Source organism: Camellia sinensis, chromosome 6, assembly GCF_055761805.1.
Source record: "Camellia sinensis isolate YWXY chromosome 6, ASM5576180v1, whole genome shotgun sequence".
Taxonomy (NCBI): Eukaryota; Viridiplantae; Streptophyta; class Magnoliopsida; order Ericales; family Theaceae; genus Camellia; species Camellia sinensis.
The window spans coordinates 115,241,491-115,313,579 of NC_138966.1; the positions used below are offsets into that span (position 1 = coordinate 115,241,491).

At 35.5% G+C, this 72,089-nt stretch overlaps 1 long non-coding RNA gene and 1 pseudogene across 2 annotated transcripts; both read left to right on the forward strand.

The window, feature by feature from the left end:
• Positions 1-25,927: 25,927 nt before the first annotated feature.
• Positions 25,928-44,162, forward strand: LOC114294194 (alcohol dehydrogenase 3-like; annotated as a pseudogene). The gene is made up of 9 exons (XR_014333986.1): positions 25,928-25,979; positions 26,143-26,279; positions 26,386-26,432; positions 41,927-42,252; positions 42,548-42,630; positions 42,744-42,819; positions 43,542-43,603; positions 43,694-43,789; positions 43,939-44,162. The product of XR_014333986.1 is annotated as an alcohol dehydrogenase 3-like (transcript).
• Positions 39,760-41,198, forward strand: LOC145794033 (uncharacterized). The gene is made up of 3 exons (XR_014333987.1): positions 39,760-39,893; positions 40,331-40,400; positions 41,076-41,198. It is a non-coding gene; the product is annotated as an uncharacterized LOC145794033 (long non-coding RNA).
• Positions 44,163-72,089: the final 27,927 nt, after the last annotated feature.

Consider the following 72,089-nt stretch of genomic DNA (forward strand, 5'->3'; position numbering starts at 1 on the left):
ATTCTCCCATTTATTTTTGTTTATTCCCCTATATTTTCGGCCATGTGTAATTTCTCTATATTTCTTTGTGTAATTTTCAAGTTCAATTCATTCAAATTTCTCTATTGTGTAATTTTCTTTGACCACATTAATTCATGTTGCTTTGTAGATTTTATCTGGCTAGTTGTGTACTTGTATGTTTAATTTTCTCAGTTATTGAAAATTTCTCTGGGAATGAAAATTTTGGTCAAAAAACACTTAGTACTCTCTTGTGTGTGTATGTGTAATTTCCTCAGGCATGCATAATTTTTTTTTGCCATGTTTGATTTATTTTGTTAAAAACCACTTAACACTCTTGTATGTGTAATTTTCTCTGGCATGTTTAATTTTGTATGCAATGTGTAATTTTCTCTACCATGCATAATTTTCTCTAGCATGTTTATTCACACAGTTATTTCTCTTTATGTGGTTACTTCAATTTTCTCTTGCTATTTTGTACTTCTATGTGTAGTTTTCTCAATTATTGAAAATTTCTTTATATTTTCTGTGGCTACATTTATTTATTTTGTTAATTTAATGTGGAATTCATTTTCTCTGGCATGTTTACTTGGTAGAATTTACAGTGGAATTGATTTTCTATTGAAAATTTCTCTGTGGCTTTTAAATTTCTCTACTCACTTACATTTTTTAATGTTCACCAACCTCTTTTTCGTTCAAATTTGATTCAAGTTCAATTCATTCAAATTTGGTTAAAAAACGCTTAGTACTCGTATGTGTGTGTAATTTTCTCTGGCATGCATAATTTTCTCTGCCACGTTTGATTTATTTTGTTGAAAACTACTTAACACTTCCATGTGTGTAATTTTCTTCGACATGTTTAATTTTGTCTGCCATGTCTAATTTTCTGTAGCATGTTTAATTTTCTTTTTCATGTGTAATTTTCTCTGTCATGTTTAATTTTATTTGACCACATTAATTTATGTTGCTTCTTTGATTTTCTCTGGCTAGTTGTGTGCTTGTAACTGTAATTTTCTCTAGAATTTAATTTTGACGTCTTTATGTTTTCATTGTCTAGAAAATGGTGAAACGCGGCAGCATTAAAACACCACAAACACCAAAAAAAAAAAAAAAAACAAGTTTCTGAGTTTGCCACTTATGATCTGAGATCAAAACGTAGCAAAAAAAAAAAAAAAAAAAAAAAAAAGTCCAAGTCCAAGGGGGAACAAGTATCAAAAAGAAGACACCAACTCCAAATGTCTCAAACTCAAAGGGAAAAAGACCTATGAAACTTCAAAGGAAGAGAGCTAATTACAACATTTAATACTGATCAAACCTCTCATCCATTGTGTCCTTTTTTCAAACACTTCAATTCAATTCAAACCAAGTTGTAAAGCTTCAAAAGACCCCATTTTTGAATTTGATCCAAGCTCTCACCATGAGAAGGATGGATCCAAGGAAATGTAGGAAGTTAGATGATGATGATGTAGTTGCAATCATCCAACGATACAATGAAAAAGCCAAAGCATTCACAATTGGTAAGAAGAATTTGACCTTTACAACCAATGACATGAACTTTATTTTTTCCTTGGAAGGTGGTAAAGGTGCCATGTTATTAAGATACTCAAAGAAACCGAACATACCATTCCTAAGGCGAAGATTCCCAAAGGAAACAAGGCTAACTGATCCTATATTGAAGAAGGTATTGATCGAAGCAATGAAAAGGAAGCAACCAAATGACTTAAAAGACGTAGCGATCATTGTTACTTTGTACTTGTGTCTCTCCTTATTTTTGTAACAAGTGAGAACTCAATAGGGTGGGTTTTTATCAAGTATATGGAACTGCTTGAAGTATGATTGGACAGAAGCAATAACATCAACATTGATCGATTCTATAAAAGCATTGCACAAAACTCCAGAGAAAGTTACGGGGTGTGTCATTGCATTGCTGATAAGTAGAATTTCCATTTACATTCACACTTACGATACTTACAAATTTGTGTATTTAGTAAAATTTTAATATTTCAATCTCCATCACAGTATTGGCTATGAGAACATGCAACTATCATCGACTGAGAAGACAGTAGCACAACCAAATTCCCAAGATGTGCCAAGTGGAACCTACAAAGATTGACCAAACAATTGTAGAAGACGCCAATCCAATCTCTTGCACCTCGACATGTTAGATTTCTATCGCCACTTAAGTCTTAGTGAAATTCCAATATTTCTCTAACCATTAGTTTGTTTCCCTCCTTGTGATGAATTTTATATGAAATCAAAATTTCTCTGACCACAATTATAATCGCATTAACTTATGTGCCCTGATTGATTGAGATGAATTTTCTTTGGGATTTCAATTTATATTACTTGTTTGATTATCACTGATTTATTTCTGTCGTTGTAATGATTTTTCTCTGGAATCCAAATTTCTCTAACCAAAATTATAGTAACATTAACTTATGTGCAGTGATTGATTTTCTCTGATCCTTGAATTTTTTCTCATTGTGTATAATTTTCCCCTTGAGATGAATTTTCTCTGGCATCGTAGTTTTCTCTAAACACGTTCGATTCGCTTTGGTTTTTGTGCTTTGCCTGATCTTGTTGAACCTAGTAGTTTGGTTGAGAAGAATTTCTTTGAAATTTATTTCCCATTAGTTTGATTGAGATGAATTTTATCTGGCATTTGGTTGATTTTGTTTGAATTTTTCTCTCAGTGAAATTTTAATGTTTTTTTAATAAAAAAAACCCCTCATATTACAAGTACATAAAGAGGAGCTAATTAAAAACCTATCAGAAGAGTTTTGTTTTGGTAAAAACAACAAGAAAGAAGCAAAAAAAAAAAAGCATTGGCTAAATTCAAGCAGACACTAGAAGATTCATTTGAAGAACATGGAGGGAATGAAGAAGGAGAAGCCAATGAAGAAGAACAAGAAGCAAGCAATGAAGAAGAAAAAGAAGAAGAAGAAGAAGAAAGTGATGCAAAAGAGGAAGCCAAAAAAGAAAATGAAGAAGTAGAAAAGAAGAAGAAGATGAAGGCATTGAATCTGAAGAAGAAGAACAGAACAATGAGGAAAGGGATGAAGAAGAAAACAATGAGCGCATGAACCAACATTGTGATAGCATTTGTGACTCGACAATGCAACAGTCTTAAGAATCTGAGCAGTCTTAGAATTAATTACTCGAAGAGAAGGACATTTCTTGACATCAAAAAATTCAAAGCTTCAAGAAAGAGAGAGCACAAACCAACTAAGTCTAAGGATGTTGGAGGTTGAAAGAGAAGATAATGAAAAAAACAATGCAACAGTTGAGGGATTCAACTTCAGAGCTTGAAACTGAAAATACTAGATTGCATGAACGAATTCAAAAACTATCTGTCCAACTAGTAACACAACCTTACCGAACACCAAAACAAGTTCACCGCCAAGGTCAGTGAAAATCTTGAGCCACAAAAAGTTATGTTATTATATCAACATAACTCAAAGAAATTTCTATTAACTAAATTTTCATTGTGAAATAGTTGGAACGGTTGGAATGGAAGTGCAAGAGGCAAACCAACAACAAGTGCAACAAGTACAAGAAGCAAACCAACAAAAAGAACCACATAAGGAAAAAGACAATGGTAAGTTTCTTTTGAAATTAAATTTCTCTGACCACATTAGTGTGTCCACTTTGATTTCTGCAGCTTGTTTGTTTTTCTCTGTCTATTTGCTTCCGTATGTGTGTAATTTTCTCTAAATTTTGTAATTTATCTGACCACGTTGATATTTGGGGCTTGTTTGACTTTCATTGTGTGCAGTTGGAATCCAAGTGCAACAACAACCAAGAGTCCAAGAAGAAAGAGTGGCAAACAAAGAACAAGCAAAACCAAAGACAAAAGTCTATGGTAATCAAAAAATATTGAATTAAATAAATTTATATATTGAAATATGATTTTGTTACTTCAGAAAAATTTATATTTTACTAAAATTTCACTGTCTTGCTATAGTGAAAAAAGATCCTACATCAATGATGAAGAATTTGAAGCAAAAGAAAGGAAAGGAAAGCAAGACCCGGACTTTGAATATCCCAGAGTTGTGAAGATCACTAGAGGTTTAAAGCAAGATGCAAAGCCAATAGAGAAAACCACCAAATATGAAGAAATTCTTGATGTAGATGACTATGTCTTGCCTTAACCGACAAACTTCAGAAAATCTTGGATTTTTCCATCAAGTCTACCGGTTGCAAAATTGGTCAAAGAACATGTCAAAGATATCTTGCAGCACATATCAAATGTGTCTAGACTAGAGTAAGTACAACACTTAAAATAGAAAATAACAAACAAAATTTACTAACTTATATTGCATTAACAATTGTTAAATCTCTTTTTTGTTATCTTGTAGGGCTTTAATTTGGACAAGTGAGTTGAATATCATTTCTTTTGAAGATATCAAAAACCTAATAAAGGAAAAAGAAATTTCCAACAATGTAAGTCTTTTGTTAAATTTCGCTGTCATGCTCCATAATCCTTTATAAAATAATATTACAATTATAAATGATATTCAGGTCATCGATGGTTATGGAGAGATACTTTTTGCTGACCAAAGGAGAAAAGGACAACAAGCAACTTCATTTTTTTCACATGCATAGGCTTGGTATGTTACTACTCTTTTATTTGATTTTCTCTGAAATTTACTACTCTTTTATTTGGTGTGTTACTACTCTTTTATTTGATTTTCTCTAAAATTTACTTACTACTTTCTCCTACTTTCTTCTTTTGAGCTATTTCTTGAAGCCAGTTGTGTCACTTGTCTAATTTTTCTAACTAGTTGTGTGCATGTCTTAAAATTTCTCTACTACTTCAAATATCTCTGTGTGTATATTTCTGAAATTTTCTGTCATTTCAAATTGCTCCGACCATTGTTTGATTTTCTTTGACCAAGAACTTCATCAAGATGATAGAAATTCATTTTTTCCGAATCTCATTGTTTGACAAGCATCTTGAACCCGCATGGAGGAACTACAGGTTCCTCAATTTCCCAATAAAAAGCAGTGGCAATGAGAAGTCAACTGATGAAATTATTAGACTTAACTCGTCTTGGACAAAAGGGACAATGTATGGAGGTTCTATAACTCTCTAAGGACAATGAGAGATGATGCACATGACAAATATCTCAAAGATGCAAAACAATTGGTAACGAAATTTCTCTGATCCATGATGTTGTTTATGTGATAATAATGTTGTTGAATTGTGAAAGTGAAGTTTATCTATTTGTGGTTGAACTAGGGTTAGAATGTGTTTGTGCTTGTGAAGTTTATCTGTTTGTCATTTACCTGTGGAAATTATTTTTGAGTTATCACTTAATATTGTCATTTGCCCTCATTAACCTCACTTTTGCTGCTGTCAAAATTTTCATTTCCAATTGGTTGGTCAATACTCTAGTTGTTGTTGAATCCAGTTTGGATTTTTCATGTTTACACTAGCATGCTACCCTCTAGTTGTTATTTAAAATTTCTGCTGGGAAAATTTTCATTCACAATTTTTGTTGCTTGTCTCAGTTGTGTCCTTGTACTTGTGTATGCAATTTTCTCTAGCATCTGAAATTCTCTATCCAAGATAGACTCCCATTAACTTGTGTCGTTGTGTGTAAATTTCTCTGTTATTTGAAAATTACCTGGCTTATTACATTCTGTTGATTGTCCCAGTTGTGCCCTTGTGCTTATGTATGTAATTTCTCTAGTATCTAAAATTTCTCTGGCCAAGATAGACTCCCATTAATTTGTGTCTTTATGTCTTTGTTATTTGAAAATTATCTGGCTAATCACATGCACACAACTCACATAATCAATATGATTTTGCAGCAAGATTACGTGGAGAAGTTTTTGAAAGCATACCATGAAAGAAAAACACAATCACAACCCTCATTCAAATTAATCGACTCATAAAGCACAAATTATGACTTTGTATATGTCGAGAATGCTCCACAACAAGCCAATGATTTGTAAGTTTCATACAGCATCTATAAATGACATAATTTAATTTTCATGTTTCTCAAAATTAACTATACCTATAGTTTGTATGCAGTGTGGATTGTGGCATCTTTGTGTGCTACATAATGAGACAATACATCAACCATGAACCTATCAGCTCAACTTTGTCAACAGAAGATGTAAGGTTAATGAGGGCAAAAATCATAGAGAGATTTGTGACTGAAGTTGGCCGGTCATGGACATAACCAATTGAAATACAATAGTGAAAAAAAACTAGTGAAAGGAAGACTAACTAGTAAATGACCAATGTTATCAGGAATAGCCCTTCAATATTTTTTTTTGTTATATTGAACGAATGATAATGGTTGATATACATGTATATATATATATATATTTAACTAATGTAAACTTCAAAATTTCATTGCGATGAATGGTTAAATATATTTTTTCATAATGCATGCAAAGTGCTGATTATCAACACAATGTACATAGAGAAAATTATATTTGTAAAGAAATTTCTCTGGTTTGAAGTCATCAGAATTTCATAGTGAAAATTCTAGTAACAAAGAAATTTATCTCGTATGATGGAAAGAGGGTGCTTATTTGATCATGTAATTTGTAATGCATTGTGTTGGTACAAAACAATGCATAGTAATTCACGCCATCCAATTCAAAAAACACAATGCATAAAGTAATTTTCTCTGCTATAGGGAAATTTCTCTACATGAATTTAATTGGTATTATAAACACACTGCCCAAAGTATGTTTTGCATTGATCTAGAAATTACAGAGAAAATTCAGAAAAAGCTCAGAGAAAATTACTAAACACAATGCACAACAGACACATTATTTCTGTAATAAGATCCATACGCATACAAATTTCTTTATGTTAACCAACATCGAAAAATGCACCATAAATTCCTCTAACATCGTCAAATGTATTATTCAATCAATAAAATATAATGTAAACAATTAAAATGGATGAATATGTTCAACGATTTAATAAAGGTTCCTCGTATGTCCTATTATTATAGAAACCCATACTCCCACATCGAATACACTTGATCACCCTTTTAAACTCTCCAGTAGAAGCAATTATATTCTTCTTCGGCCTCCCAGCTGATCTCTTACTCAATGGAAGTAAAATCATATCATGATCAATGGTATAGACAGGTTTTTCAACAATTGGAACTAGGCCAATCGAAAATGAGTATGCTTGACGATACACATTAGCATGAAAAAAATGGTTCATCGAATAAATTCAAATTCTTTTCACTCTTAAAAATCACAGCAGCAGCATGTTGACATAGATACCCATTTATTTCGTATTTCCGACACAAACAAGTTTTCAAACTAAGATCAACCATAGCAAAAGAAAGACAATGCACTTCAAACAAATTATCAGATGATAAACTCGCATTCCCCGTCCTTCCTTCCATGAAAGCCTTCTCCAACACACTTTCCATACGAGGACAAAGAACTTTATTCCATTTACTAGAAAATAGTCTCCTATCAGACCTTGAATTCATGATTTACAACCGTATCATGTCCACCAAATTTGTTATTAGCAAGTGCCAAGCTTCTTGTATCCATGAATTGAACGACTCAGCAACATTTGAATACATTTCTCCATAATGTTTCCCCTTAAACTATGCATCACTCCAATTTTCATATGATAAACTTCTCAAAAAAACATTCACAATGTCTCCTCTCTCACTTTTTAATTCATTTAACTTGAAATGAAATGACGCCTTTGTTGGAGCATATGCACATTATAAAAACTTAGACACAATAGTCTTCCTAACCAAATTTGTGTTTCCACATGATAACTTATCCCTCAAATTTCTCTTTAGATGTTCAAGACAAAATGCATGATAGTAATTAGGGAAAAACCTTGCAATTCCTTCCACAATACCACAATGTCAATATGATATGAAACTTATTACCCTCTCTGTAACGTCCCGAAAATTGGGCAGGGTATAGCTATTTATACAATAACCCACTTGATAGACAAACACATATATATAGCTAGCTATTCCATACATCCATTTCCATTTAATCCCAAATACCAAATACATGTTGTTCACATCCCAATGCCCCAATTCCAATCCCAAGCATGCATTTTACAATAAATATGAAATGAAAGCCAAACAGATAATAAGTGCCCCACAGGCTTACGAATTTATCCAAGAACATTCTTCGTTACATAAAATGGAGTTTCAACTCAACACAAAGCAGCCCTGGGCTTACATTTAATAAATAACCATAAAACAAAAGTGGAGCCTCAGCTTCGAGTCCTCCCAAGTCAGTGTCTTAGCGGAAGCATATCACCTGTACCTGAAATGGTTTCCCTTATAGGGTGAGCTACAGCCCAGTAGAGATATACTACACAACATATGGACCATGGCAAGACTAAAAGGAGTATGCCCATGCCATGCTCATGATAACACAGTTTATCTCTCTTTTTATAAAGCATGCAATGCTGAAATACAATAACAGATATAAAACCATTTCCATTTTAAACCATATCTGTTACATGAATATAGGCTCGATGAATCTCTAGGTGAGTGTTTGCAAGTAGGCCCTAATGCACTACCACTGTTATTTTTACCAGTAAACTGGAAAGCTCGACACCTAACCGCGCAGTTCTACACCCCCTATCCAGATTCACAAAGTATTCATCTTTTCGCAAACATATACATCTCCAAACATTTCTAAAAAATAGATACATTTCCAATGAAATGAATGTAATGCAATGTCTAATGCAACAAATGAGGAATGTGGTTCAATTTACCTAAGTCTCATGCATTTCTACAACAATCATGGCTATCCTCCACCGATAGCCCAAAACAGATATTTCTAAACAGATGTTTAAACAATTAAATTCCAAAAATTCTAATAAATACAATCTATTCCACATCTCATCAAATATGAACAAATACACTAGTTTTCAAATCAAAATCACGTCCGGTAACCTCTTAAGGTCCATTTCTAACCGTGTCGGTTTTATTCCAACAGATATATTAAGCAAAATAACACCGTTAATGCCCAAGAAAATATCGTTTTCTTTCCAAACTCATTCTCCCAGCATTATTCAACTATGACATCCTATTTTGATCAAAAGCGCCAAAAGTTAAACATAATTCTTTTGTTTTCTTTAGAAATGCTCTTTTGGTCGCAAACCGGTAAAAATTTCAAAACTGATAAAAATTTCAAAACCGATTGAATCGAAGTCTGTTTTTGTTCAAATTTAAAACATAGCTCTTCGTAACCTTACAAACATATTCCAAGTTTACACTTTCGTAATTTGGGCATCAACTTTTTATTTTTCTCAAAATTTCTCTTTTAAGCAAATAAATCCCAAAATTTTCAAAAATTCTAATTAAATTATATACAACTCTAAGCTCCATATAATCAAGTAAAAGTAAATAAAGAAGTGTAGGACAAATCCCCACCTCAAGCCAAGAAGCTTTCAAAATTTTTGGCAACATAAATTAAATTTGTTCGAAGCCAAACGACGCTTTTTCCGCCATCTACGTTTTAATCTAAAGCACTAGGGGTCAAAAATGACTTACACTAGATCAAACCCATGAAAAACCAACATTGGAACCCTTTTTCTCTTTTTTCCTCACGGCTAGAACTCCAAGAGTTGAACAAAATATCTATTTGGTTACTCTATATAGATATTTTCTTTTCTTTTTGTTTAACTAAACAAATATCTAACCATATATATATACACCTATATATATATATATATATCAATTAAAATACCTTTCAACATCTTTAATGACAAAAATAAATATAATATTTTCTCACCACAAAATATATTTCGTTTAATGGTACACACCATAAATATTCACAACTCTTTTATGGTAATCAAATAATAATAATAATAAAACCACAACACTATTATATGGTTACTAACGGGTCACAATTCAATCAATTGGGTCCAAAATAACTAGAGTTTAATAGTTTAAAATAAATCCCCAACTGAGATTAAAGTATAAATTCAATTTGATTCAACTCGTTAGACTCTGCGGTCCCAATAATTAATACAAATGTTCAAGGAACTAACACCAATTGTCCTTATTCTTAGCGTCAACAATGGCAAAAGCTAGAGGAAAAACCCTACAAAACAAATAGGAATAAGCATATTAGATATACATATGCAAAGAGAATTTGCACATTGAACGACCAGATAAAATTACAAATAGTGGCCAAATTCAGAGAAAATTCACACAGTAACCAAAATGAAGAGAAAATTCACACAATGGCCAAATCTAGAGAAAACTCACAGTGTCAAAGAAAATTCACAAAATTTACAAAACATGACCACAAACATAGAAAATTCGCCCAGTTCTTACATCTACAGAAAATTCATATACTTAGAGAAAATTAGATATATTTCTAATTACTTTCATTCCTATCTTTCCCTATGCATGCATGAAAAGCCACAAACACTCTTTTGAAACACATGTTATCTTCAGAATCCAACTCAAACGACTACCTGGATTGTTCTTCCATACCTCATCAAAATACCATCGTAATTGATCAAATGACAAACAAGAATCCTCATATGTACTACCTTTTGCTTTTTCAACCCTCAACCAACCATAATTATAATTGATTGAAACCCCATATTTGTCTTTAATTTCTTTGACAACATTCACTGGATGAGTTAAAGACTTCACACATACCTTTTCAAGTATTAGCCCAGAAACTAAGTTGGAAGTCATCCTACATGGTTTACTAGTACGAACCATCACACCACACGTATGGTCATTGTTCAAAGTTTTTATGTAAAAGAAGGCATTTGTTTTTTCAATTGAAGCATGTACACGCCATATACATCCCATTGATTCCTTATATGCACATTCTACCATAACCCTTAGCTTGTCATTTTTAACATACGTAGACTCAAAACCAACCTTAATAGCATATTTACACAAAACAGTACAGAACTCAACCACGCCACCCTCAAACTTTTGTCCAACACTTCTAATATTATTTTGCCAACTGTCGCGACCCAAACCCGCCCCTATGGGTTTAGCATTGTAACCAGCCAGTAATTCTTGGATTACCAAAAGCCTCTTGACAGATTAGTGAATAATTAGGGGCTGCGAAAGCAAATATACAAAAAAATACGAGGTCCAATGAGTCATGACGGCATACATGGGACAGATAATTTAAAAATTTTATAAACTTATGAGTGATGTTGAGAGATAACCATTACATATCACCCCTAGTAGCATAACGTCAGAAATCTTGTCCAAAACTTAACAAACAAACAAACTCTAATATGATTACAAAAATAGCCACAAATCTTGACTCCATTTGGAACCTCCTCGGGAGGCACAAAGGTTGGCTGACAAAAACAGAGACAAAGGCCGTCAACTCTGGGCCTGGTTACGTACCTGCTCACCTACATACATAATATGTCACGACCCCATTCCGCCCCTGGTAGAATGGTGCCGTGATGGCCAGTAATCAGAGATTACCAAAGGCCAACTTACAAAGTCACACACAATCAGAGTATACGTATGGGGCCTACATGTGCGGAGGCAATATATTTAAATCTAAGTAGTCCATAAGAGCTCTGCATAGATCAAATGAAATGACATAAATCTTAACATGGTTTTACAACTTGGATACAAATAAAATAAAGTACATATTACATCTTGATCAAAAGGCTTCTCAAGTCGACATACAAAAAACATGCAATACAAAGCCAAGAAGCATAATCTTCAAGATGCTAGCAAAAACATGAATCCAAAAACATCTTGCAAAACACATCTAGGCGTCACCGCCTTCTTGCTCGTCACCTACATATATATAAGGAGAGGGTGAGCTTGGATACTCAGTGAATGATATTAGAAATAAAGGTTTAAAATGAATGATGTTCGAGATCTTTATCAAAACAATACATATCATAGCTTGTACAAAATCAAGAGATGAACCGAGTTCATCTATCAAGTCTTTCAAATCTTCAAGGGATGCTTACTAGCATCTACATAATGCAAGGGATGGCATTCCGGACAAACCCATGCGGTAAACCGTCGGTGGCAAGACAAAGGAGATATCTCAAACAAACGTGCTAGTTGCATTATAGTCCCCTAGCACTAAGGACATTCCAAGACAAACGCGCTAGTTGCATTGTAGTCCCCTAGCACTAAGGACTTTCCAAGAATGTCATCAAAACAAGATAATACTTGATACAAAACTAGGGATAATCATTCATGCTTGATCAAATACTTTTCCAAAACGAAGCTAAGCTTTATCAAAACTTTATAACATAACTTTATTAAAATTACCACTCACATGGCTCTTCGGGTGTAACGATTAAGGCAAGAATCCAAGACCTACAAATACATGGCAAGGTCCACTGAATGCACTTCAAGAAGACGAGAAGAGATGCTCAAAGATGGGTATGAAATGCATTCTTAAAACAAGATTTTCATGAGTGTAAATGATCTCGACATTTCTTTCAAAACTAAGTCAAGACAAAGCAAAACACGTGTTGGGAGTTAAAACACTATTTCTCATCTCGAGAAAACATGCTGGGTACCAACCAGGTGTTGGCCGAGGTCCCACACCTCTTGGCCGAGATGTGGTCCCGATGACCACATTTAGGGAATTGGAGTACGGAAATTCTGGGTTTCTTTTTGAAGAACATGAACATGAAGAGCATGAATGCTAAAAACCATAACTTCTTTATTCAAAATCTGAGATTTCATGAGATGAGTTCGAAAACATGGACCTGGGTACCCAAGCTTGAAGATCTTATGAAAACAAACACAAAAAGATGGAACTTGTTAAAAACTTTCGGATCAAAACATGGTTTTATTTCAAGAACACAAGAACATCATTTTCTCTTTCTAAAACAAGCTTTAAATCAATGCATGGCTCATGAATAATTCTAGATCATGTAATGTGATTAGATGAACATGGAGAACAACAAGAGCATATCAAGATTCTAAACTCAAAACGCGGATCTAACGGCTCAAGGTGTGAAGATCAAGCTTGGAAATCTATTCTCACTCTAAGAACTCTTCTCCTCTCTTCCTAGAGCTTCTCTCTCTTCCTAGGACAAAGATATAACAAATGATATGTTTTCTCTACTGTTAGCTAACTTAACCCTCTGTTGGGACACGTGGCAACGGCTGGTTGGCTCTCTTAAAAAAGGTGACTGACTGACAAGACAAGAGCATGACAAAGTGTATACAACAAGTAAGGTGACAAGGGTACTCTAACAAGGTAAGGACCTCGGGTCAAGACATAGGCTTCGGCAAGTAAGGTCTCAATGATCTCGGCTAGGAAGGATAACACTTGGCCCAGTTGTGCCGTACGTCGGTCTAGGTCATCCCAGTCCCGATACAAGATTACTAGGTGCAAGGTTCAAGGATGTCAGATGCCTAGATGATAACATCTTGGGCTAGATGATGACATCTCGGCCAAGATGCCAAGGTGAAGATGGAGGTCAACCAAAGTGGTTCCAAGATGGTCCTAGGTGTAAGAGGCTTGAAGGTGTGACCTAGGCTTAAGATGACCTCGGTTTCACACACACCAAGCGAGAAACAAAGCATGCAAGTAACACTTAGACAAAACAAATCAAGGTCTGCAAAAATGCAAGTTTAAGCAAGACAAAGTTCATGCAAATGCACGTGAGCATGACAAAGACAAAGTGAGGGTTGTTACATCCTACCCCCCTTAAGGAAGTTTGGTCCCCAAACTTGAGTTTCCTCGTCCCACAAACAACTTTGGATGTCAGATTTTGATTTCTTCTTCCATTTCCCATGTGGCATCCTTGCCATAATGCTCTTTCCATTCAACCTTCACCATCGGTATCGACTTGTTCCTCAACTGTTTCACTTGCCTATCAAGAATCTGTATCGACTTCTCCTTATAACCCAAATCTTCATTAATCACAATCCCGAAATGATCAATCGCATGCAATGGATCCCGAATATACTTCCTCAACATCGAAATATGAAACACATTGTGGACTTGACTCAGTTTTGGTGGCAAAGCAAGTCTGTAAGCAACGGGGTTAACTTTCTCGAGAATTTCAAATGGTCCAATATAACGAGGTGCTAATTTGCCTTTCTTCCCAAATCTTGAAACTCCTTTCATCGGCGAAATCTTCAGGAATACATGATCCCCAACTTCAAATTCTAACTCTCTTCGCCTCTGGTCGGCGTAACTATTTTGTCGACTCTAAGCAATTCTGATTCTTTGCTGGATAAGTTTAATCTTCTCAGTTGTCACTTGAACCAGTTCGAGACCAATCAAAGCTTTGTCTCCCACCTCGGTCCAACATATCGGCGATCTGCACTTCTTTCCATACAAAGCTTCATACGGCGCCATGCCAATGCTAGTTTGATAACTCTTGTTGTAGGCAAATTCCACTAATGGAAAATGCATTTTCCAACTTCCCTTGAAGTCCAATACACATAGCCTAAGCATGTCTTCAAGTGTTTGAATTGTTCTCTCTGTTTGCCCATCGGTCTGGGGATGAAAAGCTGTGCTAAACCTCAACTCAGCTCCTAAAGCTCCTTGTAGACTCTGCCAAAATCTAAAAATAAACTTCGGATCTCGGTCTGACACAATGGACATCGGCACTCCATGAAGCCTAACAATCTCATTCATATACAACAAAGCAAGTCGATCGGCATTAAAGGTAGTCTTAACAGGCAAGAAGTGTGCTGACTTGGTTAATCTGTCAACTATAACCCAAATCGAATCCATACCCTTTTGTGTCCTCGGCAAACCAATCACAAAATCCATGGAGATATGTTCCCATTTTCACTCAGGAATTGGTAAAGGTTGAAGAAGTCCTGCTGGCCTTTGATGCTCCGTTTTTACTTGTTGACAATATAGACACTGGGATACGAACTCGGCTATCTCTCTTTTCATATTTGGCCATCAAAAAGTTTGCTTCACATCTTGGTATTTCCTGGATGAACGACAAATCTGGAACTATGAGATTTCTATAAAATTCTCTTTTTCAACTATGGGACGTCAGCCACGCACAATCTTCCTGCGAACTTAAGCACCTGATTCTCAATGGTGTACCCTGACCTCGGCTTGGTGACAAACTCATCAATTACCCTCTTGAAGAATTCCTCCTCCCTCTGTCTTGTCTTTACCTCCTCAATAATAGTCGGCTCCACTGAAATCGTTGCTAAACATGCCAAATTCCCAACTAACTTCCTGCTCAACGCATCGGCCACTGAGTTTGCTTTACCCGAATGGTACCGAATCTGCATATCGTAGTCTTTCAATAACTCAAGCCATCTTCTCTGCCTCATATTTAGTTCTTTCTGGGTGAACAAGTACTTTAAGCTCTTGTGATCTGTGAAAACTTGGCAAGAGGCTCCATACAAGTAATGACGCCAAATTTTCAAGGCAAATACTACGGCTTCTAGTTCTAAATCGTGAGTAGGATAATTCTTTTCATGGGGCTTTAACTGGCGAGATGCATATGCTATAACCTTACCCCCTTGCATTAATACACAACCCAAACCCTTATGTGAAGTATCACTATAAATCTGAAATTCCTCGTTGCCTGATGGTAGTACAAGAACTGGTGCTGTAACTAACCTTGTCTTGAGCTCCTGGAAGGCTGATTCTCTAACCTCAGTCCATTCATATGTCACTCCCTTCCGAGTCAACTGTGTCAATGGTACTGCAATCTTCGAGAAATCCTTCACAAACTTTTTGTAATAACCTGCCAAACCCAGAAAACTACGAACCTCGGACACATTAGTCGGTGTCGGCCAATTCACAATGGCCTCAATTTTGCTAGGATCAACCAAAATACCTTCTTCATTAATCACATGTCCCAAAAATGAGATGTTAGAAAGCCAAAACTCACACTTGCTAAGCTTGGCATACAATTTTCTATCTCTCAAAATCAGTAAGGCAAGTCTCAGATGCTTCTCATGTTCAGCTTCACTCTTAGAATAGATCAATATATCGTCAATGAAAACAACCACAAACTCATCTAGGTATGGCTTAAAGACTCTATTCATCAAATCCATGAATGCTGCAGGAGCATTAGTCACCCCAAAAGGCATTACCAAAAATTCATAGTGGCCATATCTTGTCCGAAAAGCGGTTTTCTCAAAATCCTCGGCTTTAACCTTAAGCTGATGGTAGCCCGACCTAACATCAATTTTAGAAAAGACTCGTGCTCCTCGTAGTTGATCAAGCAAATCATCGATCCTCGGCAATGGGTGCTTATTCTTAATGGTCACCTTGTTCAGTTCTCGGTAATCAATACAAAGACGAAGTGTGCCATCCTTTTTCTTCACAAATAGAACTGGTGCTCCCCAAGGTGAAGTGCTCGGCCTAATAAAGCCCTTATCTAACAACTCTCGTATTTGGAGCTTCAACTCCTTAAGCTCGGCTGGGGCCATTCTATAGGGTGTTTTGGAGATAGGCTGGGTTCCCGACATAACGTCAACAGTAAAGTCTACTTCTCTATCAACTAAGTGGCCAGGCAAATCATTTGGAAAGACGTCGGGGAATTCATTAACAATTGGGATATCGGCTGTTTCGTCGTTTCCATTCGGATTACTTAGTACACTATACAGATAACCTAGACACCCTTTTTGGATTAACTTATAAGCTTTCATGGACATAATCAAGTAAGGTGGGGATACTACTCTTTTACCCTGAAACGTAACCTCGGCTTGGTTTGAGGGTTTCAATGTGACACTTTTGGAAACACAATCAATGGATGCACAATTAATTACCAACCGATCCATTCCTAATATAGCATCAAAATGAGTCATGTTCAACGGCATCAAATCAACTAGCAATTCAACATTCTCAATTATAACTACACATGCTCTATAAATGGATGCGACAGTCATAATTCTCCCAGACGGAGCAGATACAGATAACACATAACCAAGGGGTTCTAGTTCCTTATTCAACTTCTCGGCAAACTTAGTAGATACAAATGAATGTGTAGAACCCAAATCAATCAATATATATGCATCTTGAGAGCAAATTGGAAGGGTACCTGACATTACTGTCTCGGCATTTTGGGTGTCTCCTGGCACTAGTGCAAAGACTCTGCCGTGCCTCGTCTGTGCCTTGCCGACGTTGCTTTTCTGTGCAGTACCTGAAGTACTCCCATTATTCTTACTATCATTAGACTTAGTCTTGGGATAGTTTTTAACGCGATGACCCATCTCACCACATTCAAAACAAGCTCCAGACTCCCAACAACAGACTCCAGAATGTGGTTTCTCGCAACTTGAACATGTCGGCCTAGCATCACTTCCTCGATTTGAGTTGCTTGAATTACCGACGTTTACTCTCTTCTTGGCATCAAATGATGTTCGGCGGTTTTCATAGTTCTGCCTCTTTCTTTGGCTCTCCCTTGAATTCTGGTATCTGTTTGGGTTAGCTTCTGCCAGGATGGCTTTATCTAATACTCCAGCATAAGTCGGCATGCTGAGCATATTAACCCGATCTTGTATTGGTCCACGGAGTCCACTCTCAAATTTCCTGGCTTTTCTATATCCACTATTGACCATGTGGGGTGCATACCTTGCTAACTCAGTGAAAGTATGGCCGTATTCAGCCACGGTTTTGTTGCCCTGTGTCAAGGTCTGGAATTCGGTGGTCTTACGATCTCGGACACTGAGGGGAAAGTGCTTGTCATAAAACAATTCTAAAAATCTGGCCCAAGTCAAACCCGGATTACCTTCTCGGATCATCATCCACCATCTTCGAGCGTCGTCGTCCAATGTGAATGCCGCCAATGACACCTTCTGAGCGTCGGTGCTGGAAAAAATCTCAAACAACTTCTTCATTTTCAAAACCCACGCTTTGGCTTTCATCGGCTCTATACCCCCTTAGAATCTCGGCGAGTTCATCTTCTTGAACTCTTTGATCAAAGTTATCGTGCCGTCCCCATATAAAGCTGGCTATGGAGGCACTTGCGGCACTGGAGGAGGTGGAGGTGGAACTACATTGCAGTCGTTTGTCTGCTCGGCCTGAGTAGAGGTAGTACTAGTGTCTTGTGGCCTAGGTTGTCTCAACTCACAGACCAAACCTTTGACCAACCTTTCTAATTTGTCCAATCTGTCCTCGGAATGATCTCGGCCAACTGGAGGTCTACCTTTTCTCATGATGCTAAGAGTATGTAGAATATGACTTTAAAACATAATGAACAAATAGACATGTGTGCAAGTAACAAATAATCATGCCGGGATGATGCACATCTGGTTAAGTAGCAAGCAATATGATGCAATCCTAAGATCATTCTAAGGGAGATCCTATGCTCTTTAGGACTCAAGTGTGTGTGAATAATGTACTATAAGGAACTGGTGCTCTGATACCAATCTGTCACGACCCCATTTCGCCACTAGTAGAATGGTGTCGTGATGGCCAGTAATCAGAGATTACCAAAGGCCAACTTACAAAGTCACACACAATCAGAGTATACGTATGGGGCCTACATGTGCGGAGGCAATATATTTAAATCTAAGTAGTCCATAAGAGCTCTGCATAGATCAAATGAAATGACATACATCTTAACATGGTTTTACAACTTGGATACAAATAAAATAAAGTACATATTACATCTTGATCAAAAGGCTTCTCAAGTCGACATACAAAAAACATGCAATACAAAGCCAAGAAGCATAATCTTCAAGATGCTAGCAAAAACATGAATCCAAAAACATCTTGCAAAACACATCTAGGCGTCACCGCCTTCTTGCTCGTCACCTACATATATATAAGGAGAGGGTGAGCTTGGATACTCAATGAATGACATTAGAAATAAATGTTTAAAATGAATGATGTTCGAGATCTTTATCAAAACAATACATATCATAGCTTGTACAAAATCAAGAGATGAACCGAGTTCATCTATCAAGTCTTTCAAATCTTCAAGGGATGCTTACTAGCATCTACATAATGCAAGGGATGGCATTCCGGACAAACCCACGCGGTAAACCGTCGGTGGCAAGACAAAGGAGATATCTCAAACGAACGTGCTAGTTGCATTATAGTCCCCTAGCCCTAAGGACTTTCCAAGACAAACGCGCTAGTTGCATTGTAGTCCCCTAGCACTAAGGACTTTCCAAGAATGTCATCAAAACAAGATAATACTTGATACAAAACTAGGGATAATCATTCATGCTTGATCAAATACTTTTCCAAAACGAAGCTAAGCTTTATCAAAACTTTATAACATAGCTTTATTAAAAATACCACTCACATGGCTCTTCGGGTGTAGCGATTAAGGCAAGAATCCAAGACCTACAAATACATGGCAAGGTCCACTGAATGCACTTCAAGAAGACGAGAAGAGATGCTCAAAGATGGGTATGAAATGCATTCTTAAAACAAGATTTTCATGAGTGTAAATGATCTTGACATTTCTTTCAAAACTAAGTCAAGACAAAGCAAAACACGTGTTGGGAGTTAAAACGCTATTTCTCATCTCGAGAAAACATGCTGGGTACCAACCAGGTGTTGGCCGAGGTCCCACACCTCTTGGCTGAGATGTGGTCCCGATGACCACATTTAGGGAATTGGAGTACGGAAATTCTGGGTTTCTTTTTGAAGAACATGAACATGAAGAGCATGAATGCTAAAAATCATAACTTCTTTATTCAAAATCTGAGATTTCATGAGATGAGTTCGAAAACATGGACCTGGGTACCCAAGCTTGAAGATCTTATGAAAACAAACACAAAAAGATGGAACTTGTTACAAACTTTCGGATCAAAACATGGTTTTATTTCAAGAACACAAGAACATCATTTTCTCTTTCTAAAACAAGCTTTAAATCAATGCATGGCTCATGAATAATTCTAGATCATGTAATGTGATTAGATGGACATGGAGAACAACAAGAGCATATCAAGATTCTAAACTCAAAACGCGGATCTAACGGCTCAAGGTGTGAAGATCAAGCTTGGAAATCTATTCTCACTCTATGAACTCTTCTTCATCTCTTCCTAGAGCTTCTCTCTCTTCCTAGGACAAAGATATAACAAATGATATGTTTTCTCTACTGCCGGCTGACTTAACCCTCTGCTGGGACACGTGGCAATGGCTGGTTGGCTCTCCTAAAAAAGGTGACTGACTGACAAGACAAGAACATGACAAAGTGTATACAACAAGTAAGGTGACAAGGGTACTCTAACAAGGTAAGGACCTTGGGTCAAGACATTGGCTTCGGCAAGTAAGGTCTCAATGATCTCGGCTAGGAAGGATAACACTTGGCCCAGCTATGCCACACCTCGGTCTAGGTCATCCCAGTCTCGGTACAAGATCACTAGGTGCAAGGTTCAAGGATGTCGGATGCCTAGATGATAACATCTCGGCCTAGATGATGACATCTCGGCCAAGATGCCACGGTGAAGATGGAGGTCAACCAAAGTGGTTCCAAGATGGTCCTAGGTGTAAGAGGTTAGAAGGTGTGACCTAGGCTTAAGATGACCTCAGCTTCACACACACCAAGCGAGAAACAAAGCATGCAAGTAACACTTAGAGAAAACAAATCAAGGTTCGCAAAAATGCAAGTTTAAGCAAGACAAAGTTCATGCAAATGCATGTGCGCATGACTAAGATAAAGTGAGGGTTGTTACATAATATAAATAGTGAGCTAAAGCCTAGTGAATAATAACAGAGTAAAGACTTTAATGAATGATGCTCATAACATATTTCAAATCTCATAGCAAATTAGAATCATATTCAGATGACAGAAACATAAACATAATCTTATCCATATTCAAATCATGTGTGGTATATCCATTAGCGTAATCATGTCTCTTTGGTCAAGCATATCAAGTTCCATAAAGGAACCTCCGGTACCGGGTAACATATCTCATACATCGGCCACGATATTGTTTCTCCCGGGCGAGGGCCTGGGCCACGGTATTATCCCCCGGCCTAGGGCCTCATGACCATAAGCCATAGTATTATGTCCCTTGGGCGAGGGCCTCTACTAAGGATACCACAATTATGTTTCAAAGAAAATTGGACAATCATTCATTCATAAAAAACATAGCATTTCAGAAAACTTATCATTTCATATCATCAGAAAATAATTAAAGTTAAACATAACTTTACAGAGTTATTACTCACAAATAATTGGTAGCTCCAATTAGGTGGCAAGGTGGGCAAATCACTTATCCTGAGGCGCGTGACCTACATAACATGGCAGATTCATAGATTGAAACACACGCTCGATTGTACATTACTTATTTCGTTTGTTCTTAGTATGTTTCTAGCCTTTTAACTTCATTATGGAGTCTTAACCATGGCCTAGGAATGCCTAGGATGAAATAAGGATGCAAAAATGCACTTGAAAACATTTTTCAAAACTTACTGAAAACAAGGTCCAGACTCAAGCGTGGCTTTCCTCGCTCGAGCGGACATGCAAAAAGTGAGGCTTCGCTCGAGCATGACTCCCCTTGCTTGAGCGGACTGTAAACTTTGAAAAGTGCTGGTTGCTTGCTTTTCAAGCTCGACGGACGCTCGATCCCCGCTCAAGCATGAGACTCAGACCCTCGCTCGAGTGTGGATTCCCTTGCTCGAGCGAACTGTAAAACATATGAACTTCTAGAGACATGCATTTCACACTTGAGCGGGTATCATGTCGCTCGAGCGGAAGTGCATGCATTCAGTGTGCTCGCTTGAGCGTAAACTTCTACGCTCGAGCGTGGATTCAAATTTTGGAATTTTCCAAATTTGATTCCCAAGCTTCAAATTCAAACCAAACACTTCAAAACTCAACATTTTGGGCCAAAACTTTAGGAAATTCATACAAACTCATAAAACAACATGTTTTAAGGATCATTTTAAGAAATCACGGCCTAATGACATGCCAATTGCACAAAATTTCAACTCAAGATTTATGTATGATCCATAAACAAGACATGTGTGCATTCCTTTGAACTTAAGCTCCTCAAAACATAATCAAATGCTACAAAACAACATGAAACTCAATGATTTCCCAAAATTAAGGTGAATTCAAGACATGCATGAGGGCATTCTTCGAAAACACTTTCAAACTTCATGAAATGCACATGCAAACATAAATTTATTCTCAATTCCAATCTTTAGCACAATTCTCATGACAATCCACCTATCTCACTTGATCCCATGCATTAATCAACTAAATTATAAAACTAGAGGCTAAAATTCTTACCTAAGATTCTCAGTGTTCCTTATAGTTTAGAGATATTCTTGAGCAATCCTCCAAGTTCCCTAGCAATTCTTCCAAACTTCAAGTTTGATCTCAACTCTCACTCTCTACTTCTCTCTCTCTCACGTTTTTCTCTTGGAGGCTCAAAGATGGTAAGAAAACAAAAGGCTCAAATGAGGTGTATAAGCCTTATGTAGGCTTAAGTGGAAGTATAATTAAATAAGGCCAAATAAATGGACATTAAATTAAATTAATCTAATTTAATCGTTCCGAATCAAATTTCAATTAAACCTACCATAAAATTCCAAAAATTCCACTTAACACATAAATCAAGCCACTTTCTGAATCAGATGCCGATAAAGCCTTCAATTCGCAAACCGAAACTAAAACATGGACGGATCTTTCTATGCTAAACATATATAAACACAGATAATGCAACACATACATGCAAATTAATTCAGAATTCCTCCTTATTTACTGTTAGGCAGAATTAATCATGGATTAATGTTAATCATGGGTCGGGGTTGTTACACCAACCAACTGACAATAACACCTTTTCTTGGTGAGAACAAAACTTAAAGAGTGAATTCCTTTCAATATCGACAAACCAATCGCATTCACCATGCGAAACATCTACCCAATTAGACCACACTCCATCCTCTTGATCAGAAGTACTATACCTAAGAACTGAAACTGAAACTATATCAACACCACGTGTACAAACAACCCTCAACATATTCAGATAATCAATATTATTTTGAACCATACAATTCGGATGCCAATCAATTTCTTCCATGTTTTACACAAAATGAAATAGAGATCATCTCAGGTTTCAAATTCTTCCATGTTTTACACAAAATGCCAATCAATTTCTCAAAATTCAATTCGCATGAAACATTAATGACGATAGTATCATTTCCATATTTGCACAACAACACTATATTATCCATCTAAACTGGGGGAAAAAAATGAAAAATAACTTGTTCCATACAAAAACACATAAAAAACATAACATAAAAAATAAAAACTTACACAAAAACAAAAATATATTTACATCAAAACACAAAATGCTAACTATTCAACAAAAACACAGTAAAAATCACAGAGAAAATCAGATTTAATCATAAAACATTCAATTAATTCCCCAATCCATATATCTAATCTAGAGGACATTAAAAATAAAAAATAACAAACTTATAATAATATGTCCAAATAAAATTATGATTTTCTCTGGATTATAGTAACAAACTTATAATTTTCTCTGGAATACAGATAAAGGTCTAGAGAAATTTACGAACTTATATTCACTTTTAAGATCACAAAAACAAAAACACATTAATATCAAAAGACAAAAATGCTAACTATTTCACACAAATACATAGAAAATCATAGAGAAAATCTACTATGTTCACAAAACATTCAATTGAGAAAATTAAATATAAAAAATAACAAACTTATAATAACATGTCTATAAGAAATTATAATTTTCTCTGTGATTTTCAATGGACTACAAAATAACAATTTTCTCTGTGATTTTATCTGTATTAGAAACTTATAATAACATGTCCATATTAAATTAAAATTTTCTTTGTGATTTCTGTTGGATTATTAAAACAAACTTACAATTTTCTCTGGATTACAAAAATTTAAAAAAAATAAAATAAAATACGAATACAGAAAAAACAAAGAATAAAACTTAGAGAACAAAAAATGATAAGTATGTTGATGAAAAAACAGATAAAAAAACTTATCATTAATAAGTATGTTGATGAAAAATAGAGAATGAAAAATGAACTCCAAAAATCAAAATCACCTCCACTGAGCTGGATTCTCTTTGAAATTGATTGAAAAACAGAGAATGAAAAATGAACTCCAAAAATCAAAACTAACTCCATCGAGCTGCCCTCTCTCTAAAATTGGTCAATAACAGAGAATGAAAAATAAAAAACAAATTCACTAAGCTAACCTCTTTCTCAAATTCATCAAAACCGAAAACAAAAACAAATTCACTAAGCTAACCTCTTTCTCAAATTCATCAAAACCGAAAACAAAAACCTAATTCAAAATACACTTGAAAAACTGATATGAAATCGGAATCCTAACATACAAATCAAACAAAAATCAAAATTCATATGGAATCTCCATTGAAACATACCTAATTCAACTCCACTGGAAATCAAAACAAATACAATGAACACCGCTGCAACACCTACACGATCACAGCAATCTTCTACAAAATCTCCATTGTCAAATCTACTACAACACCTACAAAATCTCTGTGAAATCTTCTACAAATTCTCCATAATCAAGTCTGTCCCCATGAAATCTCTTGCAAAATAGCAATAAAATCTTTAGTTTGCTAAAATCTAAAACAACATATGTTATAAAGAATGGAAAATTAGGTATTTTACAACCTAAAATAAGATTGAAGGACCTTAGGTATCAAAAAGTATTATTGTGGACCTCTCATCCTACTAAAAGTTGGACAAGGATCTCAGACAAATTTTTTCAAAAAATAATAATAAAAATAGCTAACTCATATTTAACTCACTTTTTTTTTTTCCACATAAATCTAAATTTTATAATTAAGGGAAGGCATTGTATGACAAGTTTGTATCTCTATATTTTAATGTATATTTCTCTCATTTTAATGTCATTGCGTCTCAACAACAGGACTTCGTTTTCATAGAAATCAAGTGTTGATTATCATAATGAAACAAAAATACAAAAATAGGATTGCAACAAGAAAACCATTATAAAATATGGTGACCAGTTTTGTACTAATGAAACCACCTAACATTACCGGGATACTACAATACTGGTTTTGTGAATATGTGGGGCCCAGTTGAATTAGGCTTTCCATTACAAGCCAATCAAAGGTTACCATTATTTACAAGATATGGCTTACTGGTATTCATTGACCTTGAAAAAATCATTTAGTGATATTGGGACAAATTGATGCGGTGTCTATTTATTAATTAAAATAATAAAATTTAATAGTTTTTGTTGAATTTTTTTCAGTCAACAAGATACCACTTATCTTGAATACTTGAATCTATTTCAAATATCTTTCGATTAGAAGGCATAGTTTCGAAACTAACAATATTAGCTATTCAAAAAAATGTCAAATAAAAAAAATCCGTTTAAAACATTATATGATCAAACATTTATTATTATTTTATAATTTTTTATTTTTCAATTTCTTTCTTTACCATTAGTGTTTCTGAAACAAAGATGTTAATTTGGTAGCACCAAAGCTCGTAGTCTCTTCATTGAGATTTTTTCTAGTCTATTGTTGGATAGGGGGTATTGTTGGAAATCGTAAGACTTATTATGGATTCTATTTTAACAATTTAAAATACCAACTATCAAAATTCAGGAATGATTTTGTATAATATTGAAAAGTAAAAGTCCAATCCCAAAATACCAACTACCAAAATTCGGAAATGGTATAAAAAAATATTATAATATAAAAGCTCAATCCCAAAATACCAGCTACCAAAAATCCAGAAATGATTTTGGCACGGCCTATTGTATCCACCTTACCAATTGATGATTGATTAATATTTTGATAAAGTCCACGAGAATAAGCCCAAAGACAACTATTTAATCACACGTGATTACCAAGTGCAACTATTATTGATTTATATTATGTGGTACAGAGCTCTTGTTCATTTTCTATGTTCCACTTATAGTATAAATAACCAATTTAGAGTATAGCCTTTCCGTCATCTCACACAAACAACTGCATAGAGGAGAGTTCTAAACATAACAAAAGCTTTAAAGTCTCAGTTTATTTTCAGTGAAGAAGGAAAGATGTCAAACACAGCTGGTCAAGTCATTCGCTGCAAAGGTTTGTATAATATCATTATCACTGATTTTGGAATCAAATTTTTTTTTTTTTCAGAAACAGTTCAACAAGTTCTTCAAAAAATCCAACTGTTTCTACTTCCGAAAATGATTGGTTAACAAAGTCTTTCTTCAAAATTTATTTATTTATTTATTTTTGGTGGCAGCTGCTGTGGCATGGGAAGCAGGGAAGCCACTGGTGATAGAAGAAGTGGAGGTGGCGCCACCGCAGAAGATGGAGGTTCGTGTGTAGATCCTCTATACCTCTCTCTGCCACACTGATGTTTACTTCTGGGAAGCCAAGGTAACTCATTTTTCATATTATATACTATTCCTAAAAATTCCACATTAATTTCAATAAATTAAAGCCACCATGGTGACACCCAAATTGGTTCTTTTCAATCTTGTAGGGCCAAAACCCCATCTTTCCTCGAATCCTCGGCCACGAGGCAGGAGGGTAAGCTGATTTTGTAAAACCCAAGTTTTAAATATTATTATTTTATTGGATAGATTAGTAATTAAATTAACTTATATGAGTCATTTGTTAATATCAAAGAATTAGTTATGAGATGGCATTATATTTCCTATTACTTAGATGGGTAATTTTGTAACTTTGAGAAATTAGGTTAATAAGCCCACCTATTGTGGCTTTAAATCTTGGAAAACAAACAAAACAGAGGCTATGAATTGTGCCATAGGCGGCTAGGGTTTGAGAAGGTAAAAGATAAAAGAAAAGAAAAAGAGAAGAGAGGCTTGTGCTGCAGAAAGGGTTTGGAAGAGTTGAAGGTGAAGGTAGCAAGCAAGGGTTTGGAAAAGTTTAAAATTAAAGAAAAGAAACCCAAACCAAGGAAGAGGGAGGATTCATAAGAGTGGTGGTTTTGCTTTATTCATCACTTACGTAAGATTTATTTTATTGTATTCCTATCTATGATTTTAGTGTTAATATATCAATAGATGATTTTATGGGCATATATGATTAAATAGATATATTGATGTAGTCTATGTTGGGGGTCTCAATTTTGCTCAATTTTAGAGTGTATTTTGCATCCCATTTGGGTGGTTCATATTTTGAGATTGATATGTAATGGGTTAAGTTTAATGGTGGTATATTTGTGGGATACACGATTGACTACAAGCAATTACAAATTGTTACGTGTATATAAACAACAATAGAATAATATGGGTTGAGAATTTCTGAAACCGTGATGGCTTTGTTTTGATACTAAATTGGGGGAGTTCTCAATAGGCAATTGGGTTAATTTATTTTATTATTGTTACAAGATGAGATGAATGGATGCACATAATAATTGTTTATGCGGTGTAATATTTTATTAGGTTTGTGAGATTGAGGTGGATCTTGGTAAATTGAGATTAGCTTGGAAAATATTATTTTAGCTGTTTGAAGGTAAGTAACCCTCTATCACTGTTGGTTCATTTTCATTCGTATCAAATCGTTTAAAATCATAAATATTTATTTATAACCTTTATGTTCTCTTAAAATAAAATATGGGTCAAGTATAAAATAACATCGAATATTATTACGAAAATTATTCGAATATTTGGTGAAACTATTCTGAAAATTGTACCAAATGTTTATTCTGAAAATATCGAATATTTTTATTTAAAAGTTGTGTATTGTTTGAATTCTGAGCATCACTCTAGTCTGACTATGATTTGGACCCTAGCCAATGGGGGTTATTTATTGGCACAGAAACTAGTTTCTTTTGGGGCTTTACCACCGGCCTACGTGTGGTTCTGGGCCTTGTCACGGGCTAAGTGACCGTAGTCACCAAGACTTGGGTTTTGTGAATTGCATCATTGAACCATTTGAATATCGAACCATCAATTTTGAACAACGAAATTTCATTGAATTACCTCATTGTCTTTTCAATTAAAATGTATTGCTACACTGTTTATTTTCAGCTACGAAACATCTTACAAAATAATTGTTCATTTATTGAATGGTAGCAAAAAATATATTTATTGGTTATCTACTATTTTTTTTGTATACTTGATCCAGCTAACAGTGATGGTTGGTTATTTACTGGGCTGTCTAGCTTACCCTTATTTTATTTTTCAGATTCTGAGGAGTAGAGCTGCGCGGGGTTTTTACTTGTGGGAGTGCCGAGAATAGGACTATGATTTAAGTACTTGGATTATTATTATTATTTCTTTTATTAGTGGACTTGGTGGACAATTTCATATGATAAGAATTATCTATTTGTATGGTTTTTAGCATTATGATATTTAAGGATTTAATTTGAGTATTTTACAATGTTGGTTATGTGTTGGACTCTTAGCCTTGCATGCTCACTTAAATGAGTGTGCGGCGTTGTCACGGAGCTTGGGGCGTGACAATTTTATGGTATCAGAGCCAGGTTATAATTTTAAAGGCTGGTATAAAATAGTGGTGAGATTGGGTAGATGTAGTATTGGGAACGCTTATAATTTGATATAATGTTAATTTTATTTACATGTTATAGGGACTTGAGAATAGAATAAGATGAGGTTTTATTATTGATGCATATAGGTTGCAATGGAACATGAGGAGACATTGGGAAATCTCGTGTGGTTAGTACAGATAGCAGGAGATTGCTTGTAGACTTGACTGTTTTAGATATGCGGGACTTTGACATAATTCTTGGAATGGATTGGTTGGAAACCAATTATGCTTCTGTTGATTGTCGAGGCAAAAGGGTAGTATTTCAGTTTCCTGATCAACTAGGATTTTGTTTTCTGGGTAGTGGACTTAACACTCCTCCTTTGGTAGTCTCAGCTTTGCAAGCTAGACGATTGTTGAGGAATGGTTGCGAGGGTTATTTTGCATCTGTGAGAGATATTCATGAGACTGGATTGAAGTTAGAGGATATTCTAGTTGTAAAGGGATTTCCCGATGTTTTTCCTGACAACTTACCGGGGTTGCCACCAGATAGAGAGATTGAGTTTGTCATCAAATTGATACCCGGCACGGGTCCTATCTCTAGGGCTCCGTATCGAATGGCCCAGCAGAGTTGAAAGAGTTGAAGGAACAATTACAAGAGTTACTAGATAAGGACTTTATTAGGCCTAGTGTTTTTCCTTGGGGTGCGCCCGTTTTATTTGTGAAAAAGAATAATGGTAGTTTTCGCCTTTGCTTTGATTATTGAGAGTTAAACAAGGTGATAATTCGAAATAAACATCCTTTGCCTAGGATAAATGACCTATTTGATCAGTTGCAAGGAGCACAAGTCTTTTCTAAGATTGACCTTCGTTTTGGCTATCACCAGTTGAAGGTTAAGGCGGAAGATATACCTAAGACAGCCTTCTGAACTAGATATGGGCATTATGAATTTTTAGTGATGTCATTTGGGTTGACCAATGCGCCTGTAGCTTTTATGGATTTAATGAACAGAATATTTCAACCCTTCTTAGATTAGTTTATGGTAATTTTTATTTATGACATTCTTGTGTACTCGAAGAGTAAAGAGTAGCACAAAGAACATCTAAGAATAGTGTTGCAGATATTAAGGGAGAAGAAATTATTTGCTAAATTAAATAAGTGTGAATTTTGGCTGGAGAGTGTATCATTTTTGGGTCATGTGATATCTAGAGATGGGGTGTCTGTTGACCCTAAGAAAGTGGAGGCGGTGGTAGAGTGGAATAGGCCTACTAGTGTCACTGAAATTTGTAGCTTCTTGAGTTTAGCAGGTTATTATAGAAGGTTTGTTGAGAGATTTTCCCAAATTTCTATGCCTTTGACTCGTTTAACACAAAAAAGGGTTAAATTTGAATGGTCTAATGATTGTGAGAAGAGTTTCCAGGATCTAAGGAGTCGATTGGTGTCTACTCTAGTACTTCTAGTTTCGTCCGGAGATGAAGGTTTTACCATCTATAGTAATGCATCGAAGATGGGTTTGGGTTGTGTCCTGATGCAGAATGATAAGGTAGTGGTATATGCGTCTAGGCAATTGAAGCCATATGAGCAGAATTATCCTACGCATGCTTTGGAGTTGGCTGCAGTGGTGTTTGCATTAAAAATCTAGAGGCACTACCTGTATGGGGTGAAATGTGAGATATTCACTGATCATAAAAGTCTGAAGTATATTTTCACTCAAAAAGAATTGAATATAAGGCAAAGGAGATGGTTGGAGCTATTAAAGGATTATGATTTGACTATCAATTATCATCCAGGAAAAACCAATGCAGTGGCTGATGCCATGAGTAAAAAGACCCCAAGTAATTTGGCTACCTTGATCACTGACCAAAAGAATATCTTAGAGGACTTGCGAAAGTTGAATATTGAGATTAGATGGCACAACCATGGAGCGCAGTTGGCAAACCTTAGGGTTCAACCCACATTGATTAATAGAATTAAAGACGCTCAAGGAAGAGATCCTCAGTTGCAAAAACTTAAGGCTGAAATGGAAATAGGGCTACAGATGGAATTTTGTATGCACAAAAATGGAACCTTGAGATTTGGAAGGAGGTTATGTGTGCCTAATGATTTAGAGCTCAAGAGAGAAATCCTTAGAGAAGCTCACAGTTCAGGGAAATTGCTCAGTATGTTGCTCAATGTTTGGTATGTCAACAAGTGAAAGTTGAACATCAGAGACCTGCAGGTAAGTTACAACCTTTTCTTATTCCCGAGTGGAAGTGGGAATATATTACTATGGATTTTGTGACAAGGTTGCCTAGGACCCAAGGTGGTAACAATGCTATTTGGGTTATTATTGATCGATTGACCAAATTCGCTCACTTTCAAGCTTTTAAGGTAGGGTTCTCCTTAGAGAGGTTTGCAAAATTGTATATCAAAGAGATTGTGAGGTTGCATGGTATTCCGATGACCATAGTGTCGGACAGAGATAGCAGATTTGTATCTATGTTTTGGAGGAGTTTGCACGCAGCTTTGGGTACTCGTTTGAATTTTAGCACGACCATTCATCCTCAAAGTGATGGACAGTCTAAGAGAACTATTTGTTGGACAATCTTCACCGTATTTAAAAGGATTTAATTCTGTTGTGTACAAAACAACAACCAGAATAAAAGAAATAGAGAAAAAGGAGAGAATATGTTTGATTACAAAAATCAAACTCGAAATAAAAATAAATAAATAAAAAACAAACAGATTTTATTTTGTTACAAAAACAAAATTAAAATCTGAATAAATGAACAAATAAAAAAACAACACTGAAAGTAATTAAATAACTTACTTGATTTAATTTCTTCGAATTATTTTTCTGATCAAGTCCAGTGTTTAACACTGTCTCCTTAAGACAGATTCGTCCTCTCCACGGTGCTTTCAGAATTCGGACGTCTATCTCCCAGGATGAAATGATCTTCCACAAACAATAGTAGCACTACTAATTGTTTGCCTTACGAACACACTAAGTGTTTACACTCTTTCTTTTGAAAATAAAATGCAGCAAGATGAAGAATAGAAAACAGAAGTGAAATACGAAATTTCTGAATGCAAACATCAAATGAGGGTGGTCCTATTTATAGATGTGAAGGTGGCTCTTCATTTTGAATTAAACAGGTATGTATCTCTTGGTTTTGAATTGAACAGGTATCATACCTGTTGGGTTTTGAATTCAAACAGATTTGAATTAATTCAAACAGATAGTAAAACGGGAAGGGCCCTGTTTGGGTGTGCATTAATTCCAAAACAGTTTATTTCTGTTTGAAACCGGGAAGGGCCCTGTTTGGGTGTGCACTAATTCCAAAACATTTTATTTCTGTTTTGAAACCGGGAAGGGCCCTGTTTGGATGAACAAATAATCCAAACCAATTTAATTTGAATTATGGATTTTATTTTAATAAAAAATAAAATTAAATTCAAATGTTTTTGGCCCAAAAAGATTAGAAGCCCAACCCAACCACACACCACGCACCCGCGCCCAAGCCCAGGCCCAGCCCAGCCCGCCCGACCGGACGGACGGCGGCGGCGGCGCGCGCGCGCGTGTGTGGTGATTTTTGGGTCCAATGGGTCTAGCCCATTTTGCCCATAACCTCTCCCTCTAAAACACTTGGGTACCCCTTGGGGCACACCCCAAGTATCTCACCCTAAGCCTTATAAACCCTTTCAAAACCTCCCACCAAATCAATGTGGGACAAGCCAATTTACAACCTTAAGGAATTTCCACCAAAACTCCATTTTCATGGAGCACACTTTGGCTTCAATTTCCCATTCACTCGATAATGGTTTTGAGCAACCAAATATACCACGTGAATCACAACGCGGCATAGAACGCGTTACCACTTTGACCCGAGTAAATCGATACTCGGGGCCCACCTAAAAAATAGACCGAACTTAGGAAAAAATTCTGGTTTTATCCAGAATTTTATAACCATTTCCAACAATCCCCCACATGAATGGAATTTGATGACAACGGAAATGCAACAATATGCAGACTTTAACGAAAGAGTATAAGTCGAAAATATCTTGCATCAGGATAGGTAGTTTTCGGCTTTGAACCTTCCCTAGTGATAACCTATCGGACTTACTGGCTAACTAATGGACGCGATGCCTTGAATTGTTCAGCCGTTTGTGTAAGCCAAGACAATAGATTTCACACAAAATATCCTCTAACACATCGTGGTTCTCACTGTTGTGTTCATTTTGGCCTTGAACGCACCTGGTTTTCATAAGTGTTTCTAGAGAATTTAGCCTCTTCATTCTCATAGAACCGGCCCCAGTTCAACACTCATATAGGTGATTCTTATTGTGAGTATCTTCTTATACTCATCTTGATTTTATGCCTTAATCAAGATATAAGTAATCATTAAAAGCAAAGCTTATCCTTATACCTCTGCATACAACATATGTTGCAGATATCACTCTCACCATAGGAATGGGTAGGAATTTTAATCCCTTGGTGATTTCTGGCGAGCCATACATAACTTAGTTGTCCCTTTGAACTTAGTTCTTGGGATCTCCAGTCATATAAGTAGGGTTACCATTATGACGACTCTTATGTAATAGGCTTTAATCCCATCCCCTTCGATGAACTATACACTAGCTCTTTTGTCAAACCTTTTGTTAACGGATCCGCAATATTCTCTTTAGATTTTATATAATCTATTGAGATTATTCCGTTTGACAACAATTGCCTTACGGTATTATGTCGACGACGAATATGTCGTGACTTACCATTATACATATGATTCTGTGCCCTGCCTATTGCAGATTGACTATCACAATGAATGCAAATAGCTGGCACAGGTTTTGGCCACATTGGAATGTCTTCTAAGAAGTGACGAAGCCATTCTGCTTCTTCACCTGCTTTGTCTAAAGCAATGAACTCGGATTCCATTGTGGATCGTGCGATGCACGTTTGTTTCGTGGACTTCCAAGAAACAGCAGCGCCTCCTAGAGTAAAGACATATCCACTAGTGGATTTTGAATCTTTAGTATCCGATATCCAATTGGCATCACAATAACCTTCGAGTACTGCTGGATATCGAGTAAAGTTCAAACCATGATCACGGGTAAATCTTAGATATCTAAGAACTCGAATGATCGCTTTCCAATGGTCTTCTCCAGGGTTACTAGTGTACCTACTCAATTTACTTATAGCATAAGCTATATCAGGACGAGTACAATTCATTAGGTACATTAGGCTTCCAATGATTTGGGAGTATTTTAACTGAGACACTGCATCACCTTTATTTTTCGATAAATAAAGACTGATGTCTACAGGTGTTCTAGCTAAATTCAAATCATTCTTGATAAATTTATCAAGAATTTTCTCAATATAATGAGATTGAGATAATGCATATCCGTCAGATGTTTTAGTAATTTTCATTCCTAATATAACATCTGCGACCCCCATATCTTTCATATCAAATCTTTTGTTAAGCATCTGCTTAGTTGATTTGATCATGTTTTGACTGCTTCCAATGATAAGCATGTCATCCACATAAAGACAAACTATGACATATCCTTGGTCAGTGTTTTTAACATAGACGCATTTGTCACATTCGTTTATCTTAAACCCATTAGTAAGCATTGCATGATCAAATTTTTCATGCCATTGCTTAGGTGCTTGTTTTAATCCATAAAGGGATTTTACAAGTCGACAAACTTTCTTTTCTTGCCCTGATACTACAAACCCTTCGGGTTGTTCCATATAGATCTCTTCATTTAGATCACCGTTTAAGAAAGCTGTTTTAACATCCATTTGATGTATTTCTAAATTAAACAACGCTGCTATAGCAATAAGCATGCGAATGGATGTTATTCTTGTCACAGGGGAATATGTGTCAAAATAGTCGAGACCTTCCTTTTGTCTGTAACCTTTAACAACAAGTCTTGCTTTATACTTGTCAATTGAACCATCTGCTTTCATTTTTCTCTTGAATATCCATTTATATCCAAGAGGTTTAGAACCTGGTGGAAGATCCACCAATTCCCAAGTATGATTTTGCATAATGGATTCAATTTCATTATTAACAGCCTCTTTCCACAAAGGTGCTTCAGGACCTGTCATTGCTGCCTTAAAGCTTTGAGGTTCATTTTCTAACAAGTATGTCAGAAAATCTGGACCAAAGGATTTTGATGTTCTCGCTCTTTTACTTCGTCTTGGTTCATCATTAGTTAAATCCTGTTGGTCGAGACTATTACTAGTCTCTTGTGTTTGATTGTCATTAGTCTCTTGACTTTGTGTACAATCATAAGTTCTTTTCTGTGAACTTAATTCCTGTCCTTTCTTGTAAGGAAAGACATGTTCAAAAAACACAGCATTCCTTGACTCTATAATAGTGTTCACATTTATATCAGGTATATCAGATTTATAAGTCAGAAACCGATATGCACTACTATTCTGAGCATAACCAATAAACACACAATCTACTGTTTTTGGTCCAATTTTAGTCTTTTTAGGAACAGGTACTTCAACTTTTGCCAAACACCCCCACACTTTTAAGTATTTGTAGGAAGGTGGTCGACCTTTCCACAATTCATAAGGAATGCTTTTGGTTTTCTTGTGGGGTATTCTATTAAGAACATAATTAGCAGACAATATTGCTTCCCCCCACAAGTTCTGTGGTAAGCCTGAACTTAGTAACATGGCATTCATCATTTCTTTTAGAGTTCTATTCTTCCTTTCAGCAATTCCATTTTGCTGTGGAGAATAAGGGGCTGTAGTTTGATGAATAATGCCATGTTGTGCACAAAATTCATTTAATGGTGCATCATATTCACCACCCCTATCACTTCTAACCATTTTAATGGTTTTACCAAGTTGATTTTCAACTTCTGTTTTGTAGAGTTTAAACATTTCTAAGGCTTCATCTTTACTTCTAAGTAAATAAACATAACAATATCTTGTGCAATCATCGATAAATGTTATGAAATACTTTTTGCCACCTCTAGTTTGAATAAACTTTAAATCACATACATCAGTGTGAATTAATTCTAGAGGTTCGGTTTTTCTTTCAACCGATTTAAATGGAGCCTTAGTTAGTTTCGCTTCTACACAAATTTCACATTTATGATTAGGATTAATTTCAAACTTTGGTATATAATCTAAACCAATTAATCTACGCAAAGCATCAAAATTCACATGTCCTAATCTACCATGCCATAAATTTGACTCAAGAATATAAACAAAAGATGTGTTATTCTTATTCATAGCAACTTTCGGTACAACTGTCATTACATTTAACTTAAAGAGACCATCACTCATGTATCCCTTACCAACATACATACCACTCTTTGTTAATACAAACTTATCAGACTCAAATACAAGCCTAAAACCATTTTTACTTAACAAAGACCCAGAAACTAAATTCTTCCGGATGTCAGGTACATGTAGTACGTTGTTGAGGGTCAGTTCTTTCCCTGATGTCATCTTCAAGATTACTTTCCCTTGTCCATCCACAGTAGAAGTAGAAGAATTTCCCATGAAAAGTTGTTCACCATTTGCAGCCTCATTGTAGGTAGTGAACATCTTCTTGTCCGCACATATGTGACGAGTTGCTCCAGTGTCAACCCACCACTCTTTGGGATTTCCAACCAAGTTAGCCTCAGACACCACAGCAGAGAGGTTGATGTCATTCACTCCGTCAGAGATGTAATCCAATTCTGTTACATTGGCCTGATTGGTGGTCTTCTTACTTGTACTTCCATGATTCTTTTTAGGGCGGCGGCAGTCAGAAGCTCGATGTCCAGTTTTGCCACAGTTATAGCATTTTCCTTTGAACTTCTTGCTACTTTCGCCTTGTTTAGGACCATCTCCAGTAAACTTTCTCTTTTTGTTATGTGGTTTATGAACTTGTTCAACCACATTTGCCTTGGACTCAATGGAATTTTTCCCATTCCTCTTTTCAGCCTTTCGGTTATCTTCTTCAATTCTTAACCTTACAATCAATTCATCCATAGTCATCTCTTTGCGTTTATGTTTTAAATAATTTTTGAAATCTTTCCAAGCCGGTGGTAACTTTTCCACTAAAGCTGCGACTTGGAGTGACTCGCTAAGAGACATACCTTCTGAATGAATATCATGCAAAATTATTTGAAAACTTTGAACTTGAGATATTACCGTTTGGGAGTCTACCATAACAAAGTCCAGAAATTTACCGACGATAAATTTCTTCGTGCCGGCATCTTCTGTCTTGTATTTCTTCTCCAAAGAATCCCACAATTCTTTTGCTGTTTTCAGAGGACTGTATACATTATACAGCATATTGTCAAGGCCATTTAGGATGTAGTTTCTGCACAGGAAATCTGAATGTTTCCAAGCATCTACAGCGGCAACAACTTGCCGATCACTTTCACCCTCTTTAAGTGCTGGAGCCTCTTCATGGAGAAACCGGGCCAAATTAAGAGTTGTAAGATAGAACAGCATCTTCTGCTGCCATCTCTTAAACTCGGTACCATTAAATTTTTCCGGTTTTTCTCCATGATTGATTGGTACATGAACATGGTTCTGGATAGGGACCGATGTAGGTGTAACAATAGGAGTACCACTGCCAGATGCAGTTTCAGTTGTAGTAGCCATAATCTCTGATTACAAAAATCAGAAAATATTAAAACACAAATTAATTTTCTAGTTACTAAAACCAGAAAATAATTATAACAACAAAATAATTTTATTTTCCTTGTTACTAAAACTTGAAAAATAAAATATCACAAGAATTTTCTGTAATACCAAATAATATTCTGAATTGTTAATGACACCAGTATCGTACTACTAGTAGTTGTCAAAGAAAAGAGACAGTATATTACTACTATCTGTCAAATAGCATAAATCACTATTTGTTTTTCCAACCAGAATATTAATTTGAAAACACAGAAAATTAAATACAATGAAGATACCCAAAAACGAATCTGTCTTAAGATTGTTGGACAATCTTCACCGTATTTAAAAGGATTTAATTCTGTTGTGTACAAAACAACAACCAGAATAAAAGAAATAGAGAAAAAGGAGAGAATATGTTTGATTACAAAAATCAAACTCGAAATAAAAATAAATAAATAAAAAACAAACAGATTTTATTTTGTTACAAAAACAAAATTAAAATCTGAATAAATGAACAAATAAAAAAACAACACTGAAAGTAATTAAATAACTTACTTGATTTAATTTCTTCGAATTATTTTTCTGATCAAGTCCAGTGTTTAACACTGTCTCCTTAAGACAGATTCGTCCTCTCCACGGTGCTTTCAGAATTCGGACGTCTATCTCCCAGGATGAAATGATCTTCCACAAACAATAGTAGCACTACTAATTGTTTGCCTTACGAACACACTAAGTGTTTACACTCTTTCTTTTGAAAATAAAATGCAGCAAGATGAAGAATAGAAAACAGAAGTGAAATACGAAATTTCTGAATGCAAACATCAAATGAGGGTGGTCCTATTTATAGATGTGAAGGTGGCTCTTCATTTTGAATTAAACAGGTATGTATCTCTTGGTTTTGAATTGAACAGGTATCATACCTGTTGGGTTTTGAATTCAAACAGATTTGAATTAATTCAAACAGATAGTAAAACGGGAAGGGCCCTGTTTGGGTGTGCATTAATTCCAAAACAGTTTATTTCTGTTTGAAACCGGGAAGGGCCCTGTTTGGGTGTGCACTAATTCCAAAACATTTTATTTCTGTTTTGAAACCGGGAAGGGCCCTGTTTGGATGAACAAATAATCCAAACCAATTTAATTTGAATTATGGATTTTATTTTAATAAAAAATAAAATTAAATTCAAATGTTTTTGGCCCAAAAAGATTAGAAGCCCAACCCAACCACACACCACGCACCCGCGCCCAAGCCCAGGCCCAGCCCAGCCCGCCCGACCGGACGGCGGCGGCGGCGCGCGCGCGCGTGTGTGGTGATTTTTGGGTCCAATGGGTCTAGCCCATTTTGCCCATAACCTCTCCCTCTAAAACACTTGGGTACCCCTTGGGGCACACCCCAAGTATCTCACCCTAAGCCTTATAAACCCTTTCAAAACCTCCCACCAAATCAATGTGGGACAAGCCAATTTACAACCTTAAGGAATTTCCACCAAAACTCCATTTTCATGGAGCACACTTTGGCTTCAATTTCCCATTCACTCGATAATGGTTTTGAGCAACCAAATATACCACGTGAATCACAACGCGGCATAGAACGCGTTACCACTTTGACCCGAGTAAATCGATACTCGGGGCCCACCTAAAAAATAGACCGAACTTAGGAAAAAATTCTGGTTTTATCCAGAATTTTATAACCATTTCCAACACTATTCAGACTCTTGAGGACATGTTGAGGGCCTGTATTAATGATCTTGGAGGTTCTTGGGATGAATATTTGGCCTTAGTGGAATTCTCTTATAATAATAGTTATCATGCGAGCATTCAGATGGCACCATATGAGGCTTTATATGGACGAAAGTGTAGATCACCTATTTATTGGGATGATGTGGGCAAAAGGAAGTTGTTAGGGCCTGAGATTGTGCAACAAACAGTGGACAAGATCAATCTTATTAGAGAGCGACTTCGCACTGCACAGAGTAGACAGAAAAGTTATGCAGATAATAGGAGACGCGATTTGGTGTTTGGGGTTGGAGTCCATGTGTTCCTTAAGGTGTCACCTATGAAAGGAGTAATGAGATTTGGTGTTCGTGGTAAACTGAGTCCTAGATTTGTTGGACCATATGAGGTTTTAGATCGAATTGGTGAGGTAGCTTACAGACTTGCCCTACCACCTTCACTAGCTGGAGTTCATAATGTTTTTCATGTCTCAATGTTAAGGAAGCATATATCGGATCCTAGTCATGTGATTGATCATGCACCGTTGCAGTTTAAGGAGGATTTGACATATGAGGAACACCCTATACGAATTGTTGATAGGAAGGAACAGGTTTTGAGGCGTCGAGTCATCCATTATGTTAAGGCTCAATGGAGTAATCACTCAGAAAGAGAAGCAACTTGGGAACTCGAGGATGAAATGAAACGAAAGTATCCACAACTTTTTGAGACATCAGGTATGTCAAATTTCGAGGACGAAATTTCTTTTAAGGAGGGAAGGATGTAAAACCCAAGTTTTAAATATTATTATTTTATTGGATAAATTAGTAATTAAATTAACTTATATGAGTCATTTGTTAATATCAAAGAATTAGTTATGAGATGGCATTATATTTCCTATTACTTAGATGGGTAATTTTGTAACTTTGAGAAATTAGGTTAATAAGCCCACCTATTGTGGCTTTAAATCTTGGAAAACAAACAAAACAGAGGCTATGAATTGTGCCATAGGCGGCTAGGGTTTGAGAAGGTAAAAGATAAAAGAAAAGAAAAAGAGAAGAGAGGCTTGTGCTGCAGAAAGGGTTTGGAAGAGTTGAAGGTGAAGGCAGCAAGCAAGGGTTTGGAAAAGTTTAAAATTAAAGAAAAGAAACCCAAACCAAGGAAGAGGGAGGATTCATAAGAGTGGTGGTTTTGCTTTATTCATCACTTAGGTAAGATTTATTTTATTGTATTCCTATCTATGATTTTAGTGTTAATATATCAATAGATGATTTTATGGGCATATATGATTAAATAGATATATTGATGTAGTCTATGTTGGGGGTCTCAATTTTGCTCAATTTTAGAGTGTATTTTGCATCCCATTTGGGTGGTTCATATTTTGAGATTGATATGTAATGGGTTAAGTTTAATGGTGGTGTATTTGTGGGATACACGATTGACTACAAGCAATTACAAATTGTTACGTGTATATAAACAACAATAGAATAATATGGGTTGAGAATTTCCGAAACCGTGATGGCTTTGTTTTGATGCTAAATTGGGGGAGTTCTCAATAGGCAATTGGGTTAATTTATTTTATTATTGTTACAAGATGAGATGAATGGATGCACATAATAATTGTTTATGCGGTGTAATATTTTATTAGGTTTGTGAGATTGAGGTGGATCTTGGTAAATTGAGATTAGCTTGGAAAATATTATTTTAGCTGTTTGAAGGTAAGTAACCCTCTATCACTGTTGGTTCATTTTCATTCGTATCAAATCGTTTAAAATCATAAATATTTATTTATAACCTTTATGTTCTCTTAAAATAAAATATGGGTCAAGTATAAAATAACATCGAATATTATTACGAAAATTATTCGAATATTTGGTGAAACTATTCTGAAAATTGTACCAAATGTTTATTCTGAAAATATCGAATATTTTTATTTAAAAGTTGTGTATTGTTTGAATTCTGAGCATCACTCTAGTCTGACTATGATTTGGACCCTAGCCAATGGGGGTTATTTATTGGCACAGAAACTAGTTTCTTTTGGGGCTTTACCACCGGCCTACGTGTGGTTCTGGGCCTTGTCACGGGCTAAGTGACCGTAGTCACCAAGACTTGGGTTTTGTGAATTGCATCATTGAACCATTTGAATATCGAACCATCAATTTTGAACAACGAAATTTCATTGAATTACCTCATTGTCTTTTCAATTAAAATGTATTGCTACACTGTTTATTTTCAGCTACGAAACATCTTACAAAATAATTGTTCATTTATTGAATGGTAGCAAAAAATATATTTATTGGTTATCTACTATTTTTTTTGTATACTTGATCCAGCTAACAGTGATGGTTGGTTATTTACTGGGCTGTCTAGCTTACCCTTATTTTATTTTTCAGATTCTGAGGAGTAGAGCTGCGCGGGGTTTTTACTTGTGGGAGTGCCGAGAATAGGACTATGATTTAAGTACTTGGATTATTATTATTATTTCTTTTATTAGTGGACTTGGTGGACAATTTCATATGATAAGAATTATCTATTTGTATGGTTATTAGCATTATGATATTTAAGGATTTAATTTGAGTATTTTACAATATTGGTTATGTGTTGGACTCTTAGCCTTGCATGCTCACTTAAATGAGTGTGCGGCGTTGTCACGGAGCTTGGGGCGTGACAATTTTATTTGTAACACCCTGTCCCACATCGGAAGTTTGCATGGGTGATCTTGGGCATATATAACACCACTACCTTGTTACTAAATAACTTGGACTTAAGCTTTTGGGTATTGTTGGTCAACCCACAAGTTATTTGGGCCAGCAAGTAGTGGGGCGTTATAAATGGTATCAGAGCCGACCCATGCACACAACCATGTGGGCCACTTATTCTGGGCTGGCCACGAGCTTGTCGTGGTATTCTGATTGATTATAGACCCTCGCGAGGACGCGAGGATTTATAAGTGGGGGAGTTTGTAACACCCTGTCCCACATCGGAAGTTTGCATGGGTGATCTTGGGCATATATAACACCACTACCTTGTTACTAAATAACTTGGACTTAAGCTTTTGGGTATTGTTGGTCAACCCACAAGTTATTTGGGCCAGCAAGTAGTGGGGCGTTATAGATTTCTTTCCAAGAAAATCTTAATTTCAATCAAATTGTGTGTTCTTGATAATTTTTGAAGCCTAAAATGAAATGGGTTATATAATTATGGATTGAAAATATGAATTTTGTTGATTTTGGGGGATTTGCAGGATTGTGGAGAGTGTAGGAGAGGGAGTCACTGATCTTGCACCGGGTGATCATGTCCTTCCAGTCTTTACAGGGGAATGCAAGGAATGTGCTCATTGTAAATCTGAAGAGAGCAACATGTGTGATCTCCTTAGGATCAACACAGACAGGAGAGTGATGGTCCATGATCAAAAATCAAGATTCTCAATCAATGGCAAACCAATTTTCCATTTTGTTGGAACATCCACCTTGAGCGAGTACACGGTAGTTCACGTTGGTTGTCTCGCCAAGATTAATCCCCTCGCTCCTCTCGACAAAGTTTGTGTTCTTAGTTGTGGAATCTCCACAGGTACCCAAAAAAAAAAATTGATAATCTAATTTTAATGGCAATCCCTTTTGCGTTTGCCTTATGCCATCAATTTGCTTTATAATAAGAAGAAATCAGCAAGCTTTCTATCAAAAGATTTCGAGGGATTGATTGTGTTTTCGAAAGTACCATGATCATCCAATAAGAAGGCTTTCAAAAAAATTTAGATGAATGATTTGGAGGATTATTGATTCTAATAACTGATTGCAAAGTTGATCATGGTCGGACCATTCAATTCATATTCTTCTAATAAACAAGTTGATTTTGTTTTGGGTAGGATTTGGTGCCACCGTGAATGTTGCTAAGCCAAAAAAGGGCTCAACTGTGGCGGTCTTCGGATTGGGTGCTGTAGGCCTAGCCGTAAGTTTTTTTTTTCCTTCCTCTAATTGCCTTACAAATATGATTATTGAGCGTCTCTATTAGCCAAATGTAGCTAATCAATATTATATTTGATGGTAATTTTGTGTGATTAGGTTGCAGAAGGGGCCAGAGTGTCTGGTGCTTCAAGGATTATTGGTGTGGATTTGAATTCTAACAGATATGAACAAGGTACGTGATCACATAATGGGACTAGCAAGCATTATACTTTCATAAAACTAACTACAGTATTTGTGTTGTTGCATCATTTCTTACTTGCATTTATAATCTGTCCTAGTCGATTGCATCTTTGTACCATTAAATTCTTTAAATCCCTACACCAGTATGCGTTTCTTCCGCAACTTTTCTAAATTGGTTGAGTTTATATTATCTGTTTCCTTTGTTTGGCAACATATTTTTCAAAACTAGTTTTTTGTTTTGGATAAATGTTAGACTATAACTAGTGAAATTTGTAAACTTTTGTTGGTAATTGATGTGACATGTAATAGCAGAACTTAAGAATTTAAGAAAAGATTCACTTCACTTTAATAATATAACAAGTGTCATATCATAACATGAAAACTAATGAGTATTTTCGAACTTTTCATTGTTTTTGTGATGAAAATAATTAAAATGATGAAAACACAACCAAATAGGAGAACGTTAGGCATTTGCTGATTTTGATGGGCCAATTGCATCTAAATTCTTGGTTGAAACTTGCAACATAGGCTACATGTAACCCCCATTTTGTCATCATTGAGCATTTCTTCAATAATAATAGTAAACATGAATAAAGGCATCATATAATAAAAAAGTAAAGACACACTCATTTTGATTCACATTGCAGTTAAAATATAATGGACTTTAATTTCTAATATTAAACATTTCTCTCATTCTGTCTCTTGGGTAAACAGCAAAGAAGTTTGGTGTGACAGAATTTGTGAACCCCAAAGACTACAACAAACCAGTTCAAGAGGTACAGTTCTACACTTCTTATTTGTAGTTGTAAAATCTCCCCTTTCATTTTCAAGTATATCATCAAGTTTCTTCCTGACTTTCTCTTCAGGTGATTTCTGAGATGACCAATGGAGGAGTGGACAGAAGCGTTGAATGCACTGGAAGCACAGAGGCCATGATCTCAGCATTTGAATGTGTCCATGATGTATGTTTCCCCTACTTTCCACCTCTTTGATTATCACTTTTTTTTTTCCCCCCTCTTTCTCACTGACAACAAAGTGGTGCTCTAGACTACAACATATAAATGTATATATGTCCTTTTGAATGCTGATAGACTACAATCTACCATTGCAGGGCTAGGGTGTTGCTGTTCTTGTGTGAGTCCCTCACAAAGATGCCGTGTTCAAGACACACCCTGTGAATTTCCTAAATGAGAGGACCCTTAAGGGAACTTTCTTCGGAAACTACAAACCCCGATCTGACATTCCTTCTGTTGTTGAAAAATACATGAACAAAGTGAGTTTCTGAATCCCACTTTGCAAATCTCTATGCCCATAGTGCGTATGAATGCTCAAAATGTATAACTCTTATTTGCCTAATTCTAATTCCTTTAAAAAATTTCATGTAGAAAACTTCACTTGTATGATAAATTAAGAGTAAAATGTTAAAATACTAATAAAAAATAAGTAAGTTATACTAATGCTATATTTGAGGGAGAGATTTTTGTAGTGTTATTTTTGAAGTGGTATTTTTTATTTTAATTTTCATATTGTCATATGTTTCATGCTATCATATATTGCTATGCACTAATAGCAGTTTTGCAGATCATGATCTTGAGAAATTTATCTTTGTTGGTTGTAATGAGTTAGGGTGATAATGATTTTCTTTGTTAGGTGTGTTTTGTCACAGGATTGTCAAAATGGGAGATTGTTAGGTTTTTGTAATTGGCAATCTCATTTGACAAAACTCATTTCAATTGTAATTTTATTCACTTTTATGTTTGAGTGAGGTTGTATGTATTTAGATGCAAAACCAACTCAAATTGTTTGTGTAGAGGAGTTTGTGCTAACATTCCGTATCTTGAGCATTCCTTATTTGCCACTTTGTTAACTATGTACGGGAATCGAAGCCAAAGTTGTTGGACCGCTCGAGTGGTTATTTATGCATTCGAGCGGTGAAGTGGATCATCCAGTATCTCGCCTGCAAAATGAACTTCCAGGAAATATATTTCATCACTCGAGTGGTGAATGTTACGTTCAAGTGGTTGCCCTATATGTTTGCACCGTCTCTTACTCACACCGCTCGAGCTATAAAACGGTTGTTCGAGCAATCTTTGCGACTCTATTTAGTATAAAGTGTGCCGTTTGTTTTTTTAGGGTTGAACCTGCCCAAATTCTTAGAGAAGAATAAAATACAAAGTGTTCTATATTGGAGGGTTGTTTATATGAGTTTCCTTGATATATAAAAAGTGATTGATTGATCAACAAACTAGATATTAATAAACATCAAGGGTTGATTTTGTTCGTTTATTCATAAAAGGAGAGAAGTGTTCATCGGTGGATTCCGAAGAACTTGGGTGTTGGGTTTTTATTATTGGCAATTCCATTTGACAAAACTCCTTTCAGTTGTAATTTTGTTCAACTTTTATTTCAATGAGACTATGAGTTTTTTATATGCGAATCCAATCCTAATTGTGCCTTGCAGAGATGCTTCAGAAGTTAATTCTTTCATGTTTGCCACTTCCTTGGTCCTAGAAGTTTTCATTGACTATAAAAATACTAGAAAGTTGCATTTCTCACTCGAGCGACACTTTGGTGGCTCGAGCGAAGACACTTGGAAAAGCAGCCCGATTTTCTATAAATATGTGTTTCAGTCAGATTTTAGGGTTACGACTTCTAGATCTTCTTCTTGGATATTAGGGTTTATATCTAGAGCTTCTTTGCTAGTTTCTTTGACGTTTGTTTGAGTTTAACTCATGGTTTGAAAAGTATACATCAAAGGATTATTTGTTTCGTTCAATATAAAAGAGAGAGTTGTTCCTCGGTGGATTCCAACGAATTTAGGCTAGAAGCTTTGGTGGATTCTAGAATGGCTCATCATCGTGGATTCGACATCGGCGTTGTGGATTCAACGTTGGTCAAGACAATTCTGAGGTGAAGACCGTGATGGAAGAGTCATATAGGAGTCGGTTCAATTTGGGCGTGGATTCGCTAGGTAATTGAGAGTCATTTGTGTAATTCCTTTTGTCTTCTTAGTGGATTGTTTTGTGACTTTTGCCCGTAGTTTTTTTTTTTATCACAATTGGAGGTGCTCCAATTGTGGTTTTTCCACGTTAAAATCGTTGTGTTGATTTGTCTTGATTGTTTGATTGGGATTGTTAATTACTACTTTGTAACGCCCCGAAATATTTCAACATGAACTACCCACACTAATGAACATTCACTAATCAATGACAATAATCCCTCCAACATCACATGTATAATAAAAGGATTAAATACAAAAGGTTCGCTTGCAATTCACATTCACAACATAACGAACACATAAATCTATAACATGTGAAGCATCTAATCTCAAAAACAATTAAAATGCCCTTAAGGGCTTACATCTTCCAAGGCGATAGCCCGGTTACACAAAATGGTCTCTGGGACCCATACACATTAGCCCTTGGCTTTACAAAAAGATCACAACAAAATAAGAGCCATGTACTCTTTACAATTATCTGCGCCCTCAACTTGGCGGGATCACCACATCTTTGCCTGCACCAAAATTCGATAGGGGTGAGCATAAAGCCAAGTAGAGAATTCTAACAAAGTATATACAGTTATGTAATTCTCAATAAAAATGCAAATGTCAATGCCATGCAATGCTCTTTTAAGGAAATATCATTTCATGCTCTTTGAAGATTTCAATTTTTCAAATAAAATCTTGCAATCTCAACACATTTCAAACTTTCAATTTTAATCAACAGAGGGGCGGTAAATACGACATTGGTAATCCCTAGGCTAGTGTCTGCAAGTAGACTCTGCGAGTACTACCAAACTGTCATTTTTACCGGGATTAACCGGAAGGCTCGACACCTATCCGCGCGGCTTTCTGGTCTTTCACCAAGGACACTCAGGCCAACTTAACAAAATTTATCTACACCCCCTAACCAGACTTACCACCGTATTTACCCCTTTTCACATTTCCATAATTCATATCACAACTTTATTTTCTTTCATGAAATAGATATCTTCAATCAAAATTTACAATGCAAAAATAATAATTAAATGCATATGCAATGCAATGATTTTCCATAATTCAAAACATTTCTCCATTCAAGTACATGACAACAATCTTGAATAAATACATTTTTTCATTTTCTTTCTTTAATGTTATTTCACAAAATAATATATATATATACCTTCAACTCATAGCAATTCCAACAATCCATGGTACATACCAATTTCCCATTCCTCAATCATGCATACTCATGTCTTATATAATAACTTCATAAATAATTTCTCATTTTCCAAGTCTCCACAATAACATCAACAATCACATTTTTCCATTACCTCTTTTCATTACTCTTTCCCAAGATAACCACATGTTATCTACACTTAGCCACAATTTCACCTTTCACAATTCTTAGCAATATGGTCTCATCAATACAACATGTAATGTTTTTCAAACATTAATTTTCACAATCCATAATGCACGACAATTATCATCTTCCACTTAAATATTTCCATACATTCAACAATAGTTTAAAAATAAGTCCTCCATTCTCTTATATCATGAAAGTTATCATTTCTTTATATCACATTGTGAAATCCACACTCATTTACTTATTTAACGCAAGAAAAAGAGAATTTCATAGTTTTCCTCATGTTTTCAAAAACCCCCAAATTTCTAGATTTTTACAAAAACCCTAACATTGTTCATCTCTTTTATAAAATCTCACCACACACTTCAATCTCGACTCAAGTTGTTTAAAATTTCAAGAAAATCTCTAAATGTACACAAGGTAGAGTTTGTTTTACAAAAACCATCAATCCTTTGAGCTACCAAACCCATTTTCGAAATTTCTCAAGGAGAGTTACAAGATCAACTAAAAAAAACTTCATGAATATATATATATATATATAACTCAAAGGAAAAACTTCTAGGATTTATAGGAGAGTTAGGATACAACCCACATTTAAAACATCTCTACATTTTCAAAACACAAGATTGAAATCAACAAGGAACTACATAAAAACTCTTAACACCAACATAAAGGTAGCAAAACTTGTATATATAACTCAAGAATGTCCCTACCTTAAACTTCGAAGAGAAGATGAGCAAAAGGTTGAAATTCCAAAGTTGTCGAAACCAACTTCTACTTGGATCAAAACGAAACTCTTGACGAGATCTACAATCTTTCTCAAAGGAACAAGGCGAGAAGGTGCTTCCAAGAGAGTAGATCTAAAGATTTTGAGTGAAAAGTGCTTTTTGAGAAAGAAAGAGAGGGTCTCACGGTTTTAGAGGAAGAAAAGAGGAGAAGAAATAAAGAAAAGGGGTGAGTGGGTGCCTATTTATAGTACTAGGTTAAAGTAAAATAAAAGCCCCACAGTCAACCCAAAAGACCAAGTCAAAACCCCCAAAAAGTAGAACCAAAAACCGTACAGAAATTTAGAAAAAAATCTGCAGGGGTCGACCCTTTCAACACAGGGGTTGACCCTATGAAGAAACTTATGTTTGACAGCAAGCAAGAGGGTAGACCCTTTCCAGACTGGTGTCTACCCTAATTTCCAGCAAGCAAACTTCAGAAACAAAGGGTAGACACTTCCCAGACTGGTGTCTACCCCAATTTCAAGCAAGCAAACTTCAGAAACAAAGGGTAGACCCTTCCCAGATTGGCGTCGACCCTTGTGACCAACAACAAAAAGATGGTGTCGGTGTCAACCCCAGAACAAGATTTTTAAGTTTCCAAACAACTTTTCAACGTAAACAAGTGTGAACGGACAATCCTAAGAAGTTTAAATCAATTTTCACTCATCCAAAACCAAGATACCACAACTCTAAAAATTCCCAAAACGTAATAAATGATTCAAATATAATTCCCAAAAGTTTCAAAAAGGGTGCAAGTGCTACATACTTAAAATTGATATATAATCACAAATCAATATCTAAGGGATTTCTAGATTTTTCATTGGGCCTGAAACTTTAGTGAATTTTAGAGTGACTCATCGTCATGTATTTGACATCAGCATTGTGGATTCAATGTTAGGTAAAGTAATTCTAAAGTGAAAACGCTGGTAGAAGAGGCACATCGAGTTTGGTTCAATTCAGACATGGATTCGCTAAGTAATTAAGGGTACTCATGTGTAATTCTTTTTTGTTTTCTTAGTAGATTGTTTTGTGACTTTGGCCTGTTATTTTTTTTATCACAATTGGAGGTGCTCCAATTGTGATTTTTTTTCATATTAAATCGTTGTGCTAATTTGTCATTAATTGTTTGATTGGGATTGATATTCACTGTTTTAAATTAAAACGTACTTATAAATCAATATCTCAATAGTTTTTAGATTTTTTAGCTTTGTTTGTTTGGGCATAAACTATTTTCTAGTATATGGCATAATAAAAAATGAAAGTCAACGAAAAATATTTTTCATGGTTAGCAAAAAACATTTTTCGTAATCAGCTAAAAACAAATCTATTTGGCAAAAAATGTTTTTCATTTTTAAAAGACAAAAAACGTTTTTCAGGCTAAAATCTTATCAATGTCACTGCACCACCGCCACAATTATCACCTCCACCACCACACCACCACCGCCATTGTCACTCCCACCGCCACCGCCATCGCCACCGCCACCATTAGTGTCGCCATTACCACCACACCCCACTAGCACCTACACCTCCACCTTCATCCCACCATCACTACCACCAAAACATAAAGATCTCTAGAAAACATTTTTTGAAAAAAAAAATTCTGTAATGTTTTCTTCCTAAACAAATAGAGCATAACCTTCTTTGATATTTGAAAAAACTACAAGGAATTTCACAATTTTGAAAAAATTAAATTGAGCGTTTTAATGTTTTAATTCACATTACACTTAACTCCATTTTTATCATTAGTTTATTAATATCATGAATGGAAAAAATAATATTGTCCTCTCTTTTATACTGATACTAATATTTTACTTTTTTATTTTTATTTTTATATTTTTACACCATTTACAGTAATTCTGATTTTTAACTTTATAAGATTTATTATATATTGTTCTGTCTTAATTAATCATAGTAACTTTATATATGCACATATAATAATCTTGTTAATTATTCCATCCTTTTAAACTTATTTGGGGATACTTCATACCAATTGATAACATTTATTGTGTTATCTATCCTATTATTAAAAGGAAACATTTACTTTGGACTTTGAAAACTTTTTCAATGTGACATTTATATAATAATAAATAAATAGAATTCATCCATGTTTTTCCATCTCAACATAAAAATAATAATTTAAAATACAAACCGCTTTCACAAATAAGACAACTTAAAATACAAACCACTTTCACTTTTTCCCTTTCCACGTTCCCTAAACTGTTGTGTTTCAATTCATCTTTACCATTTTCACTTTTCTGTATTCATTGGAAAACATCACTTTCTTGAATACCCATATAGCAATTCCGGTTTTGACCCAGCCCTTGTTGTAATCTGGATGCGAGTTTTTTGGTTTGTACTGTTGAATATGCCTTGCTTATCTTCTTTTCCCTTAAACTTGGCTTTGGGATTGTTGTGGTCGTGTTTGAAACAGGTTGGTTGCCCGTTTTTCCCAACTCTTATTGCCTAGAATTTTTCCCTTCCGCTCGAGCGAACTTTGCAAACTCTCAGTACTTTTATAGGTCTGCAAAAATACTAGGAGAGTGTATTCTACACTCGAGCGAGTGTGCGCTTGAGCAGCCATTCTTGCGCTCAAGCGATGTTCTTCTATCTGCAAAATTACTGGATGTGTGTATTCTGCGCTCGAGCGGACTGTGCGTATATCAGTTTGCATCATTTTACATCACTTTTTCATCTCTTTTTCCCTAAAACCCTAGATCGAGACTCTCTCTCTCTCTCTCTAAAACTCACATTTTCTCTACAATTTCACTTAGATCCGTTGGTTTCTCTACCCGTGTGCCTTTGTTAAAAAGGTAGAGCATCTCAAGAGTACCGTTTTGATGCGAGTAGAAGTTGATTTCAACGTCCTTGAAGTTACTCCATTGTTGCTTTGGTCATCTAAGCTTAAGGTAGGGACTCTTTACACTCTCTATGAGCCTTAACTTGATTATTCCTTGATATGTGAGAAGCATTGGGTTGTGAGGTGATTTTGACAAACCTAGGGTTTGGGGTTTCAATTCTAGAGAGGGGTTTTTATATGGATGTCTTAGAAATGGTTATGGGAATGGATATGACCTTGGGTCATGTTAAAATGTTTGATTTTGGTGATTGGGATGAGATTGGGAAAATAAGAGTTTTGCCCTAAAATGTTCAAGTAATTATTTTGCTTAAATAATGAAATTGGAAATGGAAATATGAAATTAGATGAATGTTTTTATAAACAGTGAAGTCGGATGTGTATCACCTCTCACCTATGGAAATTTGAATAATTTATCTGTTGAGAAGATTGTATATCTATTTAGAAATATCTGTTTTGGGCTATTGGTGGAGGATAGCTATGATTGTTGTAGAACTTGCATGAGGATTAGGTAAATTGAAACCAATCTTTTATTGATTGTCGTTGAATATGACTATGTTTAAAACATTGTATATGTATGATGTTTGGGAGGAGAAAGGGGATGTACCCCATGTTTAGGAGGAGAAATGTGATGGACTCCATTGAATTAAGTTGGTCGGTGTGTTTAGGGTGAAAGTCCTGAAAACATTGTGTAGGTGCCGATTCCCGTGGACGAAATTTTCGTGAAATGGAAAATTGAAGTGCTTATATTTAATGGTTGTGTGGTAAGAAAACCACTGAGGTCTAATCTCAATTGGGTTGCCTGGATAATAATGGTTATGACTCATGAATTGAGGAGTTATGAAATGAAATGAAACGAATTGATATAATATGGGTTTGGGAAGAAAAGTTGTAAACGATTTTTACTTTAAACATTAGCCATGTGCATCATGTTTATAATCTTGTTAAAGTTCATATATTGTGCTAGATTGTTTCTGTTGGACTTTGGCTCACTCTATTTGGGAAACCATTTTCAAGTGTCGGTGATATGCCTCCGCCAAGGCAGTAGCTTGGGAGGATTGTGGAGCTGAGAACTCACTTTTGTTTATTTTGTATTTACTTTTGTACAAGCCTAGTACTTTGTTTGTATTGAGCTTTTGACTCATTTTGTTGTAACCAAGCATCGTCTTTGAAAGTTGTAAGCCCGTAGGGCATTTATTTCGTTAATCCTTTAGTTTGGTGCCACATGCTATAGATTTAGGGTAGAGCTTATGAATGTGTAATGCATGTGCCCCTTTTGTAAATGGACTCCGATTAATGAAAGCCTAATATTCTGTTTATGTCATTTTGTATTAGTCTTCATTGTTGAATTATTGTATTTTTTTTTTTAGGGCGTGACAACCCGTCTTTGATTTTTTTTTTTACCGAATTTTTCTGTGAGGTCCCAAGTCTTGGACTTGATTGGTATTGCATAGTAAAATAGTTTTTTTTTTTACTTTCGGCATTTTGATTATCATATTAGGTCATTGAGATTTTTCTTCTTCTTTTACTTAACCTCTCTTAACATTTCCAAGTTAAAAATTTAGAGTTGTGGGCATTGGAACTTATTTTGGGTTGTGAAATCAATTTTTGGCTTTGGCTGGCAAAACCGAGTGGAATCACAGGGGTTTTTTGGGCAGAAACCGTTCGTGTGGATTTTGGGTCCCACTCGAGCAGATTTTGATGAAAAATCCTAGGTTTTCTCTGGAGCAAACCGCCCATGGAGGCACAAAATCCACTCGTGTGGATTTGGGATTCCGCTCATACGAAATGCGAACCGCTCGTGCGGATTTCAGCTTATCTGTCTCGAATTTTGAGCTTTTTTCCTCAAAACTGATGCCAAAAACGTGTTTGAGACATTTTTTCACTTCTCTCTCTCTCTCTATATATATATATGTATATATGTTCGTCTTTTTTCTTCTTTCTCCCTACAAACACATCCAAATCCAAACTTCTCTCTAAGATTTAGCAAAAATCTTCAAAAATTTGATAAAACTTTTACGCCAAATCGAAGAGGGCGACGAGGGTTACGTTTGCACTGATTGAATCATGTTTTCTTCAACGTTGAGTTTTAGGCTTTTCATCTCATTCATCTTCTAAGCTTGAGGTAGGGACATTTTTAGAGTTTTATATATATATATATATATATATATATATATATTTGCAAGCCTATACTTGTTTAGAGTATTTCTTACATGTTTGGACCATGGTTTTAGGTTGATGAACCCTAAATGATATTATGAGTGCCTTTTCTCTATTTTTTCCCAAAGCTTTTGAGAGTATGAGCTATATTCTAAAGTGTGGGTATTGTTTGGAAAAATCTTTTCAAAAATAGAACAAAAACTTAGTTTTGGTGGAAATCCTAGAATTTAGAAATTTTGAGAAAATGTTAAGATTTGTGAAATTCATGTTTGATAAATTGTTATATGAATAAATAATGGAGGAATTTGTAAAGTTGTATCAAATGAGAGATTTCATGGAGAAATGAAAACTGTTGATTTTGAAGCTTGATGAAGAGCTCATTGTTAGTTTGTCATGGAAAAACCAAATTTAAAAATGATGATTAATATGTGGAAAGTGCATATATGATGATATTGTTATATTATCTCTTAGAATATATATTATAATATTGTATTGATAAGAGATATGGGAATTTGATCACAATGGAGGATTATGTGGAGGGATTGAAGATGGAACTATATTAATGCATTATTACATTTTGCATTGTCATTCCATTTAATCATTATTACAATTGATTTTGAATCTTGTATTGGAAAATTATTACTTTGAGAAAGGAATTGCTTTATGAAACAATATCATTTTGATTTGTTTTGGAATAAATACGTTGGTAAGTCCGGATAAGGGGTGTAATTGGTATTGTTTAAGTTGACCTGAGTGTCCATGGTAAAAGATCGAAAACACGCGCAGATGAGGTACCATGTGCCTTCCAGTTAGCAATTGGTAAAGTGGTGATTGGTAGTGCTTGTTATGACTACTTGTAGACACCAACTTAGGGATTACCTGAGTTGTATTTACCAACCCTTGCAACTACATTAAAGTTATTGAATTGTTGTGTTTTCAATTGCATTGGGCACAAGATTTTTCGAAAGATAGAGATATATGTTTTGAGGATGACATGGCATATGCATTCATACCAAGAGACAGTATAAAATGTATATACTTTGTTAAGATTTTTCTACTAGACTTTGTACTCACCCTATGGGATTTTATGCAAGAAAAGATGTGGTGATTCCGTTGAGTTAAAGGCGTGGAAATGTATTTTAAGGGCACAAAGCTCTTTTCTTTTGTTGTAATTATTGTTGGCAAGCCAAGGGCTTTACATGTAGGACATGAGGTCCTTGCAGTGCATCATTCCTTGTCGTGCCTACTGTGCAATGAAACGACACCGTTTTTCCTTTTTTTTTTATTTTAATTTTTTATGTAAGGATTTCATTAATTCTTATTTTATTATAACAAAACAATCTATCCAGCTACCACCATTTTCTCTACCCGTCAAGCAAAAGGTCCCTGCTTTACATGGAGTAGAAAAGTTAGTTATTTAATTTTTTTTATTTTATTTTATACAATTTTGTCTTCTCTCAAACGAATTGAACAATGTTCTCTATCTTTGCTTCATCGTCCTTCTCTCGGATTTACAGACCATTATTGTTCAACAAATTGATATGTGTATCTATATATATATATATATGTTTTGTATTTTATTTTGTACAATGTGTTAGTAGGTTCAACAAATATAATGGTTTGGTTTGTTTTCTGTGAATGGATTAAGAAACACAATTGTATATTATAAGAAAATTTCTTTATTATATAATTTGTTTTGTACATGTTATGTATTTTTGCATAAATATTTTATAATTTTTTTAAAGAGTTATGATAATTTGTAATTCATATTTTTTTGTATAGCAATGTTATGTATTTTTGTGGAAATATTACACATTTTTATAACAATGTTATGTATTTTTGTAATAATGTTATGCATTTTATGGTCTAAAAAAAGTTTCAATAAAAAATTGTATAACCTTCCTACAAAATATGAATTTAATTTTTTAATCATAAATTGTCATAACCCAATAAAAAATAACATAACATTTGTGACAAAAATATGAAACATATATCAAAAAATTATATAATAAGTAGGCATATGATTCACATCTTTAGCGTGTCTGCCAAAAGATTCCCTGTATTATATAATATACTAATTCTAATATAATTTTGCAATTGTATATTATAATCTACTTAGACACAATAATTTTCCAATGCTACTGTACTGAATTTCCAACGCTACTATACAAATTACACTTCTTTTTTTTCCTTCCCTATCCTTTTAATTAATTTACATTATTAATTGATTTATTAGATTTCGTTGAATTGTTTAATTACTCAGCATTTAAAATTAATTAATAACTTTTTTGCTTAGATTCTTGTTTCGTTTAATTTTTTTTCCCCCCATATTTGTTAGTGTTAAAATGGAGGATGGTATAATGGATGATGGTGGACTTGAGGGATGCATCAAAAAAATGAGAGAGTTGGCCAACGATAAATTACCATAACTTGGTATGGAGTTTCCATCAGAAGAAGCAGCATATGAGTTTTATAATGAATACGGAAGAATTGTGGCATTTAGTATTATTAAAAGAGATTATTGTAACAAAAGCAAAAAAGATGGTGTTATGACTAGTAGAAAGTTTGTTTGTTCCAATGAGGGAGAGAGAGAGAGAGACAGAGAGAGTGAGAGATAAACGGTACACGATGATAAAAAAATCCTCGAAGTGAGACAAGAACAAATTGTAATGCATTCATGCATATATCTTTTAAGCGGGACTTGTCGCAGTGGATTGTGTCAAAGTTTAATAACAACCACAACCACCCTTTGCATCTTCCTCAATGTACTCATTTGATGCCACCTTAGAGAAAGATATGTGATGTTCAAGGTATAAATATTGATATACCTGATAAGACAGGAATATATCTTAAGGTTTCACATGATCTTATTAGTGCTATAGTAGGAGGGAAGGAATTTGCAGGGTTCACGTGGGAGGATCAAAAAACCTACTTATGTGCAAAAAGGCAGCGAAACTTGTAGTACGATGAAGCAGGGAGTTTGTTAAGATATTTCTAGTAGCAAGTGGCAGAAAATCTATTTTTTTACTGTGCCATTCAGTTGGATGTAGATGAGATGATTATTAATATTTTTTGGGCTGATCATCAGATGATAACAGATTATGGGCTTTTCGGTGATGCTGTGTCATTCGACAAAACTTTTCGAACAAATAATGAGTACCGTCCACTTGTCTTATTTTCTGGCTTTAACCACTTTAGAACGACAGTGATTTTTGGTGCAGCATTATTGTGTGATGAAACTGCAGAGTCATTTGAATGGTTATTTGAAACTTTTTTAGATGCAATGTCAGGAAAAAAAACCTATTAGTTTTTTCACAAACCAAGATCAAGCAATGACTAAGGCAATTTCACAAATCATGCCTGAGGTTTTTCATGTGTTGTGCACTTTTCACCTAATGCAAAATGTTTTAAAGCATTTAGGTTACTTGTTCAAGAGTGGTTCAAAATTTAGTAGCAATTTAAAAGCTTGCATTTATGACTATGAGAATGAGCATGAATTAATTGAAGCTTGGAATTCTTTGATTGATAAATACAACTTGCAAGAGAATGAGTGGATGAAAAAAACTTGGAAAAAAAGAGAACAGTGGACGCATGTGTATATGAAGTGGGTATTACTAGAGGAATGCGAAGCACACAACTTAGTGAAAGTCTAAATGGAACATTAAGGGGATATTTGAAAGGTGATCATAACATTGTTCAATTATTTACTCACTTCAATCGGATTATTGTAGATAAGCAGTATGAGGAAATTTCTACAATATATGATTATAGACAAAAGTTGCCAAGAATGAAATTGAAAAAGTCTCTTGTTATGTCCCTACTTGTTACCAATTCCGCGAACAAGTTCAGTTTAATTGAGTTGTTATTTTTCCTTGTTTTTTGGTCTTTGCGCTTGAGCGACGTTTGCACCTTCTCAGTAGTTTGGCTTGTCTGCAAAAATACTGGGAGGCGTGTTTTTGAGCTCAAGCAACAAGATCTTCGCTCGAGCGTAGACCTGTTTTATCGCACACGTTTTAGTGACTCCGCTCGCGCGGCAAGTCCTGCACTCGAGTGAGGTCCGCGGCCCTTGTTTACTATATATATGTGTTTAAGTCCGTTTTTAGGTCTAATGCTTCCAGATTTGTTTTGAGGGCTCTAGGGTTTTCTTTTGGGGCTATTTTGCTAATTTTCCTTTGATGTTTTGTTACATCCCAAAATTCGGACAATTAAATATTAAATTAGGACTAAACCCCAATAATATTCCATCATCCAAATCTTAGGGGTGAAACAAAAAAATTAAATGCTAACCAAACCATCTATCATAATTTTATAACTATCAAATACCTCCAACATTAAAGTAGCAACAACTAGTCAAAACACCTTAAACAATGTACGGTTACAAATCATGCCTAATTATTCCAATACTAAAGTCATAAAGAGAATAATAAATACATAGACTAATATCAATCCTAAGCTCAAGAAAACAAAAGAAGTCCAAACGACATGTCCAACACTATAGTAAATCCACGTCACCACTGTAGCCCCAACTAATACTGCAAAGGAAGCTCAGCTGCACTCAAACAGAACGCACCCGAGTTGCGAAAAGACAAAACGAGTTAGTATACAGGTACATTGGTATGAGTACAAGATTTAACACCCATGTGTCCACCAAACACAAACAAAAAAACATTTAATTCTTGTTACGGGACAAGACAAGTAGTTCCATCCGCACCGAGACGAATGGGTAGTTTCTCGAGATACGGTGGCATTTAGTTTCTTGCCTGTACACAACAAAATATAAATTAAGTATAGAATACACAAAATAAAAATAAAAATATGATGGGTCAGCCCTGCATAAAAAAAAATTAGTAAGACCCACCATCCTGCAAAACAAATAACGTTAGTATAATTTAATCATAAGTAACTTGCTGAAAAAGTATAAAAATACACCGTCTTATGCTTAAATAATTCGAATTAACCAAAACTCAAAGAACGAAAGTTGTACAGAATCAAATTTCCTAAAAGAAAATGTGGAGGAATTTAATAGAAGCTAAACAGGTTGAGAGAAAAACTTGATAGAAAAATTTAAACGGAATTCAATCGAAAAATCTGAAGCTGAAAACGAACAAAAACTGCCCTAAGATGATTTTTTTGGAACATTTTAAAACACGAAAAGTGTGCAGAATAATGTTTTACTTCAGTTTACGCGAAACCAAAAAAAATGAGCTCGTTTCGTGGGTTAAAACAGCCTCTAAACTCTACCTTGCTAAAATGAATCAAAACTAGAATAACCAAGATCATCCGATTATAAGTTCTAATCGATCTTTTTAATAAAAAGTTAAAACACAAAAGTTGTCTAGAATCACGTATACATGCCTCTTCTCAAATTTCATAATTTATCGAGGTCGTTTACTATTTTTCAATCTGTACAAATCAATACAATTCACACTATATCAATAAACTCATAATTAAATTCTTTGTACCTTAACTCCACCACTTTGGCCCTCTACTTCTAGCCTACACATATATCCCATGTGCCTCCCGTATACCTAACACCGCTCCAAAGCCAAACTTGCACGGGGATATCGTCCCGAGTTTGACTCACACTCCCCGGATGGTTAGCATATACGTACGCGCGTAAATCAAAGCACTTGTCTACTCATGAGAACGAAGCAACAATATACATATACAAAACATCTCACTCATGAGAACAACATAACAATGTCAAGCCTAAGGCATTCAAATAAATCTCATAATCTTCACTTTTTTTTAATACACTCTTTCTCACCATCACTCAAATAAAACAACAATCCATAGGGTCATGGTGGAGTATAAGGAATCTATCTATGGGTTCTTAATTAATTTTAATTTCATATAACCATATTAATTTTAGTTTCATATAACCATGAAGGTGATTACAACCATAAAATAAATCCAGATGAAAACCCTAAATCTGACATACACAACTAATCAAAATAATTAAAATCAATTAATCAACTAAAAACCCTAAACCTTACATACACAACTAAATAAAATAATTAAAATCAATCAATTATCTAATAACCCTAAACTTTGCATACACCACTAGTCAAAATAATTAAAATTAATCTATCATCTTTATGTAAATACAAAATCAAACCAATATCAAATAAATAAATAAATAAAAATAAGAATTAAACATAAATCAAGGAAAGTGGGTTTTGTACTCACAATATTATTTTGAAGATCAGTAAAATATTTGGAGAATTAAAGGAGCTACCAAAACAAAACCCTAATCCTTTTATTTTTTTTTCTCTCCTTTATCTCTCCCCGTTGTCTCCCCTTTTTTTTTCCTTTCTTCCCTGGCTTTCTTCTTGATCTCAATCAATCTCTCTCTCTCTCTCTCCGACGGCTGCTGCTCTCTTGGAAATTCACCATTCTTTTCTTTTGTTGAAAACCTAATCACTTATTATATTATTATATAACCTAATCCTATTCTAACCCTAATAAACTATTATAATATATTTTATTATATAATACACATAATTATAATATATATAAATATAAGATTATATATATATATATATAAAGCACCTCTTTTTTTATATAACAAAAATAAATATATAAATATATGAATTAATTAAATAACACATTAAATTTATTAATTACAACATTAAATTCATTAAATATCACATTAACTAAACAACACATTAAATTCTCATGGAAACCACATGATTAATAAAGCCAAAAAAATAAAATAAGATAATAATAATCATAATAATAATAATAAAAAATAATGACTTAACAAAATTAAGGTCGCTACATGTTTGCTTGAGTATTAAACTCACATGGTTTGACAATTCACATTAAAGGGTTGTTTGAGTGATCATCTTCAAGAGTGTTCTTCTTCAGTGGAATTTGGAGATTCAAGCATGGAGTGTTTGAAGGTGTTCGACGCTGTGCGTAGTCGTTGAGTTGACGTGGATATTGTGGAATCAACATCAATCTAATCAATTCTAAGACGAAGGTTGCGGTGAAAGAAAAACAAATCGTTGAAGACAAATTGACAGAGTTTGGGTAATTTGTTTGGTTGTTTTGTATTCTTTCTTTCCTTCGTAGTGGATGTCACCTGTGGTTTTTTAATCACAATTGGAGGTGCTCCAATTGTGGTTTTTCTACGTAAAAATCGTTTGTATCGATTTATTATTTTTTGAAACAACAATCTAAATCACTTTCGTACGTGCTTGATGATTTAGATTGTTAGTTTTAATTGTTTGGGAACTGGTATAATTAATCTTGAGCCGAATCACGAATCACCTAGGTTTTTCAAATGGTATCAAAACGGGTCACTCTTTGTTTTTATCAAAACTATAGGAGTGTGATTTTATGTGATTAGTGATATGGATTCAATTCGTAAAGGTAACTCGACCCATTAACCTCCGTTACTTGATGGTACAAACTATTCTTATTGGAAAGCTCATATGAAAGTGTTTTTAAAATCTATCGATGATAAATTTTGGCACTATGTGATCTATGGGTGGAGTGAACTTATTGTCACCATTGATGGTGTTGATATTCCCAAACCTCTTGATAAATGGGACACATTCGATTATCAAAATTCAAGTTGGAACAGTAAAGTTCTCAATTCTCTCTTTTGCTCCGTCACACCTGAAGAGTTTCATCGGATTTGCACTTGTAAGGTAGCAAAAGAGGCATAGGATATTCTTGAAACTATTTATGAGAGTACTACTTCTGTTAAAAGGTCAAAACTTCAACGTCTCACCTCCGCTTTTGAAACTCTTTTTATGCGTGATATTGAGACGTTTGATGATTTTTATGATAAACTTAGTGACATGGTGAATTCCTGTTTAACACTTGGTGAAAAAATCCCTGAAGCTAAAGTTGTTGGAAAATTTTTGAGATCTTTACCCGAGAGGTTCCAATCAAAAGTTACAGCTATTGAGGAGGCTCAGGATGTTGATACCCTCAAGCTTGATCAATTGGTTGGAAACTTGTAGACTTATGAAGCCCATCAGATTTCTAAGAAAAAACAAAAAGATAGTGTGGCTTTTACTAGTGTTCATGAGACTGCTAAGACCCTTGAGATTGAGTTTGACCTAGAGTTCGAAATGATGGCTATGTTTACCAACTAGTTCAAAAAAAATTTAGAGAAAAATAAGCCTAATTTCAAGGATCCTAGTTCAAAAGATAAGGGTAATGAAAAACCCAAAACTTTTCCACCAAAAATTGCTCCAAAAACTGAGAAGAAGACTGTGAAGGGGCAAGGTGTCAAGTATTACGAATGTCAAGGGTTTGGACATATTGCTCTTGAATTAGGGGTGCAACTTGGGTGGGCTCAACCCGAGCAACCCGAACCGAACCTGATTTTTTTTAGGGCTTGGATAAGATATTTTTAAATTCGGTGCAGGCTTGGACAAAAATTTAGAAGCCCAAATTAAATTTAGACCGGCTTGGGCAATGACATCAAACAACCCGAGCAACCCGAAGCCCAAATTATACATTTATACATATATAAAAATATTATATATATATATATATATAAATTATTAATCATTACATAATATTAAAGTAATTTAGATTATTAAATCATATTGAATATATATTATATATACAAATAACATAAAATCTTACTTTTTTTAAAAAAAAATTCACTCATAAATTGTAAAGACTACTATAGCGGCACCTCTCTTACATTATATAAATTATTTGTTTTGTTGGGCTCGGACAACCTCCCAACCTGACCAAACCCGCCTGAGTTGTACCCCTATCTTGAATGTCCATCGAAAAAGAACTGGAAAAAAGTCTATACAGTGACTTGGGTTGATGAAAGCGGGTCCGAGCAAGAACTCGAAGAAACGAATCTGGTGAAGACGGAGATAGTACTTACATAGCATTCTGGTCTACTGTCACTCAACCTCCTCTAAAGCCAGTGGCATTTGCTTATGGTCAGAATCTGCACTGTGCTCCTACCTTTGATGGGAGTAATTATTTGTTCTGGAAGATCAAAATGAGGATGTTTCTGAGAGCTCACGACCCTGAAGGCTGGCAAGCCATTGAAGAGGATGTTAAAAGCGCTAAGAATCCGAGTAATCAAAGAGTTTTGACTACGATTTGTGAAGCAATTTTTGATAAAGAACAGCAACGGGTTGCTCACTGCACAAAGGCCAAAGATGCATGGGACATTCTGAGTCAATTTTATGAAAGAAAAGAGTCATCTTCACCACCATCTATGAACTTTCATGACTTAGTTGCCCGACTGGATGAGGTCTAGGAGAAAGAGGAGCAAAAAAAAAGATGATGAAACCTCAGAAGACAATGATGACATTGATGGTGATAACCTACAACAAGCTTATGAGAAGCTTTACGATGAATCTCTGAATTTGTCCAAGATCAATGACAAACTCACTCTCATGCTCAAAGCACGTGACAGCTAGAATGTCAAGCTAAAAGGAGAGATTGGAGCAGCAAAAAAGGATGCCATCAAGATCTCAAATGATAGGCAAGTCCTCTGCAGAAACCTTTTAGCTTGTGAAACCGAAAGGAATGAACTTCTAAGCATCTATGCCATATTTGAATAGAAGATTGGAATCCTTGAGATGTTACAAGCCACGTTGGAAGAGCTAATTGGTCAGAAAGTAGAAGAACTCAAAGTTACTGAAGCTACGATTGATATGTGGAACAAAGGGTCAAAGACACTGGAAGGCATCATCGGGTCTCAACAAATGAGTGGTGATAAAAGTGGGATAGGCTATACTGCTACAACACTTCAAAAGAGACAGGCCTCTACATCACATGACCTGAAGACTCAAGCAAAGGGAAAACTCAAGGGTGATACTTCTCTTCATCAACCCAAAGGAGTAAGATCAACAAACCGGAGGTAAAACCTATGTTTGTTTGTCATCATTGTGAGAGGTATGGCCACATTCGTCCTTATTGTTTTGAGTTGTTTGGTAAAGTGTCTAAAAAGGATAGAAATTCTTGGGCTAGGAGACAACCTTACATATCTAGGCGGAACACTGAGACTCATGAGAGTGTTCACAACACTAAGACATCTACCAAGACTGCCAGTCTTGTTTTCACGAAGACCAAAAAGATATGTGTTAGAAAAAATGACTTAACGTGTTTCATTGTTCACACTGCTTTGAAAGCACGTGACTCACACATGTGGTATCTTGATAGTAGGTGCTCTCATCACATGTTTGGTGACAAATCCTACTTCACATCTCTTGATAAATATGAAGGAGGAATTGTTACTTTTGGAGATGGTGGCATTTCTAGAGTCATTTGTAAGGGCTCTATAAGTGTCGCTGGTCTTCCTAAACTTGAAAATGTTTTGCTTGTTGACGGCCTTAAAGCTAATCTGTTAAGCACTAGTCAAATGTGTGATTCACATCATAAAGTATTATTTTCAAAAAATAAATATGAAATTTTGGATAAGAAAGGAAATACTGTCATGCATGGGGTTTACACATCTGATAATTGCTATGGGATTGTTACCACTAATGATATTACTTGTCACTCGGCCGTCATAAGTAACCTTGACCTGTGGCATCAAAGATTAGGTCACATGAATTTCAAAAACCTAACTAAGATTGCCAACAAAGAGCTTATGGGAGGAGTACCCAAAATGGGTAAGAATGTGAACCATGTGTGTGGACCGTGTCAACGTGGGAAGCAAACTCGTGCTCCTCATAAAAAGGTGAACAGTTTCACAACCAAACATCCTCTTGAACTGGTTCATATGGATCTTATGGGACCCACTCGCACTGAAAGCATTGGAGGTAAAAGATACATTTTTTTAACGGTTGATGATTATACTCGTTTTTCATGGATAAATTTTTTAAGCGAAAAATCTGATACATTTGATGCTTTCCAGGGCTTAGTCCATAAAATCCAAAATGAACAGGGTGCTTCTATTGGGCGTGTCATAAGAATTCGAACTGATCATGGTCGTGAGTTTGAAAATAGTTCGTTTTCAGATTTTTGTGATATACATGGAATTAAGCATGAATTTTCTGCACTGATTACTCCACAACAAAATGGAGTTATTGAGAGGAAGAACAGGGTTGTTCAAGAGATGGCTAGGGTAATGCTCCTTAGCAAGAAAGTTCCTCTAAAGTTTTGGACTGAAGCCTTAAATACCACGGTTTATGTTGTGAATCATGTGTATTTAAGGCCCGACACTTTGCAAATTCCATATGAATTGTGGAAGGGATTGAAACCTAATGTAAAATACTTCAAAACTTTTGAGAGTAAGTGTTACATTTTTAAAGATAAAGAGCCTTTGGGAAAATTTGACTCCTGAAGTGATGCAGGTATTTTTCTAAGGTATTCAACCACTAGTAAAGCTTTTCGTATCTATAACTTACGAACTTTGTCTTTAATGGAATCAATCAATGTGGTTATAGATGACACAGGTTCTCCTACTTTAGCGATAAATGAGGAAGAAAATGGTGAGTCTCCAATTCTGGATACTGAACCACAAAGTCAAGGAGAAGTAGAGGTCCGAGCTCAAGAAGGTGAGTCAATACCAACTTCTAAGGTATGTCCGAGTCCAAAGAGTGCACAAAGAGAAACCACTTCTGATGCTCCTGTCACTACAAGTTCAAAGTTCAAACCATTAGTAAGAGTAAAACTGAATCATCCGACTCAACAGGTGATTGGAAGTGTCGCAGATCAAATGAAAACCCGAAGACAAATTCGAGGGGAGGTATCTAATATGTGTTTTGTTTCATTAATTGAACCTAAGAATATAAAAGAGGCCTTACTAGATGACAGTTGGGTCAATGCTATGCATGAAAAGTTAGGTCAATTTGAACGTAACAAAGTTTGGACTCTTGTTCCCAGACCTAGAGACATGAATGTGATAGGTACCAAGTGGATATTTAAAAATAAATCTGATGAGAATGGTACTGTGGTTAGAAATAAAGCTAGGTTGGTTGCTCAAGGCTATATACAAGTAGAGGGTGTTGATTATGATGAGACGTTTGCCCTTATTACACGTCTCGAATCTATTCATATTTTACTTGGTGTTGCATGTTTTCTTGGGTTTAAATTGTTCCAAATGGATGTGAAAAGTGCCTTTTTGAATGGGTGCTTGAAAGAAGCGGCATATATTGAGCAACCAAAAAGGTTTGAGGACCCAAAATGTCCACAACATGTCTACAAGTTAGACAAGGCATTATATGGGTTGAAACAAGCCCCTCGAGCTTGGTATGATAGACTTACTACCTTTCTGCTTGATAATGATTTTCAAAGGGGTATTATGGACAAGACCATATTTGTGAAACATACTAAACCTCATATACTTGTTGCTCAGATTTATGTTGATGATATTGTGTTTGGATCTACTGCTAATTTTATTGTGAAATACTTCTCGGATTGCATGACACATGAGTTTGAAATGAGTATGATGGGGGAATTGTCTTACGTCTTGGGTCTTCAAATTAAACAGTCTCCTTCGGGTATGTTTGTTTCTCAGACCAAGTATGCCAAAAACCCTGTGTCAAAGTTCGGTCTAGAGTCGGCTAAACATGCTCGTACTCTCATGAGCACCAGTCTTCACCTTTCCAAAGATTCTTCTGGTACTGATGTTGATCCTACCCTTTATAAGAGTATGATAGGGAGTCTTCTTTACCTCACAGCCAGTCGACCTAACATTGCATTTAGTGTAGGTGTCTATGCCCGTTACTAAGCCTAACCTAAAGAGTCTTATCTTCTTGCAGTCAAACACATCATTAAGTATGTTAATAGGACACTGGGGTATGGGGTTTGGTGTTTTACCGACATTACAGCCAAAATTGTTGGGTTTTTTTATGTCGACTAGGCAGGGTGTGCTGATGATAGGAAGAGTGCATCCGGGCGGGTATTTCTACCTTGGGAATAATCTGGTTGCATGGCATAGCAAAAAGAAAAATGTTATTTCTCTCTCGACCACTGAGGCCGAGTACATTGCTGCAGGGAGTTGTTGTGCACAAATGTTGTGGATGAAGCAAATGCTTCGTGATTATGGTATAGACCAGGACACTCTCACCCTTTTCTGTGATAACACAAGTGCCATTTACATTTTTAAAAATCCTGTCCAACATTCTCGCACCAAACACATTGACATTCGTTATCATTTCATTCGAGAGTTAGTAGAAGAGGGCCTTGTTGTTCTTGAACATATACCCACTAAGCATCAAAAAAACTAATATTTTTACAAAACCCCTTGATCTTCTTAGGTTTGAGTTCCTTAGAAAGACCTTGGGTGTTGTGCTTAGTCACTAAGGTGTGACCTGTTACTTGAGTGGGTGAGCGTGATTGGTTTTATGTTTACTTGGATGCTATAATCTCATTGTCATTGATTCCTGTCATCTCTGCATTTAGACTCATATGAACACCTCTCATGCTGCTTGCAAGATTTCATTCTTCTTTGTTCTTAGCTCATTCTGAATGCTCATGCTCATTGACTTCATGATCTCATTCTACACATATCCTTAAGATAAACTATTGCAGGAGTTTTTGCACAAGTGATCAAAGTTCTCTATGGACCACTAACAGTGTTTCTTTTACATTATTAGAGGAATTGACCTATACTGGCATATCATGGGTGATGTTGAGTCTCTTAACCATCTACTATCATTTTTTCACTTCCACGGTTCCTCCCTTAATTCATTGAAGTCCGGGCATTAGGAAAAGGCTACCTCAGAGGCACCAACCAGGCCATCCTTACTGATTTCATGCTTCTCTAGTTTGGTCTCCATACTTTTGAGCATGCATGCCACCAGTAAGTGCCCACAAGTAAGAAAAGTCAAAAATTAAATAAAAAAAGGGAACTCATTGATTGAGGGGGAGCCTCTACTTTTGCTCAACAAATACCCCTTGATTTCTAGTAGTTTGACTTTTCTCCGTGATGTTTCGTTACTCTCACTGGAGGTCCAGCCATCCAGTCACTACCAGGATTAACTCTAGCTCTATGGCCTCTCAAGGATTGCACACACAAACATTTATTTTGTGAGCTTTCATGTTTGTCTGTGAGTTGTGTATTCTCATGTAGCTTATGCCCATTGATCAATTTTTATCTGATTTGCTCATGATATTGTGGTTCATAATGTCAAAATTGTGAGTTTGTGGGCTTCATGGTTTGTGGTTTGTCACATCTTAGTGTCACATTTTGGCTATTGTGCTCACCTCTAATTGTTTCAAGTCCCACTTGGCAGTGTGAATTGGTTTTAACTGCTCAGAAGGGTGTTTTTTTCCTTTGGTGTTTTTTCTTATCCACTCGAGCGGACAATTTAGTGCTCGAGCTCTTTTTTCTTTCATCCAGTACTTTTGCAGAGTGCGTGAGATTTTGAGAGCAGTTTTTTTCCACTCGAGCGTCCTTTTCTTAGCTCGAGCGGAGAGATGGGCTTAAGTGATTCCGCTCGAGCGTTGCGTCTCATGCTCGAGCGGTAAGCTCTAGTATATATTCTACAACCCGTCCTTTTAGTCTCATTTTTTCCCCTCTTTTCGCGATTGTCTCTCTTTCTCCCCTAGGGTTTCGATTGTGACTCACTTAGGTTGTGATTTGGTCATCTCTCTTCTTTTTCCTCCTCTGGTTCATCGCTGGTAAGTCTCTCACTCCAAATTTTTTGTTATTTCCTTTGCTCTCTCTCTCTCTCTCTCTCTCTCTCTCTCTCTCTCTCTCTCTTTCGCGATCTGATTTAGGGCTTGTTTGTTTTTTGTGCTTCGGTTTGTTTTGTGTTTAGTCTGTGGTTTGTTCACTTGGTCACACTTTTACACGGTAGGTTTTTGAGCATGTCGATGTCATTCTATGCTATATTAGTGAGATTGGGCATGTTTGTTTTTATCAATTTTAAGTTGTTCACATACTTGTCTCTCTGTCCAGCTTTTTTTTATCTATGTGCTCCATTGTTGCTACTGTGTAATCTCGCTTTGGCATTTGTCCTATGACTGGTTTACTAATGGATTATGCATTGTTTGGTTGTTGGTATTTGGTTCTACTTTTTTGGTTATAGTTCTTGATTTTTGTTCCTACTTCTATCTGTTACTAATGTTTTTTTTTTTTGGTTTTGGTTCCAAGAAGGAGGGGTGTTCTATCTAATTAGTGTTGGTTTTTGCTATTTGTTTTGTGATGTCTACCTCTAAACGTCGCAAGTCCACCGTTAGTCGCCCCTAGTATAATTCTGACCGTTTCCCTTCCTTTGACAAAGCCAAAAACTTTAAGGAAGCCTTTATCTCCCAAATTGTTCACCTTGAGCATCATGTACAGCCTAACACTTTTGAGTCCATTCTAATTAGGTCTGTTTTTGAGCCTTTTGGAGGTGACCTAGTTCTTTCCTTCTTAGGGCATCAAAACTTGGATTGGGTTAGGGATTTTTATTGTAACGTCGAAGGTGTTGATGATATAGGCCCGTCTTTCAAAACTTGGGTTCGGTTTAAAGAATTTTTTGTTGACCATGACCTTATTTGCTCCCTTCTAGGCATTGATCCAGTTCTTCAGTCTCGCTTCCCCTTCTTTGTTCGACTTGATTGTGACTTCAACGAGGTGGCCACTGCATTGTGTGGTACACCTCGCACCTGGATTCAAGGGGCTTTCATCAAGCAGAATGAGCTCCTTCCTAAGTTTAGGTTGCTCAATCTCATAGTGTGCGCCAATCTCATTGTCACAACCCATAGCTCCGAAATAAACTAAGACCAAGGTTATACTCTGTACTGCATTGATCACCAGTTGCCCATCAATATTGCCACCCTTATTCTCCGCAAAATGATTGTAGTTATTGGGAATAAACAATTAGGGTTGCCCTATGGTTGTCTGATCAACCGTCTCTTGTCTAGACTTGAGGTTCCGGTCTTCAAGAAAGATGAGTATGCCTCTCCCGTTAAACCTTTCATTGAGAAAACCATGTCTCAAAGTAGGGCTTACGTTAAGGGGGAGTAATCTCGGGGGGGTCCTTCTACAGGTGATGAGGATCTTCTAGCAGAGGAGGCGGAGATTGATGCAGCGACAGCTAGTGCAAAGGAGGTTGATGTTTATCCCCAGACCTTTCGTGGCCATCTTCTCCGTTTTGAGCAGTCCGTGACTCAGCGGTTGGATCACATGGATGCTCACCTTGATGCCTTTAATAGCTGACTTGGATATCTTGAGCAGTCTGCCTCCCAGACTACTCTTTAGCTTGCTCAGATTATCTCCTTGCTTCAGTTACAGTAGCCTCATCTGTCACCGACCGATCCTTGCTGTGATGTTTCTTGATTTTTTTGTTTTGTTTTTCTTCTCTCATATTTTGTTACTGTATGTCTCCCGGCCAAAAAGGGGGAAAATTTTACATTGTTTCCTATTGTTGGTTGGTTTTAGAACTGCTACAGTTGGATATTTTGGTTTTTCATATCTTTTGCTTTTTAATATCTTATTTAGTTCCACAATATCTTATTTAGTTCCACAGTTTTGGTTTGTGCGGTACTTTGATCGGTTCCACAGGTGGATGGTTCTAAATAGTTCTCAGTGTTTCTCACTCACATCGGCATTTGTGGTTTTGCAGTATTTTTGTGTGTTTGATAGACCGGATCTTTTGTTTGTGTTAGGTAGTGTGTCTAATGCATGTGTTTGTCAAGAAAAATTGTTAGCAAAGTTTTGTCTGAGAATTGACAAAGGGGGAGATTGTTAGGTCCCTACTTGTTGCCAATTCTGCGAACAAGCTTAGTTTAATTGAGTTGTTATTTTTCCTTGTTTTTCGGTCTTCTCACTCAAGCGGCATTTGCACCTTCTCAATAGTTTGGCTTGTTTGAAAAAATATTGGGAGGCGTGTTTTTGCGCTCGAGTGTAGACCTATTTTATTGCACGCATTTTAGTGACTCTGCTCGAGCAGCAAGTCCTATGCTCGAGCGGGGTTCACAACCCCTGTTTACTGTATATAAGTGTTTAAGTTCGTTTTTAGGTCTAATGCTTCCAGATCTATTTTGAGAGCTCTAGGGTTTTCTTTTGGGGCAATTTTGCTAGTTTTCCTTTGATGTTTGCTTGAGTATTAAACCCACATGGTTTGACAATTCATATCAAAGGGTTGTTTGAGTGATCATCTTCAAGAGTGTTCTTCTTCGGTGGAATCCGGAGATTCAAGCGTGGGGTGTTCGAAGGTGTTCGAAGCTGTGAGCAGTCATTCAGTTAACGTGGATGTTGTGGAATCAATATCAATCTAATCAATTCTGAGACGAAGGTTGTGGTGGAAGAAATACAAATCGTTGAAGACAAATTGATAAAGTTTAAGTAATTTGTTTGGTTGTTTTGTATTCTTTCTTTCCTTCATAGTAGATTGACTTGTGGCGTTTCGCCTGTGATTTTTTTTTATCACAATTGGAGGTGCTCCAATTGTGATTTTTCCATGTAAAAATCATTTGTGTCGATTTATTATTTTTAAAATAACAATCTAAATCACTTTCGTACGTACTTGATGATTTAGATTGTTAGTTTTAATTGTTTGGGAACTGGTATAATTAATCTTGAGCCAAATCACGAATCACCTAGGTTTTTCATATCCCATTTTAATCTAGGTTGTGAGTTTGTACACCCCCCCTATCTTTGACTTATTTCATCATGAGTTGGATACATTCCTTTTTGGTCAAGTGAAGCAATTCCATCAGTTAGAAGGAGAATTTAAGTGCGTGATTGGCTTGTATGGTAATGATGAAGAGTATAGGGTGGAAGGTATTGGGCTAAGAGAAGAAAAAAGCTATTGAGAATAAATTGTACCTATAATAAATTTGAGAACCTTGGGGTTTTATGTAGTCATGCAATCAAAGCACTTGATAGAATGAATGTTATGGAAATTCCTGAAAGGTATATATTAGGCCGATGGAGATTGGATGCAAAAGATTGTGAAGTTGTAAAGGAAAATGTTATAGTGGATGAGGATGATCCGAAGTTGTTAATATTAGCACACTATAGAGATCTTTGTCCAAAAATGGTGAAACTAGCAACTCAAGCATCTGTGCACAAACCTACCTATCAATTGGTTGATAAAGGGATTAAGGAATTGTGTGTAAAAGTGAATAATATGATGAAGGGAGTTGGAAATTTTGGTACCAAAGAATTAGATGTGGATGACCCTAACTTTGCACAAGTTAAGGGCATAAAGAAGAAAGATATTGGACACAAATGGAGGGGTAGATTAAAACCTTGGCATGAGATGATGAATAAGAAGACAAAAGTTATTTCACAACCTACCTGCCTTAGTAAGGTATTACCTATATACTTTTGAAATTTCAAATGACATGCATTTATTTTTATAAATTGTGTAAAGTATTAATAACTTTTTGAACTTCTTTAGACTATCAGTTATTCAAGCAACACTACAAATGTTCAAAATACATCTTCAAGCCAACCACATGTTAGCCATTGTTTTATGTTATTTGTTTATTATTATTATTATTTTTATAAATTGTGTAATGTATTGATAAATTTTACAACTTATTTAGACTATTGGTTAATCAAGCAATATCACAAATGTTCAAAATTCATCTTTAAGCCAACCACAAGTTAGCACTTGCTTTATGTTAAATGTTTATTTTTTAGACTATGTTGTACTAGTGTATTTACTTTTCGCGGTGTTTTATGGAGTAGGATGTTGGGAGTCTCTATTGGCCACAATTGATAAATTATGAGTATAATCTTCTCACACGTGATACTATTACTAATTCATACTCACCAAGGTATCCACAATCACAACCTCTGTCTTTCCAAGCATCACATAGTCCACAAAGTTCTCAAGTAAGATATATATATATATATATATGTTTGTAATGTAATTTAGTCCATAAAATTTATTCTAATGAATTTTCTTTTTCTTTTTTTATAGGGAATATCACTTAATCTAGCAAGGCACAATCCAATGGAGACTGAATTTAAAAATGAGAGTTCTTTTGATTTTTCTATTTATTCCCAACCGCCTCCACAAAATTGACATAGGGATCCACTTTCTAGTTTTTGTTTTGAGAATTGAAATTGAAGGTTTTTAGAATTTTGTTTGGATGATTTAGAATGGTTGAGATAGGTTTTGGGATATTTGGCAAGAGATTTTGAAGTTTGGATGTCTCAGAATTTTGTTTTGTTTTGTTTTTTTATACAGATGTTGGATGTGAATTGAATATATTTGAATATATTTTGGCTTTAAATTAGTTTTTTTTA